General features: G+C 39.7%; 1 non-coding gene across 1 annotated transcript; it reads right to left on the reverse strand.

The window, feature by feature from the left end:
• Positions 1-46,061: 46,061 nt before the first annotated feature.
• On the reverse strand, positions 46,062-46,200 carry LOC132656117 (small nucleolar RNA SNORA48). Its single transcript, XR_009594057.1, has one exon. It is a non-coding gene; the product is annotated as a small nucleolar RNA SNORA48 (small nucleolar RNA).
• Between the last annotated feature and the right edge of the window lie 25,889 nt (positions 46,201-72,089).

A 72,089-nucleotide genomic window follows, 5' to 3' on the forward strand; every position in this document is an offset into this window, starting at 1 on the left:
GTAAGTATACACTTGGGGCACAAGCTATACTTCTTGTCCAATCCAGCCAGTTTCTCTGACACTTAATAACAGCACAACCTTCCTTCATTCCCCAGTATCATGCCTGTCACTTATGTCTGAGGCCTTGCCTCATATCTTTAACAATTTTTCAACTTGGTTTTTAACTTTTTCTTTTCCTTTCAGATCTAATTTTAAGATGTTTATTTTTTAGTTTATTTTTTTTATATTTTTGAGAATTTAACAAAAGTAATGTCCCTCACTTTCTCTTCTTTCCCATTGCTTCTTCTCAAATTCATGACATTTTAGTTATTATCTCTCTCTCTCTCACACACACATACACAATGTACAGAGTCCATTTAGTATTACTAGTATGTATATAGGTTTATGAATAACCTATTGAGGGATCATCCCCATAAAAGTCAGCAGCCATTGATTGACTACAGCTTTTCATTTAGGGGTGGGGACTTTTGTGAGTCTCACATCCAGATTGTCATGTCAACTGGTATATATTTTTCTTAATTTTTTATTAGCTCATTGAGAATTTCATAGTGTGTTTTAGTAGTATTAAAATACACTTCTGCTGGGCCCACCCTCCCCCCTTTTCATACCTACTCAACTTTGCATCCCCTTTTTAAATTTAAAATTTTATATTTTGAGACAGGGCTTTTCTATGTAGTCTTGCTTGTCCCATGTAGATCAGTCTATGCTTAAATTAACCAAATTTTCCCTTCCCCTGCCTCCTGAGTGCTGGGGTTAAAGGCATGTGGTACAACTTCTGGTCTGTGCCCATTATTTTTAAGGCCCATCCAAGTATAATTTCTGCTACTCATCTATGCTTAGAGCATGGTCAACCCACCAGGGGCTGCACCCATAAAACAAACAAACAAAGATAACAAAACAAAGTAAACAGAGTCTTCTTCTAGCAGTTATCAATTACCAGTAGTTCCTAATGTGGGTTTGGACTTCCTGTCCACCTCCTTTCCCTCTCCACGCTGGCACTTTGTTTGCCTTGAGCTTGTGCAGGTCTTGTTCAAGCTGTCATAGACACTGTAAGTTTATAGGTGCAGTTGCTCTGTTGTGTCTGTGCAGTGGTTTGAAGGAGGATGGCCCTTGTAAGATCATATATTTGAATGCTGGTTGCCAGTCGGTGCATAGTTTCCATCTCAGGTCTTAAACTCTTATGGATTTTGTTCTGCTGTTTGTTTGTGTTTTCACAGATTTCTTTAAGGGATTTTTTTTTCACTTTCTCTTTAAAATCTTGATCATATCCATAAAGACTATTTTAAGGTCTTTTTCTTGTGCTTCAGATATGTTGCAATACTCAAGGTTTACTGTGTTAGGGTTTCTGGGTTCTAGTAGAGGCATATTGTCTGGAATGTGACTGATTGTGTTTATACACTGGTGTCTAGGTATCTGTGTTTGGGAAGATTGTAATTCTTGGTGCTGATAATGGTCTTGTTTTTGTTTGGTGGCTGTCTTGTTCCTTGGTTTCTGTTGTATTCTCTGGTTCTTAGGAGAATGTAGTGGCTGTGTATTGCCTTGGAGTGAATTCTTTTGACTTTACCTACTAGGTGTGGCCACTGGAGGTTTCAGACAAAATGTGTTTCTGGTATTGGGAGCTGGCATTTAGAAATCAAGATAGTCTGGGGGGTATGGGATGTATCCAAAAGGGGGCTGGGAAGTAGGGTATTCCATCAGGGTATGGATAGACGTCTGGAAATGGGAGCATAGAGTGAAGACAGGCCATGGTAGTTTGTCTGCTGCACAGCTGTGAATGAGAAGGGGGATTGCATTTGGAAGAGAGGAGGAGAATAAAAATCTGAAATTTGCCTATCAGCTTTGCTAGCCTACTTGATTTTCTGGAAAGCTTTGTTGGTGGGTTCCCAGGGAATAGCTTCGGGAGTTGGGGGCTGGGATATGATGATGAGTGGGGAGGAAGGTTGGAGGGGCAGATCTGGATAATTCACTGGAGATGGATACAGGGATGGAGGATGAAGTAAGTGGACTGCTAAAGAGCTGGGAATGAGAATGAGGTTTTGATTTGGATGACTGGAGGGAGAAATGTAAATTTGCAGTTGGACTACCTATTTCCCTGGCTGGCATAATTTGTGTGTTTTCAGGGAACTCCTACTGATGTTGGAGCCTGGGATAATGGGACGAGTGTGAGGAAGGAAGTCTGGACATAAAGGTCTCTACATACTCTTCTGGAAATGGGAGTCAGAGAGGGAGGGGAGACTGCAGTGATGGTGTGCTGCAGAGGTGGGGATGAGACTGGGGGATGAATTTAAAGAAGTGGAGAGAGAAGTGAAGATATTTGGTCAGCTTATCTCCTCTGACCGGGGTGGCTTCCCAGTTTCCGGGGAATCTCTTCTGGAGTTGGGGGCTTGTATGAAGTGATCAGTGGGAGAAAGAAAGTTTGGAGGAGAACATCCAAACATCTTTGGAGGAGATAAGTTTGACCACCCGCTTTTTCAGCCAGGGCCACTTTTGACTTTTGGATTGTCTCCCAGACTCTATCCTACAAGGTCTATGAACTTGCTCTTCTTTCAAGCTGAAGGATACTGAAGCAAGGTTGTAGTAGTTGAAGAATTTACCTTTCTCAGCAAGCTCAGGATGCTGTGCACCATTAAGGATTGTATTTGTGTAATTAGATTTCTTCAGATAGTACCACCATTGATCTAGATAAACTTGACCACTGTCCAAGAGAGCATTTATCAGAATTTTTCATGTTCTTTTTCTAATGCCTTTGATGAAAGAGAGCTTAGAGTGCCTTCCATATAGTACATCCCTAACTATTTTGGTCAACCTGGTCTCTATCTCTATCCTTCAAGGAACTCTGAAGAATCTTTATCCACTTAAAAATGGTATTGGACAACTGCTTTGTATTATAACTGTAATGTTTATTGACTTTCTGGGTCAATATTCCAGGATCTTTTGGGCTGGCAGGCAGATTGTATTTGCTGTATAGTTGGTATTTTTTCACAAGAATGCCTAATAGGACACAAGCAAGATGATGTTGGCAATTTGATTTTGGATGATTGTTTCATGTTTTAAAAAAATAAGAAAAAATAATGGCTCTGCATTACCAAAGGGAGCTTCTTAGCCTTAAGCATGAGGTATTGTGTGGGTCCACACATTTGCTCTCACATCTACCAATCCTGAGCATTGCCTGGCTCTCATTGACACTACAGAGGAATTGAATCCATCCTGTTACTTGTAATTGCTGTGATGTTATTGATTTTTCTGGTTTAATCTTAAGCCATTCTGTATATAGAGACATTCTTCCAGCAATTATAGAGTTCTACTCCAAGGTCTCTTGCCTATCCTTGTGGTGGTGTGTGATAGACATAGATAATAGTGCCAGACACTAACACTGGGCTCAATCACATTCTCAAGATGATGTAAATACAATCTAAAGAATTCAAAAGAAGAGACATTGGGATGATATAAAGCAGAGGAGAGTAAGCCATCAGTTGGAGATAATATCCATTCTCATTTCCATGCATACTTACCATAAAACTTTTATGGATACAATCTGGAATAACAGTAATAACTTTTGAATGATTAAAATCCAATGATTTTGGGTGCATGAAAGATTGTGCATAAGAAATAATGTAATCGGTTTTAAATAAACAGTATTAGGAAACTACAGATGCAGGAAGGTCTATGTTATGTCAATATAATCAGCTTCTGAAGACCACAAACATCTGAGTAATAACAACATTGACAGCATTTTCTCATGGTGGAATATATGAAGTTAGACATGAGGAAAGCATATAACATGTAACATTAAGGTAACATTACATTCATATGTAATGATGAACAGTTTTTCCTGTACCATGATAATCAGATGAACACTCTAAAAACAGAATCAGTCTTCTTATATACAGATTTGACAAGAAACAAATATATAAATACTTCTTTACCCATGTTACTGAACATTCATCAGTAATCATGCTGTACATGGACCTATAATACACGTGTGATTACTTTTAGAGACAAGGTTACATAAAGGGCTTTGTCTCGACTCCACCCACTATAAGGGTAATGTTGACTGAAAGAAACAGTTGAAGAGGACTTTCAAATTGATGTATAATTCTTGAGCTGCTTGTCTATGAAATGTCTTAGAATCATGAAGAAATAGATTCTCACATCAGGAAGGAAATGTCTCGAAAACAGGATAGATGAACTTTTCAGAAAGAGTGAAGTCCACCAGGAAAAGGCAAAACTTTCTTCTTCCATGTCTTTTATGTGGACTGCCACCAGAAGGTGTGACTCAGATTTGGCACGGGCCTTCCCACCTTAAATGATCCAGTGATTTAGGACAGGTCTTCCTACCTCAAATGATCCAATCAAGCAAATCCCTCACAGTGTGCCCAGTTGGTTGGATTTTAGTTGATTTCAGATGTGGTCAAGTTGGCAACCAAGATTAGCCATCACAGACAGCCATATCATGGTACAGTGTCAAAATGTTGGACACCTTTAAGTTGAAAGGCTAGGAAACCAGGACTTTTGTCTCTTGAGAACTTCTTTTAAAGGATTCAGATTCTATGTTCTTTTAAAAATTCATGTTGGAAATTTAAGGGCATGTTGCTTTCGGAAAGGTACTGAATTTTGGCTTTTCCCCTTCATTACTGAAATTAAGTCTTACAAAAAAAAAAGGTTTTACAAAAAGAATTGCTCCCTTTTTATGGCCGTTGATCTTGTGCTGTGCAAGGACCCAGCATTCCTTCCCTCTAGAGAAGGTGGCAGCAAGGCACCGATTGGGAAGCAGTATGCTGTGCTTAGCACACAATGGAAACCACAATACCTGGACATGAACATCCTAGTCTCTAGAACTGCGAGAAATAAATCATTGTTTTCTAGAGAGGGTTTAGTGTCAGACATTTTACTGAAACAATTGGAATGGGTAAAGAGAAATAGATATTCTATCTTAAAACAAAACAAACAACAAAAAAGCAAAATAGAATCGAGAGAGAGGTTGACCGGAAGGTACTGTTTTCTGCTGGTCATGGCACAGTGATGTTTACTGTGGCTTGGTACACTGGGGTTAGCTAAAACTTTTCATTATGTTCCTCCTCATGTTTCTCCCAGGATGACCAGTTCCATTCCTATCGGGAAAGATATCTTCAGTTTTCTTGATTACAGACAATTCCATCTGTCCTACATCTGCTCGTTACCACCTACACAAGGTGAGAGTAATTGTGTTCTCTGAGGAGTTTTCTATGGCAAGCCCTGAAATGTGGTGCAGCAGTCCTTCTTTACCTCAGATCCTGTTACTTGTGGGTCACCTGTCCTCTTTGGTTATGTTAACATTGATATTTCATAGAAAGTAGAAAACAGGCTGCTCATCTATTTTGACAGTGCTCCCAATAGGGAGAGCTGATAGAGAAAGAACATCTAAGCGGTATATTGATCTGCACCCTAATTCCTTTCTTCCGCCAGAGGCTCATTCCTTTGTAGGTGGTAATTATGGCTTGGAGTCATATTGATTATGTCTTTCAACTGATTAATGCGAACAGTTAGTAGAAAGCTTTCATGCAAAGACTTCTTTGAGAGTATGGTTTTTCCAAATCTACTTTATGTAGCATGCAGAAAGCATGGCTAATTCTGCTATCTTGGTATCTTCCAATTTCTTTAACTTGATTTACAATCTGCATCTAATTCATTGTAAACCACAAGAAATGAGATCTTTTCCTAAAGCACACTGTCAGCTGTAAGCCACTATTTGAATGTGACTTCAACCAATAGTGCTCATCCTACAACAGGGTAACAAGGTAGCAGCCTGTGGGCACCACGCGAGCTTGCTTTGTCAGCCATTATTAGCAGTCTGCTTCCTGTGATACACAGAATATGAATCACTCAAAGAATTAGCCTCTGAAGCTATAAATATTAGCCTTGGTTTCAGATTACTCAAAAAAGGCCAAACTTTATTAATATTGTTATAATATTGATTATTCAGGGTGGTCTTTTTATTTATCTCTTTTATTTATGAAGGACCAGAATACTCTTTCTTCTATATGTTCTGCCTTATGTGTTTGCCCTCTTCATTCATAATTACTCCACCTCTCTCCAGGGTTATTTGTATGTTTTTAGAGGTTTGTCCTTGAAGTCATAAGGAATTACAAACAGTGTAGAAAATAAAACATCAGGAAGTGGTGGATGCTAGCGTAGTGGTTCTTGTAGATGATTTCTTGTGAACAAGAAATTCCTGAGTACTAGAACTGACACATATAAAATTGATGGCATAACAGACAGAGACTGTCACAGTCCTTTGTATTTATGTCTTGTGTCTTATCTTGACCTCTGTAACTGTCTCTAGCTATGTGCTCAGAGTGAGCTGATCATAACACATCTACAGTCAAGGACAGAGAGACATGAATACATGTGTGCTCATTTACCTGCTTTCTGCTGCTCAGCTTGATCTCTTCACTGCTACATAGTTCAAGATCACCAGCCTAGGGAATGGCACAGCCCACAATAGGGTAGGACTTACTACAGCAATTAAGTAAATGAATGTAGACAAGTCTGCAGGCCAACCTACTGCAGACCATCTCTCGCTGAGATTCCCTTTCCAGATGTTTTCAGATTGTGTCAAGCTGACAGAGCTAGCCATCAGACCTCTTCAATATCTTATTATTTCTGTGGTTATATATTTCCCCAAAGTACTGCTTATTGCGGAATACTGTTCCATGGTGACAAAAAGCTATCTCCACATCTATATGGGCAGAAACTGGTCTTAGTTTATCAGAGCGGTATCCTTTATATTAATTTCTTTTTTACATCTTCATACATCATATTCTGATCATATTCTTCTCCTCTCAGGTACCCCTCCCACCGTATTCAGCCAATGTCATGGTATATTCTTTCAAAGAAAAAAAAATAAGAGCCAAACCTTTTTTTTTTTTAAGTACTCAAAAGTATGAAGTCAGTTTCTGTGCTGGTCAACTAATCCTGACCATGAAGCCTACCCTGGAGTATGCTTGATATGTCCAGTGTCTCTACACTGAAGAAACTTCCTAACTGAAGGCTGCCCTCTAGTATGTGGTAAATACACATCAGAACACATTTAAACACACTTATAAAAATTCAATCACATACACACTTATATCTCTTTTTACACTCACATCGGTTGTCTCTCTCATCATCTTAAATTATTTCTCACAGATAATTTCTCAAACTTCTCACTCTTCTTCTCCATCACCTGTTTCATTTCTTTCCATTATCTCATTTCCTTGCTCATCTTCTTATTTGACTTCGGTTTTGAATCTCAGATTATACAAGTATGCAATATTTAAAAAGTGTGAGTAAAATAAAGCTGCTTAACTTTTTCTTCTGTGTCTTATACAATATTGGCTTCAATAATAGTTCTATTACATACAGTCCTATTTCATAATAATCAGCTTAAGTGAGAATCAAGAAAGAATGATTATTTTCTGTACTTAAGATGTTGCCAGAATGGAGAAACAGATCATGATGACTGTGGAGCCACCAACCCACACATCTTTGCCTAGGGCTCAGAGCCCAAGATCTACTTTCTCTATCAGCTTGGAAACTATGGCATCCTTTACAAATAGGGCTAGCAGTCTGGCCTGCTGAACCCTGCCTACCTCCTCTTGGCAGGAGCTAGACATCTGTAGAGGGTTCTGCTTGTAGTTTTTATGGTTGTAAATGATCATATTTCACTCCTCCCTTTTTCTGCCATCCATGCTTTATTAAATGGTATACTGGTGGTGAAAAAGAGTGCTATAGATTCAGAGTAGACAAGAGAAATTCAGTTAGAGGATACAGAAATGGCCATAACATTCAAAGGGCCTAGAAATGTGCAGTTTTCTTGGGCATTAAGACTGCAATAATTTAAACTAGTATTAAGTGCAAGAGCTTTACGGACCTGGGTAGGGGACCTCTGCTTTGGTGAAAAGAAGTTACAGATGTATGAGTGAGTAGCTCATCTTCACTTCATTATCTTGAGGCAACACAGCTCCTTTTTCCTTAAAAAAAAAAAACTTTAAATTTGCTGTCTGTGAAGTTTTAAAATAATTGTTTTGGTGCTTTTCTTTTTTTTTTTTTTTTTGGTTAATTAAATTTGTTCTTTGGAAGTTTCACACATGCATGTAATGAATACTGGCAATTCTAATGTCTTTCTCTTTAACTTTGCTGTTAAACCTTTCTATTATATTTTATTCCCAATGGAAATCATTCTTACATTCATGTCTGTTCTTTTTATCTCGTGACCCACTGAGTTTGACCACAATATCTGTGTGACCATAGGTTTGGAGCTATCTGTTGAAGTGTAATGGGCTCAGCAATAAGTATCAAACTGAAGACAATGGCTCCCAAAAATCTACTAATAGCTAATAGTTCAATAATGAGAAAGGTACCATTTGCTCTTCTCAGTTCCATGGCTGGTCGCTGATAGGGCTGTTTTTGTGAGGGCCTAGAACATGTATCTTTAGTTGTTGTGACTTCATGACTGTGTTGGCTGTGTTGAGTCTAGAAGATGGCATCTAGCAATCCTTCACTTTATTTTCTGACACTTAGCCCCACCATGCCTGAAATTTTGCTGATCCTTAGTGTAAATATCTTTTTTTATGGCTGAGCCTTTAACTGTTCCTTAATTCTAGGATATTAGACAGTCATAATTTTTTTAATTCACCACTGACCTCTGTAAAGAGAATCTCATATGATTAAGACTGAGAGTAGCTTTTGCCTTTTGTCTTTTGGCATAAACATGGCTCTTTTCAAGGGAGGGAATCCAGGCCTGTAACTGTAAGGCCAGTAAGCAACCCATGGTTGAGGAGGCCAGAGGCTAGCTAGGGAAGCATAACTGCTGCTTAGCCAATCTGATTTAACAGCTTGTAAAACAAGGACTGTACCATACAAAGGAACTAGCTGATCAAACGAGAGGGAAAAACATCCTATACAGTGTTCTTCCAGAGTTTCAGCTTCTAGTTCATGTCCTGTTGGTATTTCTGCATGGACTTCCTTGAACAATGGACTGTGCCCTGTAAGCTAATATCAATTCTTTCCTCTCTAAGTTGGTTTTAGTCAGTAATTTAACATTGCAGCAGAGAAGCAGAGTAGAGCAGGTCAGTAGAGTAGGACAAATGTGTCAGCCTACTATGGCCGCAGAGAAAAACTTCAGACAAGGAGTATGAACTGTTCAGTGTAGCTACCAAGAAAAGAAGAATATGACATTTTTATTGCTTACAGGGTTTTGATTACTTATTTCATTAAGGTATTATTAAGAAATACCTTCTTACCATGACTGTGTCATATATTCTTTTAAAATATTTAGAAACAGTATAGATAACACAACTAATATGGATTACCCTAGAGCATCTGAAAATGAGCAACGTTAGAAATGTGAAGATGTGTTCTCTGCAAGTTACTGCAATACAAATGCATTTCTTTTCTGTTTTCATTCATTCATTGATTTATTTATTTCACACAAATGCATTTCTTTAATACGATCAGATGACATGGAGTGATTCTTTATGAACTCGTAGCAAATACATAAGTAAATTATTCTATTCATAGTGTTGAAAGCTGCAAAGTCATTTTAAGACTATAAAGTCATTAAATATTCTGTATTAATTTTGCTTATATTCAAGGGGTATTTACTTTAAGATGAAAAGTATGAACTTTTAAAAAATCTTACAGCTTTATTGGTATTCTGTTCATTTGATGAGTGGATTAAATATAATAAAAACAAAACTCATTTAACTAACTTTGTTAATCAAATGTAGAAATAATTTGTTTAATTAAAGAGCTAAGCCACTTTATTAGTTGCAATACAGTGTTAGTCTGAAACATGTTTTTTTCATTATACACTAAGTGCTTTATGTGGCATATAACACCTAATAAATTTTCAGTAAATATCAATAAAAGAGCACATGTGTCCAATGAAAAGAAACACACACTTAACTAAAGGAATAGTTATCCAGCTGCTTCAGGAAAAGAACTTGAGGATTCAGGTTTTCCTGGTAGCTGAGGGGGTTTCCCCAAGAGAACCCAGGAAGGAAGCAGGCCAGGACAGTCAAGGTGTGTTTAGAAACTAGTCTCAGGCTTAGCTGGGACCCCTTCAGGTCTAGTCTACACTGTGCACCTTAGTTCTTTGTTCTTGAAATAAATGAACTGAATGCTGAGCATGGGGTGGGGGGGGTGGTATTAAACACCAGGCACCAGGTAGCCCTAGTTTCTATGGCTATCAGGCAAGATTAAGATTTCCAGAGGGTGCAGTCAGACACAAAGGATATGAACTTTGGCAGGTAGGTATCTATGGTTGGCACAGTGGGACTTGGAAGGACCCTTTTTTTTGTCTTTGTTTGTTTGTTTTATTAATTAATTAAATTTTCATCTCTATCATAGGCCCCTCCCTTCTTGTTCTCAGTCCCACCCTCACTCCTACTTTCCCTTCTCCCTCCTCAGGATAGAGAAGTCCCCCTACCCAGACACCCCAGCTAATCTATTCACGTGAGGATTGAGTTCATCTTCCTCTGCTGTGGCTTTATAGGGAAGTCCCATCAGCGGGAAGTGATCAGAAAGGCAACATAGTCTGTGTCAGAGACATTCACTACTCCCCGAACTAGTGGGCCAACATGAAACCTAAGATATCCATCAAACTTATCTCCTTGGGGTCTGTGCACTGTACTATGTCTATCCTGTATTATATGACTAAAATCTGCTTATAAGTGAGTACCCATGTGTGTCTTTCTGGGTCTGTGTTATCTCACTCAGGATGATCTTTTCTAGTTCTATCCATTTGCCTACAAATTTCATTATTTCCTTGTTTTTAATGTCTGAGTAGTATTCCAATGTGAAATGTAGCATGGTTTCTTTATCCATTCTTCATTTGAAAGGCATCTAGGTTGTTTCCAGTTTCTGACTATTATGAATAAAGCTGCTATGAACATGGTTGAACAAATGTCCTTGCTGTATGGTGGAACATTTTACAGGTGTATGCCTAGGAGTGGCATAGGATGTCTACATGTAGGAAAATGCAAATAGATCCATATTTATCGCCCTGCACAAAACTCAAGTCCAAGTTGATCAAACACCTCAATATAACAGATACAACAAATCTATTAGAAGAAAAAGTGGGTAAGAGCCTTGAACTCATTGGCACAGGAGACAACTTCCTGAACACCAACAGCTCAGGCTCTAAGAACTACAATTAATAAATGGGAGCTCTTGAAACTGAAAAGCTTCTGTAAAGCAAAGGACAGTATCGGTAGAATGAAATGGGGATTGGGAAGGGATCTTCACCAATAATACATTTGACAAAGGCTAATATCCAGAATATATAAAGAACTTAAGAAATTAGATACCAACAAACCAAATAATACAATTAAAAGATGGGATACAGAGCTAAACAGAGAATTCTCAACAGAGGAATCTCAAATGGTGAAGAAGCACTTAAAGATATGCTCAACATCCTTAGTCAGGGAAATGCAAATCAAAACCATTCTGAGATTCTATCTTCCACCTGTCAGAGTGGCCAAGATCAAAAACTCAAGTGACAACACCTGCTGGCAAAGATGTGGAGAAAGGGGAACCCTCCTCCATTGCTGGTAGGAGTACAAAGTTGTACAACCACTTAGGAAATGAATCTGGCACTTCCTCAGAAAACTGGGTTAAGCCGTACCTGAGACACCTGTTATCATATTTGCTACAGCTAGAAGAGGCAAAGCCAAGATTTTATAGTGGATTATTTCCTCGTTGTTGTGTAGCAGTTTCCTCCCTGGAGATTAAAATATTCCATCCTGCAGGGGAAATCTCCTTAAACAGGAAGGTAAACAACTCAAAATCGTTTCTGGAAGTCCCTGAAATTGACCAGACTTACTAGGTTCCTCCCTGCCAGAGTAGTCAATAATAGCAGAGACTCCTCAGATCATCCAAGCTGCAAAGAAGCCTCTGAGACCAGACCTTCCTGGAAGAAACAGAAACCAGCCAAGCTGCCCGGAAAAGGTTTGCTCTAACTTAGGCACCTGGAAAGGGCATTCTACCTGTTGAGCGGTCTGCAGGCTGTGCAGTATGACAACCTTGTGAGCTGTCAGCCGTGCTGGAGTGGGCTCTGACGATGCAGCTATCTTTGAATTGTTTCTGAACTTGGAAGTGAGCAAAGACTTTTTACTCTACAAAACACACATAGGAGAAAATTCTCTTGGTAAATAGAACTTTAAAGACTCTTTTAAAAATTAGAACCGGTTTCCTGGCTACGGGCCTGGGACAGTCACCAATGAGCAGTGTGTCAAACAGGCCAGTGGCCCTGGAAATCTCCCACTGCTCAGCCAGATCTGTCCACCTGGGAATCAGAACTAAAAGCTCTGGGTAGTGAAGGTGGAAGAGACTGTAGCAAAGGATCCAGAGTTCAGAAGAGAAGCTTGGATCCCATAGCGCTAGGGTTGAAAGGTGTGGTGGTTCACACCTTTAATCCCAGCACTCCAGAGGCAAAGGCAGGCTGACCTCTGTGAGTTTGAGGCCAGCTTGTTGTACAAAGTGAGTTTCAGGACAGCCAGTGCTAGGCACAGAAATCCTGGCCCTGATTTTAGTGGAATGACTTTGAGTTTCTTTCCATTTAATTTGATATTGGCAATCAGCTTCCTGTATATAGACTTTATTATGTTTAGATGTGGGCCTCGTATCCCTCATCTCTCCAAGACTTTCATCATAAAGGATGTTTAAATTTATCAAAGGCTTTTTCTGCAGCTAATGAGATGATCATGTGATTTTTTTCTTTGAGTTTGTTTATATGGTGGATTATGTTGATGGATTTTCATATGTTGAAATATCCGTGCATCTGTGGGATGAAGCTTACTTGATCATGGTGGATGACATATTTGATGTGTTCTTGAATTCAGTTTGCAAGTATTTTATTAAGTATTTTGTATCGATGTTCGTAAATGAAGTTAGTGTGAAATTCTCTTTCTTTGTTGAGTCTTTGTATGGTTTAGGTATCAGGGTGACTGAGGCTTTATGTAATAAATTTGGCAGTGTTCCTTCAGTTTCTATTTTGTGGAATCATTTGAGGAGTATTGGTATTAGCTCTTCTTTGAATGTCTGATAGAATTCTGTGCCCAAACCATCTGGCCCTGGGTTGTTGTTTTTGTTTGTTTGTTTGTTTGTTTGTTTTGGGGGGGAGGGAGACTTTTGATGACTGCTTCTATTCCCTTAGGGGTTATAGGACTGTTTAAATTAGTTATCTGATCTTGATTCTTGATTTAGTTTTGGTAGGTGAAATCTATCCATAAAACTGCCCCTAGCACATCTGTGGTTTCTTTAATCAAAATCTTTTAAAAATATTTGAAGATCAATTCAGGATGGTGGCAGCCACCAGCATCCTGGAGACCTGGGAGTAACTCATAGTGTGGGTCCTTCATTCCCTCGAGGCAGGTCCTCCTTCCCCAGGGAGGCTTGGGCCAGTAACCAGGCCAGCATCATAGAGCTCACGCTGCTGCAGCTCAGGTTGTTGCCCGCTTGTCCTGCTGGGGTTACGAAAACATGGGGCCATGTCAAAGGTACCACCACGGTCATACATGGTGATCCAGGCAGATTGCCTCACAGAGATCAGAGAGATGTGCAGTGACCTGTAATTCTGGAGGGACCTGCCCCTGGATGCCCTGCCCCTCCAAAATGATCCCTCTGACTCTGGGCAACAACAGGGTATTTGAGATGAGTCTCAGCAACAGTCCAGTATTTATGGTGTTTCAGAAATCAGAGCCATAAGTATTTGAATATAAAGCTATTTGGACAAAAACAAGACAAAAAACTACCTAGTCTTATTGTAAGCTGTTACGATGTGTTTTGTTGATATCCATAGAAAGCCTGTCCTTTTCTGAAGGGTAACAGAGAAGGGGTGGGTCTGGCAGAGAGGAAAGGTTGGGGAAGAGGGACTGAGAGAAGAGGAAGGAGGGGAAACTGCCATCACGATGTAATTTATGAGAGATAAATAAATAAATATAAATAAATTTACCACAATATATTGTGTGGTACTCAGCAGAATTCAATGCTACTTTGATAAATAAAGGTGTGATGAAGAGCCGGGAGGCATGGCAGAATGGAGGAGTGTGTCTTAAAACTAGAGACACACAGGTGTTGGAGTGCAGCTGTGGTGGAAGGGGGAGTGCTGTTGCTGAGGAGGGCTGGCAGGGTGGTGAGCAGCAGCCTGGAGCTTGAGCCAGGATGCCTAAGATGGAAAATGGCTCATTTTCTGGATTGGGTAGCTTCAAAAAACCTTCCATGTTGGTGTCCCTGGCTCATACTGAGATCCATGCTGATATCTATGGTCCATGCCACCACAGGCTGTATTGATGGTCATGGACCATGTCACTACTGGAGACCATGTTGATGTCTGTGATCAGAACTGCCACAGGAGACTATGTTGATGTCTGTGGTCATGCTTCAGCCCGGGGCTGGGTGGATATCTGTAATTCATGCTGCCCTGAAAAACCATGTTAGTGTCCATGGTCCTGGCTGCCTCCAGAGATTGTGTTGGTGCCCATGATCAGGGCTACCACAGGAGACCTTGTTGATGTCTGTGGTCAATGCAGCCAGTGGAGGCCATGACCATGGTCTGTCTTGCCTTCAGAGGCCATGATGAGGTCTGTATTCTGTGCTGTCACTGGAAACCACGTGGTGGAAGTTTTATGATCCATGCTTCAGCTGGCTGTCATGGGCAAGGAATCATCTTTTGCAGTGATATCCATGACTCCAGAATTATAATTGAGAATGAGAGATATTGAAAGCTTCTTCAACATCCCCTCCCAAGGAAACAGTTTAGACAGGTGGCCATTGAAGAGAGTCCTTAAAAATCATGTAAAGATGCTGAAGTGTAGCTCTTCAAAATTGATGGCTTCTGGGTGGGGAGCGGATGAGGAAGGACCCGTCTTTAAGGGCTGACCACTGGGAGTTTGACCATGCATCAAAGAGTATATAGGGAATACAAATTGGCCTTGGTATATCGGGAGTAGGGCACAAGGGTGAGATGGGAAGTGAGTGTGATCAGAGTGCATTGTACAATTCCCAAGTAATCAATAAATATACTTACTGTGTTGGAGAAAAATTTACCTCTTCAAGCCACACAAAATCAAAACCTGGAGACATTTTTCTTAACTCTGCTTTGCTTTTTTGTTTGTACAAGTGATTGGTTGATTTTGATTTTGTTTTATGAGAAAGGATCTCTCTATATATAGCCTGGGCTTATCATCATCTTGCCACCTCTGCTTCCCAGATGCTAGGTTACAGCAAGCATCACAGTGCCTGCCTGTCTTTTGTTCTTTATCTGAGATAAAGTTTTTTTTGTGGGTATTTTATGAATATTAAGTGAGATTATTGGGTCTTATAAAATGAAACCCTCAAAGTGACAGCATCAGATACAGCCCCTGACACAATGTTTCTCTTAGGGTCCTCTGTCAGAAATTACTCATTTTTGCATGAGTCAAGTTGTAGATTTTTTCTTTTGCAAGGTGCATAACTCAATAGTTTCTTTTGCAACTATTGAGTTATGAAACTAAAAATATTTCTTTATCTTTATCTTTTTATCTTGTAACAGCTGTAAGGAAATTCTCTTGATTGTAGATACCGGACCATATTCCAAGCTGAAGGAATGCTACCACAGAAGCCACAAAGTTTCAGGAAGGACATGGCTTTCAGGATATATTAGTTATTTTTGTGCTTCTGGGATAAAACACTGTAGCCAAAAGGAACATAAGAAATAAAGCATCTATTTGGGCTTCTGGTTCCAGGAAGTCCATATGGCAGGAAGATACGGCATGCTGGTAGCTGGCTGATCATATCTCAATCCACACCCAAGAAGTAGAGGGAGTGATCAAGGAATCAGCTAACAGTATCAACCCCCAAGGCCCACTCCCAGTGATGTACATCCCCAACAGAGCCCCACCTCCAGAAGGGCTCATAACCTCCCAAACTGCACCATTAACTGGGGAACAGGTGGTCAGACACACAGGCCTACAGGGGCCATATCACATCCAAACTATCAACCCCAGGTCTTCTACTTCTATAGCTATTAAACCACATCTTGTTTTCTACAATCATGTTTCTGCATGTTGGCCCATGTTTCATTAAGCACGGATGCAACAATGGAATTCTTACCTGAACCAGCCTTTGGTAGAAATGTTCCCATGCCACATAAAATAATAATAATAAAAAAACCATTAAGGATATGTGTATATGTTATATATGTTTTTATTTTGAACATCACTAATTAGGCTAAATTATATACTGGGTAGGTGGTTTTATTTTGGTAGAAATACCCAGTTTTCTTTAGGGTCCAAGATTGTGAAGTTAAAATAACAAGTCAGGGTTTGATCCCATTAAAGGCAGAGTGGCTTGTGTTTTCTTTTCAGGGGCACAGGAATTAACTCGAGAAGATTTTAAACTGGAGATTTCATGTAGCGGAGATATAATTGGAAGTGGTACCTGGTAACTGGATAAAAAGAACAGGTGAATTTGGTCATTCTCCTGACATCCCGTTAAAAACAAATTTCTGCTTCCTTACTGCAGAAATGTTAAGATTTCTTGAAAACAATTAAAGCTGAATAAGTTTTAACATGCCATTTAATGATGACGACCTTTATTCAAATGAATAGCACCTTCAGTTACTTTGAAAGTTGAAACTCACTATGCTTGATTATTCCAGCACAAAAAGAAAAAGAAAATGTAGGGTCTCCAAAATTTTCTTTAAATGAAGTAAAACAAAGCTAAATTAACCTAATTGGAAGAAAAGCTTGTGCGTTTCAGTGACAAACTGACTTCTAGCACTATTTTAAATATTTGGTTTTACTATTTTTAAGTGCCTGGAGTCACATTACTGAAGGAACTTGGAAGGAGAAAGTAGGCTACATCCTGAGAATCATGTAAATGTATATCTGGTAATGATCAGAGTCACATTTAACACACTTCAGCTACACAGTGATTGTATAATGATCAGAGTAGAATTTCTTGGACTTCACCTTTAGTCATAGTGAGCACTTGCTTTTGGAGACAGTTTCCCCAATTAGCTAATTTTAAAATGAAATAAAGTAGAATTTAGCTAGTCCCAGTTATAAATAGCATATTTTAACAACTATGAAAATTGATAAGGTTTCTTTTCTCCCTGCCCCACCTTTTTTTCTAATTTTTTCCTTGGGAAAGCTTTGAACTTCCTTTGAGTCCATGTTTTCTCTTGTAATACCATTACTCTACTTCAAAAACTAGCCAGCTCCTCCCCACCCCCAGCAAATATTTGTTTGTTTGTCTGATATTTGTGTTTCAGTTTGATTGAGTACAGGTGTTGGGAAACTAGAGATGGATTAATTCTAGATGGTTTTGCCAGATGGGAAGGACAAAAGGAACATAGGGCCCAACCATATGAAGCTATTGAAAGAGAATGGCAGGTATTTGGGACTGGAGCTGTGTATGAGATTGTGAGAGAGTCATTGGTGCAGAGAGTAGGGTAAGTGTGTATTGGGGTATTTAACTTGCCAGTTTAATGTTTTGGTGATGCCACCTTTAAACAGTACAGTTGTAGGGCTATGAAAAGTAATAAAACAAAGTAGAATTGAACATCGTTAGAGGTGAAGTGAGGTGTCTACATCAGTAAGAGCCATAATACTGACTGTTTTATCCATATGGGCATTGATCTCACTCAAGACATGGCAGTTCTTCAGAAAAACAAACAAACAAACAAACAAAGAATCAAACAGAGGCAAGATCAGATGGCAGGCTATACCACTGAAGGAAGTTAGGTGCTATGTGAGGAGTAGGGTTCTGTAGAATATGTGTTGATTCAATCCTCACCTAAGCACCGTGCAGGTAGAAAAACACAGGCAGGAAATAAGCAAGTATGTGTGAGGGCGCCATCAGAGTATGGGGAGTGAAGAGAAGGCAGAGGAGCGTTTATGTTTAGGGATACACCTCGGGAAAGGAATTAACTATAGGGCTTGCCCATGTGACAGTTCTCAGTACCGGGCTGTGGCCTTGGTTCTCATAAATTCAGAGGAAACTGGGGGCTGGGGTGGCATGGCTGTTGGGCTGCAGCAGGTCGTGGGTGGCTGCAAGAGGCAATATAAGGACATTCTGCAGGAGCAGGAAATGGCAGCCCCCTTCCCTTCTCTTTGGCTGAAGTTGTAGTTTTGGAGGTTGGAGTGAGAGGGAAAATCACTCGCCTGCTGCAGAGACAGTCAGCCCAGCATCTAGCTCACAGTTGGTGTCCCTGTCCTGTTCCCACTGAATGTAGCTTAGCAGTTCACTTTCTTTCAACATCTGTGCAGTAAGCATACACTAACCGTAGAAGAAGAAAAATACTGATGGCAAAGTAATTTTATTAACAAATCGTATGAATGGCTGTGCCAGGCTTTCCTGACGGTGGGGAAACAATGATGAATGCGAGGCTCTTAAGCCATTATCTCAGTAGATGGAAGAGCTGTGATACAGGGGTCTGCAAACTTCTCTACTTTATGCCGAAGAGTACAGTAGAAATTTGATGTGTTGCTCAGGAAATCTGTTCCAAAGGCAAACCAAATCTCATTTTTTTAGGGTGACTATACTTAAATGGAGGCAAAAACAGATATTTGTCTGTTCTCCTGACTATGACAACAGCTGCAGAGAACCTTCTTTAGTTTTTTTTTTTCTTTTTTTCAGCTTTTCCCAAGAATATCATTATAAAAAAAATGATTGGATATATAGGAAAATGAGATATTATATTTGTGTGATCTTTCTTGGTTAAAATCCTTTCAAGTTTTACAGAGAGTTAAAACCTGCTTAGGTGAAAAGAATTTTTGAAAAATCACACTTATGTTTGATATTTTCTTGCTCTTCCTGATCAGAATCCTCTATTAGTAGGGTTCTTGTTGCTGTGACAAATTGCCTGAGAAAATCAAGTTACAGGAGGGGAGATTTATTTTTGGTTCACGTCTCAGTCTATGGGTGGCTAGCTCCATCGCTTTAAGGCCCGAGGCAAGAAGAGAGGAGAGCACACTGGTATTAAAGGTGTCTCCTCCAGGGCAGCTGGAAAAGAAAGGGGAGGTGATAAGGGGAGGGAAACAAGGAAGGTTTTAATTACAGAGTCCCTTTGGCGTAGCTCCTCAAGTGAGGGGGTATATAAAAGAACTAATCCAATCCTTAAGATCCAAGCACACCCCCTCAAAATGGAATCTCTGAGCCCCGTTGCATTTCATGCACAACAACAGCACCTCCGTGGGCTTGGTGGCTCAGACCTGTAATTCCAGACCTTAGCAAGGTGAGGCCAAAAGATTACCAAGAGTTCAAGGCCAGACAGCCTGGGGATATGGAGTGAGTAAGGCATCCTGGACACAGAGTGAGTCACTTTTAGGAATGAACAGAAAGTGGACATAAGAAAATAAAGCACCGGGCTCCTACCTCACACAGACCTGCGAATCTTCAGTCAGCGAAGACATACAGAGAATGCTACTGTGCTTAGACAAGGGACACAGGTGCCCCAATGGAGAAGGGAGCCCAGGGGCTGGCTGTGGTGTTTAGACACTAGGGCTCATTGTTCAAAACAGAGATTTTATTTTTCCCAGCTGATTGTGTAAGTATTTTTAGTTACAGGTTCTAACAGTGCCGGAACAGCACAGAGAAGGAAATACGTGGTGGCAGAGGTCACTCTGAAGGGTCAACCTAAAGGGAACTTTGATTTTTAGGTATTGAATGGTAAGTAAAACTGAAGCGCTCGTTAGATACAAGATTAGAAAGGGCAAAGGAAAATTCATTTCTGCAGGAAAAAAAAAATAAGAAAGGTCAAACCTGTTCATACCTTCAAGTACTGAGCGTATTAAGTTGGAAATTGTGATGTGATTTTGGGAGCAAGATCAACAAAGCTCAGAAACCATTTCATTTCACATGAATTTCTGCTCCTTCCTTGAAGCGTTTTTGGTGTGGAATGCTGTAAGCCGTTAAGTTTGTCAAAATAGCTTAACGAATCCTCACCTACTAGTCAGATTCAAATGTAAACTCAAAGCCTTTCCCATCCTATCCCTATCCCTGCATCTCAGCTTTCTCATCCACCCTGTAATATCCTGGAATGTGTGCCTGGAGTATACAGACTCCTTCATCCTCCCATATTTAAAACGGTTCTCGCAAAATGTTAACAGTATTTCACACTGTCCACCATTTACATTGCTGTCTCACCGGTGTCACTTTGTTTGGTTTAAACCATGGTCCAGGTAAGGTCTAAACTATACAGATGGCTCATGTGTTTCTCGTGGCTTTCTTGATTTACAGATTGCTCTCACCCCCAACCCCCTCCCTGTCTGGTAACTGATTAAAGAAGAAACAGAACATTTGTCTCTAGAGTTTTCCACATTCTGCTGTATGCTGATTGCTTTTGTGTGTTGTGTTTTATGAACTCCTCAGTATCCTCCAGCGACTGAATATCAGAATCAGGATCAGATCGCGTTTCTGTGCACAAGCATACATGCATTTATAATATGTTTCCCCGTGTGGAAGAGGGGGTCTGCTCCGTAGGAACCGTGGCTCCTTCCCTCAGAACCACGTGTCTGATTATCTTTCTTTTCCTGTGATGGCAGCAGCAGCTGCTGAACATCTGAGATTTTGAATTCCTCACTGAATGCAGGTTCTCTGATGCTATTGTTTCTTCTTTGTTCATCAGCTGCACTTAGTTCTCTGGAGAGAAACTTCTCACCTACTTTTGGGTCATTCATGGTACAGTGCAGATAGGAAAAGCAGGAGAAAAGATCTATGCATAGTTTATGTACCCTCTTAAAATAATAATTTAGTTAAATAATAGTCTTTATTATTATAGGGGACCAGCTCTTCATTTTATCGTGAATTCTTAGGTTTAAGATGTTTAAATTTCACTAATTCTTTGAAATAATTGCTCATATTAATTCTAAAACAGTTTAATATTTTGCTTTTATCATTTTGTGTCTTATCTAAATTCTTGGTTAGATAAATAAGAGTTGCATGTAGCTTGTATTCTTTAGGGGGACAAGGGAGAAATACTCTCAATTTTATATTCATGGTTCTTTCAAAATAGCAGAGATTTCATCAAAGGATGGAAATGGCCAACTGATCAGATACCATCAAAATGGAATGTCTAAGACTTTTTCTAAAATATAAAGGCTATAGGTGAAAAGGAAAATATATTAAAATTAATAGTACCATTTAAGACAAGTCTCATGTAGCCCAGGCTAGCCTCAGAGGTTTCTGTGTGACTCAAAAAGGCTTTCTACTCCTGATCCTCATACTTCAACCTCCTAAGAGCTGGGATTACAGGCAGGTGACAACACGCCTGGTTTATATTTTATTTTATTTTTTAAAGTTATAAATTTTAGCACATATTTGACTATAGTTGTCAATGAGTTTTAACAGTTCTACAATGTTAAGTAAAAACCATTGCTACAATCAAGATCATCATTTTGGTTGTTCAGGAAACGTTTTCCACCGGGACCCATAAACAGCTTCTTCTGTTTTGCTTCTCAAAGCCACGAAGCAGAGCAGCAAGCCTGCAGCAGAGCCTTCAGAGCAAAAAAAAACTTCAGCTCATTTCACATTTCCAGACTCTGTTTCCCTACAGAGTCTAGATGAAAGTATTAATGAAATGATTGGCATCCCCGAATTCTCTTCACATTTTCACCTTAGAAGAAGCTGGCCTGCACTAGGCTTCCTGTTTGGCTTCTGCACTTTTGCTTAGGGCATGGGCATTTCATGAATCTCAGTCTCTAAGTTCATCACTACTCACACAATCCCATTGTTGCACAGATCCCTGTCTCCGACCAACCTGTATTTACGCTCATGTGAGCACCAGTATTATACTTACACGGCGCTTCGGGTTCTAGTATGGATGTTAAGTGTGTGCATTGATTTTTCTCTGCTGGTAGTATATTTTTGTAAAAATTATGGTCTTAGAAAATGATGGCCAAAATGATGGTCTTGGAAAATGGTGGCTTGGTATTTGCATGTATTTTACACAGTCAAGTATTTTCTTTTATGTTATTTTGCTTTGGAGACATGCTTGTGACAGTGAATGAAGTGCAATTTGATGCATATGAATTAAGCTTATATTTTAAAATAATTTATATTGATAAAAGTTGTTTGTTGATTTCATTGGTATTTAATTTGCATTTTCTGTAAGAATGTATCAAAACAGTTGGTGAAATGACTGTCTTTTGCCATTGGATTATACTAGCAGTTGTTTAAAATTTGACTGCTTTTCATGTGCCTCCATTAGTCTACATGCCTATCTGAGACTAGTACTACACTTTTTTGATAAATCTTGAGATGAGGCAGCAGCTGTGGCTTTTCAACTCCTATCTTATTTTTCAAAGCTAGTTTGTCTCTTTGTAATATCTAGTATGGTCTAAGATGTTTGGGCAGAGTGCAGGTAATCTTATGAAAGAATGGGGAGATAGAAAGACCTGGAGGGGACAGGAGCTCCAAAAGGAAAGCAACAGAGCCAATAAAACTGAGCCCCTGGGGCCCTGCAGAGACTGATACCCCAACCAAGGACCATGCATGGAGAGGACCTAAAACCCAGGCTCAGATGGAACCCATAGACTCAGTCTCCAAGTGGGGCCCCTAGTAAGGGGAGCAGGGGCTTTCCGTGGCATGAACTCGGTGACAGGCTCTCTGATCTCCTCCCAATAGGGATGGGGGATGTAGCCTTACCAGGTCACAGAAGAAGATGATACAACCAGTCCTGATGAAACCTGATGGGCTAGGGTCAGAGAGAAGGGGAGGAGGACCTCCCCTATCAGAGGACTAGGGAGGGACATGGGGAAGAAAATGAGGAGAGAGGGTGGGACTGGGAGGAAATGAGAGAGGGGACACAGATGGGATATAAATTGTAATAAATTATAATAAAAATATAATTTATAAAAGATATTTTAGTATGGTAGAAATATTTTTGAGATTAGTTTTTAAGTCTGAAAAAATGCCATTGGGATTTTATTAAGAATTGACTGAATCTCTTTACCAATTTGAAAAAAAATGACACTTTATTGACATTAAATCATTTGATATCCTCATGCAGAGTTTCTATTTTCTTAGATCTATTTTAAATCTCTCACTGGTATTTTGCAATATTAGAATTTAAAATCTGAAGATGTTGGGCTTTAAATTAATACTTCATGCCCTTTTATGTTTCTAAATTATAGTTCTAATTATTTGTTCTTATACAATTAATTTTTGCTCATTGACTGTTATTTACTTTCCTTTTTGCTGTGATGAAACAGCTGACAAGCAACTTATGGAAGGAAAAGGGATTTTTGGTTCACAGTTTAAGGGTCCATCATCTCAGCAGAAGCTTGAAGAGGTAACTGGCCACATTTCATCCACAGTCAGGAAGCAGAAAGTCTTAGCTAATTTCTTTTTGTTTGTTTCCTACAGTCCAAGGCCTCAATCCATGGAATGTTATTGCTAACATTTAGGTTGGTCTCTTCACCTCAATATTATTTAGATGATACTTCACAGACATTATTAAAAGTCAACTTGATCCAGATAATCCCTCCCAAACCATGGTTTGTGATGTGTCTTCTTGGTGATTTAAATCTTGTCAAGCTGATAGTATTAAACATCACATCAACAGTACATCCTGCTTCCTTGCTGAATTCACTTAATAGTTCTTATAGCTTCTTGCCTCCTTCTTCCATTTTCTCTTTTCCTCCCTCCTCCTTTTCTTCCATTTTCTATTGAGACAGGGTCTTCAGTAGCCTACGTGTTCTCTGATTTATTTATTTATTTTTTGTATGTATGAGGATGATACTGAATGTCTGATTCTCCTGTCTTTACTTTCCAAGTTCTGGGATTACAGGCAGGGACCTCCACAATCAGTTTACTGCTTTGCTAAGCATTGAACTGAAGACTTCCTGAATTCTTAGGAAAGACTCTACCAAGGCAGCCATATACCCTATCTCTTCCTATTAGCATTTCCGAGACAGGATCTTTCTGTAGCCCAACTGGCATGGAGCTTGTGGCAATGCTCTTGCCCAGTCTTCAGAGTTCTTTATATAGGTGTGAGACCCCCTGATTTCCTTTTTCTTTTTTTCTTTTGCTTGTAAGTGTATGAGTATACCATCTGTGAATGGAGACAGTTTTGGTTTTGTTCTTTTTCATTTCTTTTTTATCCTTCCAGTTAGGCTTTCTGGTGTAATACTGAATAGAAACAGTAGGAGAAAATATTTTTTATTTGCTTTTTTCTTGACTTAAGAATGCTGTTACTTCCACCCATGTCATGAATGTAGAAGAAACTCTTTTCTGATTTGATGAGAAATTTCATTATGAACACATGTTGAATTGGGTTGAATTTTAGCCAATATTTTATTCCTATAATAAGCAACCCAAATGGACTCTGATAATGATATCCATTTTATAATTGCTAGATAAGATTTCCTAATGTTTTGTTAACAATTTAGAATCTGTGGTCATGAATTGTACACATAGATTGTTTTAAGTGTGAAGTTTGTCTAATTTTAGTTTCTGGATTATGTTTACCTAGCAAGTTGAATGAAATATTTTCAGAGGGTTGTTTATGAACATGTAAATAGTTTTATAAGGTTAGTGGGTTATTTTATATTAGTTTATGAAAAACTGCATAACTGTGACAAAATGTTAATGATTTTCCACATCTACATTATTGTGTTTAGTGATATTATATTATGCACTTTATGAAAGCAATTGTCTTGACTTTTATTCCCATAGGATGCTTCATAAATTTTAACTATCAATAACCACATAGTCACAATAACAATTATAATCATTCAGTGAGTGTGTGTGTGCATGTGTGTGTGTGTGTGTGTGTGTGTGTGTGTGTGTGTTTTCAGTCTCCTGAGTTCTGGGGTTACTGGCTTGTAAAACCATAGCCAGCTTAAATACTACATTTTGAACCATTCCTATTTAGAAATGCTTTTATTTAGAACATCTCAGGAAACACCAGACATAATGTATCTGTAGCCAATTACATGGCAATGCACTATGTAATCATTGTATTCAAATAGAATTTTAAAGATATAGAATAATTTTAAAATAGCTTTTGGTACTATAACAGAATAATTTTTTTAAAAATTATTCCACAATAACAGCATTTTTATGTATAGCTATTATAGTGATAAGGTGGAATAAAGTTAAGAGTTTCGCTGTTTTCATCTTAATATTAATCTTTATGAGAAAGAAAAATAAAGGCATTTGTCACATTAACTAAAGAATAAAAAGGTTATGAACTGGAAAGGGAGTTGGAGGCATAGGAAGACCTGGAGGAGGCAGAAGCCGGGTGGAGATTATGTAAATATAGTACTCATGCAAGGAATTCTCAAAAATACTCAAATTTAAGTTAAAAATAGAAAAGTTCAAAGTCTGGAACAGTTCCTTCCCTATTCTTGTGTTAACATGGAATACCTCAGGGATAACTTAGGGAGGGGGCTTCAAAATCTAGCATCCGGGATTGTTAGTGGTCCAAAATCATGAGCCACTGTGCATGTTTTATTATTACTGTGACCAAATACCTGAGCAGAACAGCTTAGCTCACAGAATCGGAGGCTTCATCCATAGTTCTTCGCTCTGTTGATTCTGGGCCCGAGGTGAGACATCATGGCTGTGGTAGTAGAGGCTTCTAATCTCACTGTGACAGGCAACAGGTAGAGAGAAGAAAAGACCAAGAAATAGATATAATCTTTAGATTCCTGTGCTCGGTGGCTGGCTTCCTGTAGCCGCACTCACTTGAACCATCTCTGTAAGTAATACTACCCGAGGAAGACAAAGTGTTCAACGAGGAACCTATGGGAGACGTTTCATGGGCAAACCAAAATACTCACCATGAACAATAAATCTGCACAGAGGAGGAGTTTGTTCTGGTTTCTATGTTTATTAATGTTTGGAGTCACCAGTTGTCTGATCAATTGTCGGCATAAAATTTCAGGAAGCTAAGAGTTAAACAAGCATTAGAGAGAGATGGGATTTAGTCTGTTGATCTAAAACAGGCTGCTGTGGCTTGGAGTCTGAACCATAAAAAAGGCACAGGTTAGCCGTAGCAGATATCATGATAAAAAAAATGTTTCCTTGCCTTGCCTTTTCCTATGTTATTTGCATACGTAATTCTGGAGGGGAAAAAAAAGTAGGCACAATTTACAGAGGCACAGAGGATCTGTAGGAATCTGTGTGTTTTATTCCACACTTATAATAAGAGCCAGCACACTCAAGAACCTGCTGAATATTCAAAAACTAGCTGATATTTCATAGAACTGTCCTCTTTTTTCCTTCCTACCTATCCTTTCTCACTCTTTTACAAATTACAAAGCTGAATTGAAAGGGGGACGATGGTTACTCTAAAATCTGATGCAACAACCTTGATTTTTAATCTTCATATTCCAAAGCCTGTATTGTCTAATTCTGTTATTATTATTATTATTATTATTATTATTATTATTCTCTGTGGCCTTCCAAAGTACAACATGCTTTTCCCCATGTGAACATTGCATCATTTTGCTCATTAATTAAGTGAAAGGGGTTTAAAGATCAGAAGTCTTTACTTTAGGAAGATAATCAACTAGCAGAAAAAATTGAAATCTTTTAATGCTTTACTGGTATTTGCAGTTTACATTACTTAAAAGCAATGACAGGTTATGTGTCTGTCAGCTGTGGTTACAATTTTAATTAGATAGGTAACAAATTTAAAATAATAGGAACAAACTGGTTTTTTTTGGAGTAAAAGATGATTTGTTTTCTTTTCAAAATTAAACAGAATAGAATCTGAAATCCAATCTCATTGACTTAAGGCAATAAGACTCAAGACTTTTTTTTAATGTCAACAATCTACTATGATTAATGTACATGGTAGACTGGCTTCTCAGAATAGAAAATAGATTTTGTTTATTTATTTCAGCAAATTTATTTTTTGTGTTATAAAAGAGACAAAAAATGTGTTACTGCGTACTGAGTTATGTCAAGTTGTTTTACTAGTTCAGATACGAGATTTCTGACTGAGAAAGTTATTCTGTGGTGAAATAGTCACTTTTTTTTTTATAGATCCAGGGTCACTAAAATTTTAAGTATTTGACTATAACCCAATTAAATTGAATAAGCCAATGAGTTTATTACATTAATAGTGACCGTTCTTCTCAAGAACTGTGAAAGGTTTATGACTTTGCACAATTTTTAAGGTAACAAATTTGTTTACCTTATATGACCCCTGGGACTTTATTACTTGCAAAGCAGGAATCACAAAGTTTACGGGTGCCTTGATTTAATCTCCACTCCCTCCCCAAGTCTCTCGGCAGTTATAATGAGTGCCCAGAGGGTGACTCTCACACAATAGGTCTGTGTCACCACCGAGGAATCCCCACCCCTCCAAAGTTATAAAGAAACTGCTAGCAAAACCTTTCTGACATTCTTGTGCTGTGAGACACTGTCATTATTATTCAGGGCCAGAACACAATCTCTCTCTGTCCCAGGAGGAGATATTCCCTCTATCATGTAAGGTTGTTATGCAAATATCAGTGGTTGAAAGGTCTTCATAAATGCCATGAAGAATAGACTCTCAGAATTTACTATCCTACAAGGCTCTGTATGGGCCAAGGGGAAGAGAAAGACTTAGATTGTGTCGGGCTTGATGGGAGGAAACACTAGTTTGAAAGAAATGACACAGGTGGACTTCTGGTCCCATCTGTATTAACAGCTGTATGATCTGGACCAAATTTCTTCAGTCCTTTCAGTTTTGTTTTTATACATCTATGTAGGGGTCCTGTCATGTCACTCAAACACTATTTCACTGCAGATCGTTCAGCTTTCTTTTTCTGCCATAATCTCTGAGTCCTGGGGCAAGTGCAAAGGGGGTATAATATAGATGTCCCACTTCGAGCACTCTACAGTGTCTTTCTGTTTGCATGTTCACCAGTAGTGGGTCTCTGCATTAATCATCATGAGCTGTAGAAAGCAAGGAAAAAGCTTCTCTGATGAGGGATGAGCGATGCACTCATCTGTAAGGATAGAAATACGGAGTATTTAACACTATGAAATTAGTTTATGTTTTAATAGACTTCAAATACTTATTCAGAAATGTTAAATAGTTGGCGTATTTAGTATAACGCAGTGTTCATTTACCGATAAGACAGAATTGACATGTGAAAAACATTTAATTAAAACCACTAAATTAGAAAAACCAATTACAAAAATTTTGATAACTGCATGCCTGTTGACAGAGGTGGTCTGGGATGGTTTTGACTTGTGCATATCTTTAAAAGTCACCCAGAGCTGTTGGGTGTCTGAATGGTGCCGAGCTTACCTTGGTGAGTGCATTTACATAAATAAACGCATTAGAATAAATATTATTCCAGTGTATCACTTTTGTCTTAGTGTCTTCTCAGTGCTCTGAACATAGCTTTTAAAAATCCTGTTTTTAAAGTGTATTTTTAAGTGATTATTATTATTATTATTATTATTATTATACAGTCTTAAATTATGTAGCTCTGGTTGTCCTGAAACTCACTGTATAAAGCAAGATGGCCTTGAACTCACAGAAATATGTTCATCTTTGTCTCTATAGTGCTGTGATTAAAGGCATGAGCTACATGCACAGTTTTAATTGCTTAATATGATTTATTATAAAATATTTTCAAAGGTAATGATGGAAAGTTTCTCTCAGTCCTTTTGACCTTTATAAAAAATTCCTGTTGTTTTACATATCTCCCAAAAGCAGACACTGTAATTAATATTTTGTCATTCATCAGAGTTTTTATATGGAACTATAAAAAAGAAGATACCTATTTTCACACAGCCTCATGATATGGCCTGATTTGGGACATTATCAAATGAGTAATCTACACATTATCATTTTATCACATTTAAAAATGAAACTGGGACTCTAACGTTTTGTTACTTGTTGAATATAATATGAAATTTAAGGTAAGAAGATTATAAACTAGGGATGTATAAGCAGGAATAGGCAGGCCTGTGCAAACAGGAATAGACCTATATAAACACAAATATTACTGCAGAATCCATATAGATCCCTTAGAAAATGCTAATAAACTTGACCTTGGTAAAACTGAGGTCAAGTTTCCTTCCCAAGGACACAAAGGAAAACTCAGAATTTAGACTGGATCTTTTGGTGTATTGGAAGAAACTGTTCTTTCCATTACTTCACAAATTTTTTTGAGATTTAATTTTCTATTGATATACATGAATTACTATATTTCTAGAAAAAAATTTCCATTAGAAAAAAATTTAAATATAAGAATGTAAGCATTTCCTATGTCCCACTTAATTTCAGTTTAGTTTAGATCTTACCTAATAGTAAAATTTCAGGTAACTGTCTGGAACTGGAAAAGATCATATTTAGTGAGTTAATCCAGACCCAGAAAGACAAACATCACATGTTTTTTTGTTTGTTTGTTTTTCCTCATCTGAGGCTCCTAGCTCCAAATCTTCAGAGGTGAGTACAGACCCTGGAATAACTGTGGAAACTGGGAAAGTAAAAAAGGAATCACTGTAGAGTGGGGCTTAGGGAGAAACAGAGAGGGAACTACAAGGTAAATGTGATCTGAAGGGGGAAAGGAGAAGAAAATGGGGACGGCTCTAATTAGTATGTGGGGAGATAAATATAGAAGGAGGGCAAAAATACAATCAGGATATCCAAAATTCATAATCATCCTGTTAACTGTCTCTAAAAATACCTATGGTACACACAAATCATTCTGTATCTTTGATTAAGCAAAAGTTCTTGCTACATTGTTGCTGTTGTAATAGGGTCCTGAACAGCCCAGATAAGCTTCTAACACATGATCCTTCATATGTTTGGTGGAGTTTTGTTTGTTTGTTTGTTTTGTTTTGTCTTCCACTGAGTCCATTCAACAGTGCAAGCATATAGATGGATGTAGGGACATCTACTGGAGAATGGACAGCTTCTCAGGAGCCTCATTCTTGGACAAAATTGCCTATCCCTCTTCAAGCACTCATTGGTTGTCAGTAGTTCCTTGCCTAGGAGTGGCTCTCTGCAACCACCTTTCCTTTCCATGCTGGGGTTTTGTCTGGCTTGATCTTATGCAGGATTGTGGGTACACTGTCACAAACACTGGGAGGTCAGAGGTGCAACTGACCTGTTGAGTCCAGAGAACACTGTGTTACTGTCATCATCCTTTGTCTCTGGGTTTATAATTCTAGTACTTTCAGTTTACACATGATTTTATGATGATTTATTGATTGTTCATTGCTTTCAGAAAATTTCTAGAATTTCATAATATTGCATCTACAGGTCACCTTGGGCAGTACTGCCATCTTAATAATATAAAACCTTCCAATCCATGAACATATGATGTCTTTGTACTTATGTTTAGGTTTCCTTTTAAATTCTTTTACCATTTTTTTCTGATATTTTAAGACGAATTTGTGTTCTTTTTGCCTCCACACTGTTAGGCCTAAATGCTAGGCATTTGTGGGGTTTTTAATTTTTTTTAATTTATTTATTAATCTGAGAAGATTCCTTTACTGCACTTTTTTTATTTACTGAAAAGTTTTATCTGGAATGAATATTGGATCACTGTTATTTCTTTTTCTGCACATAGAAATTACTATGCAGGTTCCCATTTTAGTTTATTAAACGTGATAAATTACATAGATTAATTGGCCAATATTAAAGTACTCTTTTATTCCTGACATTTTCAACTATAACTTGTTTTGTCATATTTTGCATACATTATTGGATTCAATATGCTAAAATTCTGAGAATTTGTGTCAGTGTTATGAAGAATATTGAGTCTATAAACTTCTTTCCTTGTCATGACTGCCTGGGTTTCATATCATAGTAATTTGATGGTTTCATAAAGTGACATGAAAAGTATTCTCTCATGCAAATAAGGTATTTGACCATATTTAACCCTTGTTATTCTCTTCCTCCAAAGTGCCCTTTCCCCTCACATGCTCTTCCACTTCATTTGCTATTTTACATTTTTCTATTACAACCCAGTGACTCTAATTAGTCCTGCTCCCATACTCATGGGAGTAGAGCCATCTACTGGAACATGAGTAACCTACTAGGGCCACACCCCTAAAGAAACCGGATTCTTCCCTGAAGCCATCCGCTGCCATGATCTTGTGTGCCCTTTCCCCATCTGCACCGCAATATTAATAGTGTTGATCTTGTGAAGGTCTTGTGCAAGCAACCACAGCTGTCATAAGTTCATGGGTGCAATGGCCTTGTCATGTCTGAAAGATACTGTTTCTCATCTGTCTTTTCCTGTATTCTGGCTCTTAGAGCCTTTTTGTTCCCTCCTCCACAATGTTCCCCGAGTTGTGAGGGAGGATGTGATATAGATGCCACATTTATGTGGACCATGACACAGTCACTTATTCTCTGTGCTTTGCCCAGTTGTGGGTCTCAGTTTTAACTGCCATTCTCTGCAAAAACAAGCTTCTGTGATAAGGAATGAGAGCTGCATGACTTTATCAGTAGAACTAGAAGACAGTTTGATATTATGGCCCTTTGGAAAAAAATATGATTTAGTAGGTTTTTCTTTGGAGCTTATGTCCTTCTCACCTAAAGATTCTTGGCTTGTTTTTCAGTAGCAGACACAGAACAGTATTTAAATCCAACCATAAAGCTGTTCGTTATACTTATTGTGTTCATGCCACCACCACAGAAATGAGCAGCATAGATTGAGTGAGTCATTGTATCTGGAAGGGCTCAAAGCTGAATAAGACTGTTGCTGACATTCTACCTCCAACAGCCTGCGTTGCCTCTTCTGGACACACCACAATGAACGTACCTGATCTCAGTTATTTATGTATAATTTATATTCATTTGTTTGACCCTTCATCTTCTCCCACCTCCACCCCTCTTCCTGTTTGAACCTTCTCACTTGCAACTGTGCCCCCTCCCACCCATTCAGTACTTTGAATATTGAGTAAGGGTTAGTCCCTCCATTCACACTGCCTGCATAGAGAGTTAAAAATCAAGACAAAAACTCTGGACAGTACCCATAAGTGTATCATAACCTTTGTTTAGTGTTGACTCTTGATCACGTGTTACTACTATGGCGTGTTCTGGGATAACTAGTCAATAGGATAAATATGAGAACAGGATGGACATCGGAAGCAGGAGAAGAAAGGGAACAGGACAGGAGCCTACCACAGAGGGACTCTGAAAGACTCTGCCCAGCAGGGCATAGAAGCAGATGTTGAAACTCACAGCCAAGCTTTGGGCAGAGTGCATGGAATCTTATGAAAGAAGGAAGAGATAGAAATACCTGGAGGGGAGAGGAGCTCCACAAGGAGACAAATAGAGCCAAAATATCTGGGCCCAGCTTCTTCTGCAGAGACTGATGAATCAGCTTAGGACCATGCATGGAGAGGACCTAGCCCCCTTTCTCAAATGTAGCCTATGGGCATCTCAGTCTCCAAGAGGGTACCCTCCCTAGTAAGGTTAAAGTCAGATAGTAGGGGAGGAGGACCTCTCCTATCAGTGGACTAGGGAAGGGGCATAGGGGAAGAAGAGGGAAGGAGAGTAGGTTCAGAAGGAGATGAGTGAGGGGGCTACAACTGGGATACAAAGTGAATAAATCTTAATAAATAAAAATAATATAAAGAATGAATGAAACAAACAAAAGAAAATAAAACAAAAATCCCTAATCCAATCAAGTTCAAGATTCCTCTTATATTCACTAGTCTCTTTCTCTACCTTTTCTTCCAGATGCTTGGAAGAATCTTAGGGTTTGACATGCTAACCTGGTTATTACAAAACACATAATTCAGTTTTGAAGGAGACATTTTGTTGAACATGTTTAAGCTTATTGGCAAGAAATGAGAGGCTTCCATTTGGAGCCCAGTCAATTTTTTCCTGTCATGCTTGGTACATGAGTCATTTAGTCATCGTGTTTAGAGTATTGTGAACACCAGTACAAAGAAGGCTTAATCCATCATTTCCCAGCACCATTGCTGTCCTGAGGATTTCAGAATTGGCTTCTACACACTGCAGGTGACTTTAAGTGCCAAAGTGAGCTCTGATTTCCCGTCTTGTACCCACTTGAGACTGTGCTGATATTTTGAGTCCTGAAAATCAAATATTCTACTCATTTTATGATATATAACCATATCTCCTTTTGTATGATGATATTTAGAATTCGGGGAAATGACTATGTTTTCCATGAAATATATATTTCATGGGAATATATTGACAGATATTTTAAACATATATATATAATTGACATATATATATAATTGACATATATATACATATATATATCTGTCAATTTTTAGCTGATGTCGATAGTGCTAGATAACAAATCCATCCTGGTAGCTCGGTCTCCAAATGGGCTTCCTGATAAGGGGAGCAGGGGCTGTCTCTGACATGAACTCAGTGGCTGGCTCTTTGATCACCTCTCCCTGAGGGGGAAGCAGCCTTACCAGGCCACAGAGGAAGACAGTGCAGCCAGTCCTGTTGACACTTGATAGGCTAAGGTCAGAGGGAAGGGGAGGAGCTCCTCCCCTGTTAATGTACTGTGGAAGAAGCAAGGGAGGAGATGAGGGAGGGATTGGTTGGGAGGGGACAAGGTGGGGCTACAGCTGGGATACAAAGTGAATAATTTGTAATAAATAAAAAATTATATTAAAATAATAAATTAATTAAAAGTTATTGCTCATAGGAGGTGTCACCTTTATTTGTGGTAAACTGTGCTAAGTTGAGAGATTCCTGGATTTGTTGGGGAGGGAATAGAACAAACCTTATCTCCTTTTCAGGTTTTGACTAAACCTAAAGGCCTTCAATATGGCACAATGGACAAAAGTATTCCCTCAAAATCAGGTCCTGAATTCTTCTCTTTGTTTTAACTCATTTTCATAACTCAGTAAAATCATTTGTTCTCCTGGATCCCTAGTTTTTCTTGTCCCTAAGATCAAAAACAATACACTGGCTCATTCCACCTTTGAGGTTGAAAGTGTCTGGTAACAGAGATTTAACTCAGTGCCAGCTAAGTAAGAAATAAGCACCAAATAAATATTGGTTAATAAATTATGAGATGGAATATCATAAATTTCCAGCACTCCCTTTAGTATTCTTTGTCACTTAGGTTCAGTTATTGCTTGCCAGTGTCACAGTGAATATCATAAATATGAATTATCTGCTTCTATCACCTTTTGTTTCAGACACTTGGATGACTAGAGAGCAGTTTAAATTATTTCTATATTCTTCAAATATAAGTTAAAACTTATAGCCCTTTTACTATAATAGTAAAATTGGCCACTTGTTATTAATTTTTATGTTTTAGTGATAAGGTCTTTAGCCACTCTAGCTTTCAGGTCATTTGTCAGCTGGTTTAAATCTCTTGGCACACTGTTTCAGGAACCCCACACATCCACAGGCTTTGTCTTCAGAAGCTCATGGAAAAGTGAACAACTTCCCCCTCCCTGCATGACTGCACATAATTATTGTCACTGGGAGGCGGGTTTTGGAGCATTCTCCATGGCATGTTCTGGAGCGTCCTCCATTACAAGGGTCTGCTGCTCAGGGAAAAAGGCTTTCCCAGGGTATTATCCTAGCTGGGAAGGGAACTTTTCCCATTCTGGTTCCCTCTGCCTTTCCTGTCTCCAGTAAAAGCAGAACAATAGTCGTAATGTGGGCTTTGAGGAAGTACACTATCTATACCTCAGCACAGACAAACAGTAAGAGGATGTGGGAGAAATTACTAGATTACTTGGGAAACATATATGCAGGCCAAAACCTAGAGACTGGGGCCCAGGAAAAAAAAACCAAGATTTATTTTTATTATAGACTAGTGACCTCATACACACTTTTTCATCAAGAGGTCTATAACACAAAAGCAGTAGATTACACTGACAGGGCTACAACTTGTGTGTGTGTGTGTGTGTAAATACTTAGGAAATTCTAAATTCCAAAGGAAATCAAAGAAAATACATGTGATATTTTAAACTCAGTAAAACATTAAACAAAGTAAAAATCTAGCCAGATTTATATGAATTTTTAAGCAAAGATATATATATATGTCAGTTTATATTTCCTATTCTTAGTACATACCTGTCTTAAAAAAAATTACCAGCATGCCAAAGAGCAAGAATAAGTATCTGAGAGAAACTTCAGTCTTCAAAACTAGGACCTAATGTGGCACCAATATAAAAATACCAGAGTATTTTAAGTAACTTTTATTAATATGCTAACAGCCATAAAAGAACAGAGACTGCATAACAGTTACACCATATAAGAAGAAATAACTAAATGAAATACTAGAAATAAGTTTGTGAATAAATATTCATTTATGCTGAAAAGCAGCAAACCAAGTAATCCACTTAGAAAATGGGGAACAGAGCTAAACAGAGAATTCTCTGTAGAGGAATATCGAATGGCAGAGAAACACTTAAAGAAATGCTCAACCTCATTAGCCATTAGGGAAATGCAAATCAAAACAACCCTGAGATTTCACCTTACACCCATCAGAATGGCCAAGATCAAAAACTCAAGTAACAACACATGCTGGAGAGGTTGTGGAGAAAGGGGAACCCTCTTCCACTGCTGGTGGGAATGTAAACTTGTACAACCACTCTGGAAATCAATCTGGCGCTTTCTCAGACAACTAGGAATAGTGCTTCCTCAAGATCCAGCCATACCACTCCTAGGCATATATCCAAAAGAGGCTCAAGTACACAAAAAGGACATTTGCTCAACCATGTTTGTAGCAGCTTTATTTGTAATAGCCAGAAGCTGGAAACAGCCCAGATGCCCCTCAACTGAAGAATGGATGCTTCTTCAAGAAACTGTGGTACATCTATACAATGGAGTATTACTCAACAATGAAAAATAAGGAAATCATGAAATTTGCAGGTAAATGGTGAGACCTGGAAAGGATCATCCTGAGTGAGTTGTCCCAGAAGCAAAAAGACACACACGGTATATACTCATTCATATAAACATACAATATAGAATAAACCCACTAAAATCTGTACATCTAAACAAACTAAGCAAAAGAGAGGACCCTAACTAAAATGTTCAATCCCCATCCTGAAAGGCAAAGAGGATGGACATCAGAAGAAAAAGAAAACAGGAAACAAACTAGGAACCTGCCACAGAGAGCCTCTGAAAGCCTCTGCTGTGCAGACTATCAAAGCAGATACTGAGCCTGATGGCCAACTGACGGGCAGAGTGAATGGAATTTTATGTAAGAAGTGTGCAATAGCAAGAGCTGGAGAGGGCAGGAACTCCACAAGGAAAGCAACAGAACCAGAAAATTTGAACACAGGGAACTTCCCAGAGACTCATACTCCACCCAAGGACTATTCATGGAGATAACCTAGAACCCTGACAATGCAGCCACTTCTTATGAGAATTGATAGACTAAGATCAGAAAGAAGGAGAGGAGGACCTCCCCTATCAGTGGACTTGGGGAGGGGCATGCATGCAGAAAGGGGAGGGAGGGTGGGACTGGGAGGGGAGGAGGGAAGGGCTTATGGGGGGAATACAAAATGAATAAAGTGTAATTAATAAAAGTTAAATAAAAAAAGGAAAAAACAGTGAGATTGAAGATCTAGCAATAATGTCAAGACTCAAAGAGAAAAAGCATGAAGACAAAACAGAATACTTAAAAATATAAGGTCATGCCAGCAAAGATGTGGAGAAGGAGAACACTCCTTCACTGCTTGTGGGAGTGCAAACTTGTACAACTACTTTGGAAATCAATCTCGTGCTTTCTTAGAAAATTTGGAATCAATCTACCTCAAGTCCTAACTGTACCATTCCTGGGCATATACCGAAAGGACCCTCCATCCTACCATAAAGACATTTGTCAGTTGTGTTCATTGCAGCATTATTCATAATGGCCAGAAACTGTAGACAATTTAGACCTCCCTCAACTGAAGAATGATTTTTTTTTAATGTGGTACATTTACACAGTGAAATATTTACTCAGCTGTTAAAGTGACAATGATTTCATGAAATTTGCTGGCAAACAGATGGAACTAGAAAAAAAATCATCCTGAGTGAGGTAACCCAAACTCAGAAAGATAAACATGGTAGGTACTCACAAGTGGACATTAGCTGTAAAGTAAAGGATAAACATGGTAAAATTCACAGACCAAGAGAAGCCAAGTAACAGGAAGGGCTCAAGAGAAAATGCGGAGATCTCCCTGGGGAGAAGGAATAGAATGGATTTCGGGGTGGGACAGGAGGGATCGGGTGAGAGGTATGGAGGGAGAAAATACTGGGAGAGATGGCTGGAATTGGGAGGCATTTCTGGGGTAAGGGAGAAACCTATCACAATGGAAACTGCGTGGAGTCTGTGAGGGTCATGCTAGCAAAGATTCCTAGAAATGGGGGACTTGGAGCCTGAAATGGCTGTCCTGTGCAACGAGGCAAAGCTGTAAGTGGGGAGATTGGAACACCAACCCAGTCACAAAAACTCCAGCGTACAACTTGTCCTGCCTGCAGGGTTGCTGGGACAGGAGCAGACTTTCATGAAGGAGCATATACAGAGTCCCACAGCCAAATACTGGGCAGAGCTGGCGGAGTTCTGTGGAAGAGGGGGAGGAGACGGAGGGGTCGCGGACCCCACAAGAACACAGCCCACAGAATCAACTGACTCAACAGGGACTCATGGGGGACAGCAGAGGTCAGGGGGCCTGTAGGGGTCTGACCTATGTCCTCAGCGTATGCTATAATCATGTAGCTCGGTGTTCTCATGGAACTCCTCACGGTGGGAGCAAAGGTTGTCTCTGACTCTTTGGGACTTTTTTCCTTCTACTGGATTGTCATTCAGCCTCGATGTGAGAATACGTGCCTGGTCTTATTGTAGCTTGCAATGGCATATTTGGTCGGTATCCCTGGAAGTCCTGTTCTTTTCTGTGAGGAGGTGAATGGAGGTGGATCTGGAGGAAATGGAGGAGGGAGGGTAGAGAGTTGAGGAAGGGAGGGAGAGGAAACTGTGGTGGAGATGTAATATATGAGACAAGAAAAAATAAAAAAGAAAAAAATTAAGCTCAGTATCAAGAAATGTAATGTCTATATTATTAGAAACTGATGTGATACCTAATAGATGGCCCAGCGGACAAAAACACTTGCTGCCAAGCGTGACAGCCTGAGTCGGAGCCCCAGAACCCATGTTGGGGAGGGAAGAACTGACTTCTGCAACTTGTCCTCTGGTCGCCACAAGGGCGCCGTGTGTGTCACCCCAACTACCCCAAATAGACAAGTAAGTGTAAAAAATATTTTCATAAAGGAGTATTTGAAGTATCCAATGAAAGGTTTCTAAAGTTAGTCATAACGCAGCAAGTTACAGATTTAGGTATTCGGTGGACCCGCTGAGCAGTCCCAAAGTTAACCAAGTATGCCATATTCCAGCTTCCGGAAACTGGGCAACAGAAAGGATCAGAAAGCAGTTGGGCACTTAAAACTGTTCAAAGAAAAGTATGAAAGCAGCCTTTTAATTATACATTTTTCAAACATGGAAAGAGAGGAGCGAAATATAAAGTATAAAAAAACCCCAGCAATCTAGAATGCACATAGAGTTGATTTGGCCTTCAGAAGTAACGAAGAAATGACAGAGACATTTCTCCAGACAAAGACAAACTAAGAAAGAGACCACTTCACTGAAGAACCTTTCCTGTAGGAAATGTTAAGAGGATGAGGATGAGGAGCAGGAGGAGGAGGAAGAGGAGGGGGAGTTGTCATTCAGGCAGAAAAAGAGAAGACAAGAAAACATGTCTGAAGCATGGAGGAGCAGAATGCACAAAAGCAGAGAAATGGGGAAAAATTAAATACAAGTTTCTATTTTTAAAACTTTTAATAGGAAAGATCTGTGTTAATAGTGTGTTGGGTATAATAAGTAAGTCAATTACATATCATAGGAAATTGTAAGAAAACAAATACGGTTTTTATAATGTGTATAGAATTGAATAGACAAATCTGTTAAATCTATCAGTTAGAGAACTTGATAGACAAGGCTGGAAGAAAACAGGGAATGGATGATTTAACCACTACAACTGTTCAGTTTGATTTAACTGACATCATAGGATAACCTACCTAACAATAACAGAACACAGATTTTCCTCAGGGCACAGGAGATACTGTTCTAGACAGAATATGTCTAATATACATCTTACTGTTTTAAAGGTGGGCAATATACAAAGTATGTTTTTGGACCACAATGTAATGAAGCTAGAAAACAATGAAATGGCTGGAAAATTCTTAAATTTCTTGAATTAAACAAAATACTTACAAACACATTGTTTAAAGAAAGAAGTATAAAAAGAAATTTTGTAGTATTTTCAACAAAATGCTAATTGATGCAATATAATTTAATGTTGTAATAAACTGTAGTAAAAGGTTTGGGTACTATATAGCAGGAATTAGAGGGAAATTTATAACAGTTAATACATTTGTAAAAGAGGGATCTAAAATTAGTAATTGCTTTAAGAGAACAGAGAAACACAAATGGGAGAAATGTGAGTTTCAAGTAAGCGTAACTAGATAAATTTTCAAAGCAATGGAGTGAAAATCATTAAAATATTAAATGCAGGAAAACAATATAAGAAGTAAAATCTTTCTACATAATTATGAGTAAAAAAATAAAAACCAACAGGAGACACAAATTATCAGTATAAGAAACAAAAGTTATGCTTACAGTAGGTTCCAAATTCATTAAAAAGATTATACAGAGGAATTAAGAAAAAACTCTTTCAATGCAGTTTGATAACTTAACACTAATTTCTTTAAGGAAATAAACTATTCAAAGTCATACCGTCCGAACTAGCTTTATGAGGAGCTTTTTTTGCTGCTGTGCTAAAGTACCACGGCCAAGGCAATTTATACAGGATTAGTTTATTGGGGATTATGGTTCCAGAGGGATAAGAATCCATTATGGCAAAGAAACATACCAACAAGTGGCAGGCTTGACAGCAGGAGAAGGAAGCTGAGGGCTCACATTTTTAAACATACTTTTTAATTGATTTAGTATTTATTACAATTTAGTCACTTTGTATCCTGCTGTGTCCCCCTCCCTCCCCTCCTCCCTGCCCTACCATCCCTTTTTCTTCTCTGCCTGTATCCCTCCCCTAGTCCGCTGATAGAGGAGGTCCTCCTCCCCTACTATCAGCCCCTTTTCAGGTCTCATCAGGACTGGCTGCATTGTCTTCCTCTGTGGCCTGGCAAAGCTCCCCACCCAGTGGGGGCTCACATTTTTAACCACAAGCAAGTAGAGAGAATGAACTAGATGAGGTGAGACTATAAAAAAACAAAAGCCAACCCCAGTGATGTACTTTCTCTATTAGGGCCACACATCCAAAACTTCCCCAACTGTGCCACCAAGAAGCAAGTTCTCAGTTATCTGGGCACCAGGAACGTTTCATTCATTCATTCATTCATTCATTCATTCATTCATTCATTTCTAACACATTCTATGGGGGCAGAGTTTCAGTAACAGGAAAATAAGAAAAAGACACTGGGTGAGGAATGACACAATGTTTCTCATAAGACATTAGAAAATCAAATCCAATGATGACTAAGAAAAATGGCAGGTAGCACATAAATGAGTTTTATTTCACAAATTCAAATGGTATAACTTTCACAAATCAAGCCCTATAATTCATGGTGGGATTTTGTCTAGCTTGAGCTTGCACAAGTCTTGTGTGTGCTATCAAAACTGCTGTTGAGTTTATATGTGCAACTGCCCTGTTGTATCCAGAAAACACTTTTCTTGAAGGCAGTCTCCACTTCTGGCTCTCACAATTGTTGAGCTCCCTCTTCCACAAAGTTTGCTAATCTTTGGGGGAGGAGCGTGAAATGCCCATCCCACTTAGGGCTGAGTATTGTATAGTTTCTTGTCAAATGAAATGATGAATGCTGTATGACTGCATAATTGATATATAAAAAGTATTTGATAAAATTGAACACAAAGTTTATTTCAAACCCAGGACACTAAGAATGGGGAAAATAAAGTACAACCTGATGATGAACAACTATAAATGACTTCTGATAATACAGTTAACTTTGAGGGACATATCACATTAACCCTGGAAATAGTAATTCAATTCTTCTTCTCACTATTCCTACTCAGCATTTTAGTGAAAGTTCTAGCTAATACAATAAAACCAGAAAAAACAAATGAAAATCATGCAAACTGGAGAGGGGGGGAAAGTACAATATTTGAAGGTGATGTAATCACATATATGGTTAAATTCAAAAATGACAAACAATTATAATGCCATAGAATGAAATGATAATATAAAATGATTGTTGTGCCTGAATAAATGGCATTTGAAATTTAATACATCTGTTGAGAGTACCAAAAGTTGAAATACTTGGGTATAAATTAAGCATTTATCTACAGATTTAGCATAATCTTCATCAAAATCAGCATGGTATTTCATAGATACCAACAAACTCATTCTAAACTTTTTGTAGGAAGGAAAAAAGACACAGGCTTGTCTTCCTTACTCATGGGTTTGTGAAATGACTTGTTGCCAAAAGTGACTGCAGAATAGAAGAGCAACTTTGTAGTAGAGAAGTCCCAGCAACTTGGTTGGCCAAGTGAGGTGAGCCATTCTTGACATGATCTGGTTTAAAAAAAAAAAAAAAGTCATTTTCCCTCATGATCTTCCTATTGATTCCAAAATTCCTGTCTAATCATGGGAAAAACACCAGAGGAATGCCAGTTCCCTACTAGAACTTCTAGAAACTGAACAAATCGTACAAGACAAGAAAGTCTTCGAAACTGTCCTAATGTTATGGACTCATGATGGCTGCGTGACATGTAGCATCATAAACAGGCCTCCAGAAAAAGAGGGCAAGTGCATCAACTAAGGCCATCTGACTGAATCAGGTGTCGGTTAACAACAATGTATAAATACTGTTTAATCAATGGTAACAACGTATTGACCTAAATAAGATGTGATTACAAGAGGGTCTTGATGGGAAGCATCTAACTCATGTTAAGAAGTAGACAGATTGAAGCATGATTTTATTGATCATTACTGTTTTTTTTTTTGAAGTAGGTCATGATGTTATCTGCCAGGAATTTGAAAATGTTGGAGTATGTACATCAATAAACTGATAAAAAATTTGAAAAGTTCACCAAGGAAAATTTTGAGAATAAAAATTTGACAGAGGGCAATGTGAGAATAAAGAGAGTTTAGATGGGCCATCAAAAATTTGAATCCTCAAGTCCACCATATCATTAAGTGATTACACAGAACTCTCTAGGATTTCCTGTTAGATGAATATAAATAAGTGCAGAAATTGGAGGTGGTGGGGAATTTGTAGGGGCAATTTGGTAGACGGAACGAAGGAAGTTTAAGATGGCTACTGTAGGTGCCTGGGAAATATTTGAAGCTGTAGTATTTCCAGTGGAGATGAAAATCACCAAATTGATGTAATGGAAACAGGGTGGCTTGAGGGAAATTACCACATCATTAAAGCAGCCTCCTAGAATTACCCCTGGAGTGGACAAAAGTGATGTTTACATCGGTGTGAATTGGCAAGGTATATGTAATATAGATGATATTTTATTAAATTTTATTCATGTATGTATAGTCCCTCTTAAATATAGTATCAACCTGTGTCCTCAAATATATCTTCTCTTGTATTTAATATAAATTTAGCTTCCTGCTATGTGATATATTCATATCCCAGTTTTTCTGGGAATATAATAGAATTCAAGGGCTATGATAAAAGATAGTCCTGACTTTGTAGAGATTTAGCTAAAACAAGTTGATAAAAAATTCTGTATGATCCATTTTCTTTGCATTACACTCTGACAGACTTATTAGGAATTCCTGAAATAGATGTGCACATTTAGTTAGCTCGTGTAAAATAATTTAAAAATCTGAGAAATTTAAAATTCATTATTTCTAAACATAGCCAAAGCATAATTATGGCCAGTTATAGGATGACAAGATTTTCACCAGAGATTGCTCATTCAAGTTGTTCCTTATGAAGTGGAGTTAGCCGTGGTTGATACAATTCCTGACAATGTTCCCAGACAGTAATGTAAAACAGAATTCTGAGCTTCCAGACAGGGCCCTTAGATTTGCTGAGGGATTTAATGGAAAAAGAAAATATCAGGTCAGTATCCTTTAGGTAGATCTCTAGGATAGGAAAAGAAACCCTTAATTGTGTGCTTTAACTATTAAAATGCTAGCTGGACTTTGTGTCACTAGCATACAACATGAGAATTTTTCCTGCGCTGCAAATCTGTCTAAACAATTGTCGAGCTATATTTTAGGTAATTGGACTGGAGAATTCGATACTACGATGGAGCAGCTGAGAGTGGCCATTGTCACAGTAAATTCTACCAGAGTGGACGCAGGACTAGCCACAGGATTATCAACACGGATTGCTGCAGCCATGAATCATCTGAAGGAATGGGCGGGCATGGGAGTGTTAGCAGGCCTTCTGGTGTTGGTCTCCTTGGTTTGCCTGTGGTATATATGCAAGATTAGAGTCTCACAACAGTGTGATGCAGCCATGATCATTCAGGCCTTTACAGCCATTGAAGCAGGACATTCTCCCCAAGCATGGTTGGATACCATAAAAAGCTAAAATGTTACGCTCAGGATGTGAGGCTAAGCACTGCACTCAGGGTCAGCCGCTTTGGACCCAGAGAAGAGCATGTCTGGTTGCATGCAGGTTGATGCCCCAGGTCCTGCCTCTGAGAAAAAGGTATCTGACGGGTCTGATGCTCTTTGGGTGGATGACACCTAAATGAACATCTGTACAAAGTCCCAATTTATTTCTAATATCAGAGATCAGACCTCTACTCTTGCCTGATGCGTCTAAAACAAAAAGGGGAAACTGTAGAGAGCTGCGGAATGCTATGCCTTAAAGATGGAGCTGGTTTCCGCCTTCCACCTTCCCGATGGTGAGTGCTCTCTGTCACGAACAACTCCACATTTGGCTAAGGCCGAGGATCTGGCTTGCTTCCATGTATGTGGACCTATCTGCATTGCCCCCGTGGCACGCCTGGGTTGGCTACCCAGAGGCTATTTAAGCTGTGGGCTGGCTTTCCCCGGGGTCCGAGGATTGTTCAATGTTCCTGAATAAACTGCATTGAAAAAAAAAATTTAAATAAAAATTTTCTGAAATGTAAATAGAAAAAAAAAAAAAGAAAAAAAAATGCTAGCTGTTCTGCATGAGTGATCTCCTAGATCGTGTTCTAGATATGAAGAGGAAACAAAAATATGACTTGTACTCTGCTGAACTTTGAAATTCTCTCTCTCCCCCTCTCCTGCCTGCCTTCCCTTCCATTCCATTCCCTTCTCCCTTACTCCTCTCCCTCCCTCCTCCTTCTCTTCTTCCTTCCCTCTATCTCTTCCTTCCTTCCTTCCTTCCTTCCTTCCTTCCTTCCTTCCTTTCTTTCTTTCTTTCTTTCTCTCTCTTTCCTTCCTTCCTTCCTTCCTTCCTTCCTTCCTTCCTTCCTTCCTTCCTTTCTTTCTTTCTTTCTTTCTTTCTCTCTCCTTCCTTCCTTCCTTCCTTCCTTCCTTCCTTCCTTCCTTCTCTCTCTCTCTCTCTCTCTCTCTCTCTCTTTCGTATTAGTGTATTGCTTGCATATGTTTCTCTCATATGTTTGCCTGGTACCCACAGAGGACACACTAAGGCATCAAATCCTCAGAAACTGTAGTTCCAGACAGTGGTGAGCTGCCACACTGAGTGCTGGGGCTCAAACCATCTAGAAGAACAGGCAGTGCTTACTCTTGCTTGCTGAGTCATCTCTTCAACCCAAGTGTATATGCTTCTCTGTCAAAAGTGTGAATCAGTTTGCTATTAAAATATTTAATGAAGAACATAAAGTTGTGTTGGATCAGCTCTCCTGCTCTCGCACCCCCAGAGCTGCCAAACCTATGCCTTTGCCATCAGGGTCAGCTCCATGGCATTGTTCAGGCTAAGTGCAGGGCCTCCTCTCCAGAGGGCTGCAGCCAGTGAGGGATCAGGGCTAGCCTCCCCCAACCCCTTCCTCTCATGACCTCAAGTCTAGCTTTCCTGACTAGCAGCTTTCCCTTGCTTTTGACCTCGCCTGCACCCGCTGACCAGGGCCAGCACTACTATGCTGCTTAGGCCAGATGCACACCGGCTCTCCTGTGTGCTGCAGGAGGCAAGGGAGAGGTCCAGCTCATCTGTTCTCGTGACCAGGGACCAGCTCTCCTGACTGCCACTGGTGGTGAAAGGCAAGGGACAAGGGAGGGTGGAGACCATCACCTTTGCACCTATGCCACCTCACAGCCAGGTGGTCAGGGGTAGGGCCAGCTGCCCCCCTCCCCCAGGGTCAGTTCTTCTGTGCTGTCTAGGTGAGGTTTTGGACCCACTCTCTTGGAGTGCTGCAGCTGGTGAGAGGCAGGACTAGCTGCCCCATGCTCACGATGCTGTGGGCAGCTTTCCTGGCTGCCGGAGGTGCAGGGGTGGGTGTCATCACCTCTGCACCCCGTGTCACACCATGTCAGATGAATGGCAGGCTCAGCTCTCTGACGCTTATACGCGTAAGGCTGCCTCACCCACAACCCAGTCACCAGGGCCAGCTCAGGGTCAGTTACAATTAAGGGCCTGCTCTCCAGAGAGCCGCTCCCAGTTAGAGGCAGGGCCCGCTCTCCAGAGCACTGTAGCCAGTGAGGGGCAAGACCAATTGTCCACAACCTCAGGACATCCACTTGGTCCCTGGTGGCTTTTCTGACTGGGGACATTTCCACGTGCTCTAGTAGTAATACGAGCCACAGACATCGACACGGACCCCTGCGGCTTCATAGCCAGTGACCCAGATGTGGCCCTTAGCAGCAGCTCGGGCTGGAACCTCGCCTTGGCCCCAGGTGATGGGGCTGGCCATTCAGACCAGGCTACTCCTGTCCACCCTCGCATCTCTAGCTCCACCTCTCTTCACAATGCTCAATCTACTCCACCTCTCTTTCTCTCCTATCCGTCCTGCTGCAGGCTGGGCACTTGGTTGGCGGTCCTCTAGGTGACAGCCTCCATCAGTGCTTCGTAGTGTGGTGGCAAGCACGTATCTAAAGCCCTCCTGTGCCCTGTGAAGGAAGACAGGTCTGTGGGTGCCATGGTGGTCTGCAGGTCTGTCTTCCTCCTGTGTTGCATTGCCTGGCTTTGATTTGATTTTTTTTTATGAGTCCTAGACATAAAACAACTTTGGCTACCATGCTAGGAGTAAAGCTGGGATGAATGAAGGACTGCCATCTACTTTGCTCCTGATTGATATAAGAACAACACCAACAAGGGTCTCTTTGCCATAGCCAGGGGTAGGGTGAGCCGGTTCTTCTGTTAAGTAGAAAAAAGTTGGGATGAATTCCTTGAAATCTGTCAAAGCTTTCTGTTTAAGAGGATTCCTGTCCTCGATCACCTTATATTCAGCTTAGATATTTGAGGCAAAAACCTAATTAGGCAACTTTGTTTTCAACAAAAAGGAAAGATCTGGGTTCTGGCAGCTTTCTGAGATCTCTAAAGAGTCTACACGGACATTTTTGTTTCATTCTTGCGTCTTAGTCTTCTGGGTTCATCTGCTATACAATGTTTGTCCCATGTGCTCTGTACCATGTGAGGTTTCAGTTATGAGCGGTGCACACACTAGAAACCATGCCTTTTATCTCCTTTCATCTTTCCACAAACGGGAACTGGGTCTGAGAGTCATTCAGCTTTATATCAGAAATGTCATCACTCTTTCACCTTTCTTCTTTAAGGCTTTAATCTTTCAGGCAAATAAGTGAACTGTTTTATCTTGTGACTTGTGACATTTGCCTGGCCAGTCATCTGCAGGCTGAGGCACTTCCTTACCCTGAGCCAGGGAACTGTTATCGTGCCAAAAGATCTTATTCTTGAGACCATATTTATTAACCTTCTGGGTAAAATCTTTATATAGTGTTTAATCAGCAAGTTTTTTAAAAAGTGAAAGTAAATTACAGACCACTTATCTGAGAAAATCATCTTCCATTTTTTTTTTTTCAGTAGAAATCAATTGGATTTTCTGTAAATGATTGTTGGTTGAATGGGTCCGTACAGGATATGCTTAATTTAACCACTCGTTTTTAGTAGCTCTCTCATTTCAAGTATGAATAGCATGTCTAGACTTGTGTACCATTTTCTTCCCGCTGATGACTCGATAGTACTCTGAAAAGCATGGATCTGGTAAGGGCCAGCCGCAAAATAGTACTGCCCAGTTTTTATCTTTCCTGAATGTCCTTGGTAATTAAATTTCTTATAAAGCCCTTTGACCTTCACTTACAAGTTACTGAGATGTCTGACAGAGAAATACAATGTAGCATTTAATAGCAGCAGAGGAGGCACCATATTCAAAAGGTAAAAGAGCAGCTAAGTGCTGTTTCTTCCCCTTAATAGGCTCCTTTACTCTACACTCAGTACGTTTGATGCTAAAAGCCCAGTAAAATCACTTTCTCTGTTTGACAGTATTAGAAGGCAGTGGATTCTCTGAGAAATTTGAGAGAGGTATTAAATATTTGATCAAATCAATTCATTCTTTTTCTAGTAGCATCTGAGTACACATTTTTGTGCCTGTGTGGAAGGTGCCTGGGGAGGGATTGGCTTAAGCAGTAAGTTGTCCGTCTTGCTTATTTATTCCTAAATGCTTTGGAGTTGTATCATTTGAGGGTAGGGATGGAAGAGATGGAGTCTATAAAATTCGAGAATGAATTGCTTTTTTAAAGTTTTTTTTTTCTTGTAGCTTCCTAATGTATGTTTCTTTATGTATTGACCAGTTAGACCTGTTCAAAAATATAGAAAGAGCAGTTACCAGCTGTGACATGGAGTATCCGCAAATAACTTAGTGTAATGCTGAGCCTTTAATTTCTTCTCTGTGGCTCATAATGGCTTGTAGATGGCAGTGGGATGCCCAGCACTGCAGCGGTCAACTTCATAAAGAGTGATGGCAACTCAGGACTTAAATGTGTGTGGGCACATCAGAAAGCAACTATGACAACTAAGACGGCACACTTCTTCCCCCTGGAAAGATTACTGGCTACTCTCGTATGCCTGCATTTCCTTCTAGTCTTCACTTTACACTAGACTGGAAAACGAAGAGCATTCTTTCAGCTTTTCAGAGTTGATTTTAGAAGATTCCTGTAAGCACACACTGGATCCTATTAGGAAAGCCACATAGAGACCTTATTCTAAGATTGAGGAGACTCTGCCTTTAAAAGCATCCTCGCCTGTCACCAGCTGCCAGGCATGGTGGTGCACGCCTGTGATACCAGCACACGGGGAGGCGGAGGCAGGCAGATCTTTGTGAGTTTGAGGCCGATCTGGTCTACAAAGTGAGTCCAGAACTACTAAGGATACACAGAGAAACCCTGTCTTGAAACACATACATATGCACACACACACGCACACGCACATGCATGTGTGTGTCTGTGTCCGTGTGTGTATGTATTCTTGCCTGATTTTCTTTAGGGCATCTCCATTTCTTTTTGATCTACACGTGGGCACGTGCGATACTACCTGGTGATTGGTGATTGTGATTGTGATTGGTGATTCCTGTGTTATTTTCGCATGTCTAGTGTTTTTCTTCCTTCCTGATCCCCCTTTTTGGTTTAAGCTATCTTTTAGCTTTTTCACTGTTAGCTAATGGAGATGCTCCAGGAATGCAGACCAATGACACAGAGGCTGGAGTGTTGCCAGCAGACGCATTAGGTTTCTTCTCCCACCCCAAGCCAATTGTCTGAAGTTTTTTAATGAGAATTTTGAAATTTGAACTCAGCTTAAAACACAGAAGCAAATTAGCTCTGGGGTATAAGGAGTTATGTTTTTCTGTTTCTTTCTTTCTTTCTTTCTTTCTTTCTTTCTTTCTTTCTTTCCTTCTTTCTTTCTTTCTTTCTTTTCTCCAGAGACAAAACGATGAGATGGATGGACTAGGGAGGGCTCTCTTTTGAGGGTGATCAAAGCCATTTCTGGAGATTCTGGACTGCATTTGTATCTTTTTCTGGAGGAAAAAATGATTAATAATAGCTTGTATAGAAAGCTTAGTGGGTATCAGAGTAGACCTTTAGGATTCCAAGCTTAAACATGTATACAAATAATAATGTAGGTACTTATCATATATTCAAATAGGCTTCCTTTAAGTTATCCTATGAAATAAACAATTTAATCCAACGTAGTTTTAGATATTGTCTCTACTTTTCTTTTTTATATGGATTGTTTTTCTATGAGGGAGTTACAAAAAAAATGGTTTATAATTGTGCTGAGATAGAGCAAAATTTTTGTAGCTATTTCCTTGGAATTAACAACATAGAACATTTTTCCCAGGTGGAGAAAGTTAAAAAATTACACACAAAAAAACCCTCAGAGGCTACACTAGTAAAAACAAAACAAACAAACAAACAAAAAAAAAACAGAACAAAACAAAAACAGTTCACTTGGTGATCAAATTAGATCAGTGTCAGTAGTTATGCTTGTGATGCTGAGGCTCCTCCCCCAGTTGCCTACACCCCTTATTTTCTGTGGTGTTGAGTAACAGTATCCAAATTGTTGGGGAAAAATGCTAAATTGTACACTGCCCCTTGTCAATACTCAAGAAGAGTGTCAGAAAAGCAGTAACCTTGCATTCCAGTTTGAGTACCTGTTTTTGTCACAAAATCAATTTCAGTGAAACACAAATGTATATTTTAATGTGCTTAGGAATGGATAGATTCAAGTAAAATCAAATCTGGTCAAGACAGGAATTGATACCTCTCCTTCATAGCATAGAGTATGTGCTACAAGGTCATGAATCCTGAATCATGAAAGAATATCTGAACAAAGTAAGCTGTTTTACAGCCTAGAGTTCTCTTTGAGACTTGATTGTAGGAGGTTCATTGCACTGATCACATGGTCGTCTCTGCTGAGAGGACCTGGTTCTATCATTATCTGATAGAAATTCTAATAAAGCTTTTTTACAGTTTTTATAACTTTATGGGACAATTAGCAGGTAATTCTTCTTCACAGTGGATGTGGATTTAGGGGAGTGGAAACAGTGACACAGTGAATGAGTGCTTAGGAGAATGGAAACAGTGACACAGTGTTGCAACATATGGCATTCAATTAGTGGATCTTTATTTTCATTGTATTTTCTGACAAGACATAAATGTGATATGTAATGCTCTATATTCCTTGGTGCACAAATGGTAGACATAGCAGGAGCCTACCAACCACTTACAGCTAGTTTCTCAACCTAAGTCCCTGAGGGTTACATTTCTTAAATCTTGTTCAGTGGGTCATTTCTTAAATCTCGTTTCATAGATACATCTAAGAATGCCGATGGTTCATCCCTTTCTTGAGGATTAGAGTGTTACTTTGTGGGAATGTTCTGATGGTCTGCTTGGAAAAGCTAAACGAAAAAGGTACTTTTTATTATAGCCCCCTTCCATTTGGCTAAACCCACCAAACTGAAAGTTTAGCTATTAGTTAAGGCTTCTTTATAAGTCCAAGTAACTTTATGCTTTCTTATGAATCCTGGAGTTACAGATGGTTATTGCGAGTCACCGTTTGGGTGCTGGGAATTGAACCCAGGTCCTCTAGAAGAACAGCTAGTACTCATAAGCTCTGAGCCATCTCTTCAGTCTGTACTCACACACACAATCACACACACACACACACACACACACACACACACACACACAGAGAGAGAGAGATCAGGGATTTAGAGCTCAGCTAACCAGGCAAGGCAAGTGCTTTAATCTACTAACTCATCTGGACAGATCATGTATTTGTTTATTTTTTCCAATTTTTAAAATTTTTATTAATCGTAGTTTATTTACTTTGTATTCCCTCTGTACCTCCCTTCCTCCTCCCCTCCCAACCCCACCCTCCCTCTTCCCCACCCATGTCCCTCTCCCAGGCCACTGAAAAAGGGAGGTCCTCCTCCCCTTTTCTCTAATCCTAGTCTATCAGTTCTCATCAGAAGTGGCTGTATTGTCTTCTTCTATGGCCTGGTAAGGCTGCTCCCCCATCAGGGGGAGGTGATCAAAGAGCAGGCCAATCAGTTCCTGCCAGAGACAGTCCCTGTCCCATTACTATGGAGGCCACTTGGATACTGAACTGCCATAGGCTACTTCTGTGCAGAGGTTCCAGGCCATCTCCATTACTGGTCCTTGGCTGGAGTATCAGTTTCAGAAAAGACCCCTGTGCCCAGACTTTTAGGATCTGTCACTGTCCTTGTGGAGCTCCTGTCCTCTCCAGGTCTTACTATTTCCCACTTCTTTCATAAGATTCCCTGTACTCTGCCTGAAGTATTTGTTTATTTTAAAGCTACATTCTGTTTAAAGATAATTTAAGTCATGTTTGGGGGAAATTATTTCTCCTTTTGAAAGACCCATTTATTTAATAGCTCAAATTTGGAAACCTCTTTATGTATGATTGAAGTTTGGTTTACTGTATTTGACAGTTTGCATTCCATGGGTTTGAAAATCTCTGCTGGGAAGAAAGAGAAGGACCAGCTGAGTAAGCCTCAGATGATAAAGAGGGACAGAGAAGGAGACCCCTGAGTGCTGAATTATCGGTGGTGGTGGGCTGCAGACTTGAAGACCAGAGCAGATTTTAGGATATGTGGAATTCAATCACTGGTCTTGGAGTCGAGGCATCCTGGGTCCTTATTGTAAATGCCAACTGGCTGATGAGGTCTCACCTCTGTGACTATCAAAATGCTTCACTGGTCAACTAGGTGACTTAAAAGCATGGTAGCTTGGTGCATAGGGACAGTGGTATTTTCTCAACTTCTAGGAATGGTTCTAAAAGACTATTTTTTCTTTTATATTATTTTTATTTTTATATATTAATTAGAGTTTATTCACTTTGTATCCCAGCTGTAGCTCCCTCCATCATTCCCTTCCAGTCCCACCCTCCCTTTCTCATCTCTTCCCATGCCCCTCTCCAAGTCCACTGATAGAAGAGGTCCTCTTCCTATTCTGTCTGACCTTAGCCTGTCAGGTCTCAGCAGAACTGGCTGCATTGTCTTCCTCTGTGAACTGGTAAGGCTGCTCCCTCCTCAAGGGGAGGTGGTCAAAGAGCCAGCTACTGAGTTCATGTCAGAGACAGTCCCTGTTCCCCTTACTAGGAAACCCACTTGGATACTGAGCTGCCATGGGCTACATTTGTTAAGGGGTTTTAGGGTACCTCCATGCATGGTCCTTGGTTGGAGTATCAATCTCAGAAAACACCCCTGGGCCCAGATTTCTTGGTTCTGTTGCTCTCCTTGTGGAGATCCTGTCCCCTTCATGTTTTTCTATCTGCCCCTTCTTTCACAAGATTCCCTGAACTCTGCCCACAAAGTTTGGCTATAAGTCTCAGCATCTGCTTTGATACCCTGCTGGGTAGAGTCTTTCAGAGGCCCTCTGTGGTAGGCTCCTGTCCTGTTCCCTGTTTTTCCCTCTTCCAATGTCTGTCCCATTTGCCTTTCTGAGTGAGGATTGATCATCTTACTTAGAGGGTCCTTCTTCTTGCTTAGCTTTTTTAGGTGTACAGATTTTAGTATATTTATCCTATAGTATATGTCTAATATCCACTTATAAGTAAGTATATACCAGGTTTGTCTTTCTGCTTCTGGGATACCTCACTCAGGATGATCTTTTCTAGTTCCCACCATTTGCATCCTTAATCATCAAGGAAATGAAAATCAAAACGACCCTGAGATTTCACCTTACACCCATCAGAATGGCTACAGTCAAGAACTCAAGTGACAACACATGCTGGAGAGGATGTGGAGAAAGGGGAACCCTCCTCCACTGCTGGTGGGAATGTAAACTTGTACAACCACTTTGGAAATCAATCTGGCACTTTCTCAGACAATTAAGAATAGTGTTTTCTGAAGTGGGAAATAGTAAGAGCTGGAGAGGACAGGAACCACACAAGGAGAGCAACAGAACCAGAAAATTTGAACACAGGGAACTTCCCAGAGACTCATACTCCAATCAAGGACTATTCATGGAGATAACCTAGAACCCCTGCACAGATGTAGTACATGACAGTTCAGTGTCAAAGTGGGTTACATAGTAATGGGAAGAGGGACTCCCTCTGACATAATCTGATTGGCCTGCTCTTTGATCACCTCCCCCTGAGTGGGAAGCAGCCTTACCAGGCCACAGAAGATGACAATGCAGCCACTCCTGATGAGATCTGATAGACTAAGATCAGATGGAAGGAAAAGAGGACCTCCCCTATCAGTGGACTTGGGGAGGGGCATGCATGAAGAAGGGGGAAGGAGGGTGGGAATGGGAGGGGAGGAGGGAGGGGCTTATGTGGGAATATAAAAAAATAAAGTGTAATTAATAGTAATAATAATAATAATAAATTTATTAAATAGCTAAAAAATTAAAAATATATGCATTTATAAAAACAAAGAATAGTGTTTTCTCAAGATCCAGCTATAACCACTCCTAGGCATATATCCAAAATATGCTCAAGTACACAACAAGGACATTTGCACAACCGTGTTCACAGCAGCTTTATTCATAATAGCCAGAACCTGGAAACAACCCAGATGTCCCTCAACTGAGGAATGGATACAGAAATTGTGGTACATCTACACAATGGGATACTGCTCAGCAATTAAAAACTAAAACTCCTTTAAAGCTCTAAGAACTGTGTCAAAAATCAGCCCCAGATAGACTTGCATGTCTGTGTTCATTCAGATCTGAGATCTGAGCATCTTTATGTACCATTGGGATTCAAAAGGAGTTCCTCTTCCCCTCTAATTTTGCAAGTTCACTCAATACTATCTCTTACCATCCATGATCTCGTTTTGGTTCACCATCAAAATGCATCATTGATACTAGTTAGAATAGTAGTAGCACGTACACAACATTCCATGCAACAGTTTCATTCCAATATCCAAACTCCCACGTCCTGCACATAATGCTTTCCTCTCAGAACACACATTTTTTTATTTTGTCTCCAAATGCCAGCTAAGCTACAGAAGTGCACAGTCCAGGTAGTTAAAAAGGAACTAGCAACCCAATCATTAAGGAGAGTAATAGGAAGGGTCCGGTTAAAGAGTGTGCTGCTCAAATGCTTCATCTATGATCATCTTTATGACTTTAATTAATTAATTATGACTGTTGGCAGAGACACTGCTGGCTCTGCACTTCCGGCTTTACTAGAGCCCAGGGAATAGTCCTTGATGATGGTCGCGCTTGACACTTGCTTTCACAGTGCCGTACATGAAAGAAGACAATGTGAGTGGCTGCCATAGGCATTATAATTACGGTTTTTAAAGTGTAGGAACATGGTTGGTGGGGAACGATTTAGATACATTTTAAGACAAGATTGGAAAATTGAAATGGCCTTGCTCATGAAGGTCTCCCGTGGAGGTAGGATTATATTAAACTACTGCTGATTTTTATTGACTAGCGCAGGAAGAAAATTTCTCATTTGGTTTTCTCTACTGGAGACTATCAGATGTTAATTTGTTGCTTAAATAATTTTGTGTATACTTGATTTTAATTTTATAGGATAGTTAAAATCAAACGTCACCTTATTGATATTTAGAATTCATTCCTGAAATGGATGTCAGAAATATATTTTTGAAACTTGAATTTTAAATGACCACAGCAAGCATTCCACTAACACTCCTTAGGGATGTGCAGCAGAGATGTTTTGGGTAATTGTCATAGATGTTAAGTGAGTTACAGCTTTGGCCACTGCCAGTCTGCCATTATTGGAGACATGACGTGTCAGTGTCAGCTGTTTGTGGTAGTCAGTAAGGACAGCCCACTGGAGTGGGGACCATGGACTTGGAGCAAGGATGCGGAAATTAACACCACCCTTCTCCTGTCATGATTGCCATTTTGTGTCCCAAAATAAACTGACTGGGGAAGAGTGAGTGACTGGAATCAGAGGGAGATACTTGTGGAGGAATCCTGCTGAGAACCTAGCAGCTGGCATGCACAAGAAACCTGAGGCCTCATTTGTTGATATCATGGTTAGCTGCTCCACACTGGCTTTTCTGAATCTTTCAGCTAAGAAAATCCGCTGAGTTTGGGGGGCGGGGAGGTCTATATTCCTGTGTTCTGTGGACTCTTCATTTGGAGGCTTTTTCATTAGCAAACATCCATCCGGCCTGTTCTCTACATACAACACAGTCTTTCTCTGAGCACCATTGCTCTTTCTTTTGCTGCTAGAATTTCATTTTTCCCATTCATTCATTTATTTATTTAATCACTTTCCAGCCTGATTCCAGCCCCCTCCCTCCTCTCCTCCCAGTCTCACTCCCCCTTCCCAGGACCCCTCCCTTTTTTTTCTTTTTAGAGAAGGGGGGGCTCCCAAGCGGTACCAAACCAGCTTGGAACCTCAAGTCACAGCTGGACTAAGCACATCCTCTCCCACTGAGGCAAGACAAGGCAGCCCAGCTAGGGGAAAGGGATCCAAGGGCAGGCAACAGAGTCAGAGACAGGCTCTACTCCCATTGTTAGGGGACCAACATGATGATCATGCTGCACATTTACAACGTATGTGTAGGGGGCCTAAGTCCAACTCTTACATACTCTTTGGTTGGTGGTTCAGTCTCTCTGTGCCCCCATGGGCACAGATTAGTTGACTCTGTAGGTATTCTTGTGGAGTTCTTGTCTGCTCTCGCTCCCTCAATCCTTCCTCCCACTCTTCCAAAGAACTCTCCAAGCTTGGCCTATTGTTTAGCTGTGGGTCTCTGAATTTTTTGTTTCCATTAGCTGCTGTATGAAGTCTTTCAGAAGACAGTTCTGCTAGGTTCCTGTCTGCAGGCATAGTGTCAAGGGCTGACTCTCTCCCATGGGATGGATCTCAAGTAGGGCTAGTCATTGGTTTAGCATTCCCTCAATCTCTGCTCCCTCTTTATTCCTACACTTCTTGTAGGCAAGACAGATTTTGGGTTGAAGGTTTTATGGGTGGGTTCAAATCCCTAGTTCTAATTGCTCTTGACCCTTTATTTGTTGTATAGTTTGTTGCTTTTAGGATGGTGCATTTTGAAGAGCTGCCTAAATATGATGAAGACTATGTCATAGAGGTTGCTCAAGGTTACTCTTTGAAAGGCTGCACATGTCACAAAATGCTCAACAAAGCTTCGCTTGTCAGCATTCACCTCTTTCTGTCAGCTCCAGTAGACAAATTGAATATTTTCTACTACAAGAAGCCCTTTAATCTTTTTTCAGCGTGGTTTCTTTATCTGCTTGAGATAAGGCCTCACTGTGTTGCTCAGACTTGTCTCATAATGCATCACAGCCTCAGCTCCTATGCAGCCGTAACTACATGAAGCTTTTGTGGTTTTTAAATGACAAATTATTTTATGTGAATACATGACAGGTGTAAAGCAGTCAAGTAATAAGAATTTTAAAAAAGAGTCTTCCCTGTTCTTCCCTGTTTCCTGATTCCTAGAATACAACCAATGTTGATTTGATGTGTGCTCACACAGACCTTTTCTGCAAAAGCTCACAACTCATAATACAATTAACTGTTTCATTACACCTTGCTCTTTGGTTTGAACCACTGTTTTAGAAACTTTCACATTTCTCCTGCAGTTTGAGCATGCTTTTTCCAAAAATATAATGCTACCAGTTAAAAACTGGGGCCTTTAACATGGATTAGACCATGAGGATCCCAACCCTTGAATGAAATTGACTCCACCCCTTTGATGAATAGAATTAGATGTTTTTTCTCAAGGAGTTTGACAGAGGGTACTGTTCCTGTTTTTCTGGTTTGCATTTTTCCATGTGAGGCCGTGGCAAATAAGCCCTCAACATACACTACCACCTTGGTTTTAGACTTTTTGCTTTCCAGATCATAGAAAAGAAAGCATCTATTCTGAGCATCATGTTATAAGAACACAAAATGGGCTATTTACAATGACTCTGTCAGCTCTTAATGTATGTTGCCTCATCATTATTTTTAGTGGATGGAAATATTCTATGATGAAGCTATATATGATTTATTAACGTGTTTGAGTTTGTTCTAGTTTAAAACATATACTTTTAGAACACATGCCAGGATTTCTTGTGGGCAGATTTCAGAAAATTGGAGCTTAAATTCAAAGTATTATTTAAAAAAAATTTCTGATTGATCATGTCAATTAAAATCAACGTATTGGGATTCCCAATGCACCAAAGCACTGACTCTGTGAGGTACTGCTGCATCTTTACCAATAGAGACACATCTTGTGTGTGTGTGTGTGTGTGTGTGTGTGTGCTGCATCTTTACCAATATAGACACATCTTGTGTGTGTGTGTGTGTGAGAGAGAGAGAGAGAGAGAGAGAGAGAGAGAGAGAGACTGTGTGATGTCTGTGGAGGCCAGGGTTAATGTTAGGTGTCCTCAGTTGCTCTCCACCATATTTGATTGTGACAAGATCTCTCACTGAACCTGGAATTCAGTGATTAGCTAGATTGGGTAGCCAGGCCCAGGGAGCCTTCTGCTTCTGCATCCCCTGTACTTGGGTTTTAAAATCATGCCATGATTCCTTGCTTATATCATGTGAGTGTTTACATAGTAAATATTATGCAAATATTAATAATATTTATTATTTATTTATATATAATATATATTATTTATATAATAAATATTAACTGAACCTTCTTAATCTTCTTAAATTTACTTAATGATCAATAACAAATTGCGGATCTTTATTGCTTAAATTTGCATTTTGAAATTATCAATACGTTGAACACATTTTTATAGTTTTAAAGATCATTTGAATTTTATTTTCTATTTATCATTCCTATTTGTCTATTTTCAGTGGGGTTGTTTTTCTGTGGTGATATAGTAAATCCTTCTCATGAAATAAATATTGTCCTCTGTTATAGATTAAAATTCTTTTTTTTATGATTGTCATTTGTCTTCATTCTTCCCACAACATTTTCTAGGGATAAAAAGGTTTCCCCCCCTGCTTTTGTTTGCAGCTTAAGAAAGGATATAGTCTTCCCCAGATTAGAGCACACCAATTGCTTACCCAATGCCAAATGGTCAGCCCTGAAAACATACATAGCAGTAACATACAGACTGAGCGGGTTGCATTTAGGAATATATAAATATATATATCTATAAACTATAGGCATGTAAAAGCAGTTAAAGAACAAAGTTCAGGAATTGGAAAGAACATGAGATGTAGTATGTGGGAGAGTTTGGAAGATGGAAAGAGATGATGTAATCATAATTTCAAAAGGATAAAAGAACAAATAACAATGTTACAGTATATCATGGTGGGAAGGCATGATAGTAGTAGAGTGAAGCAACTAGTCCCTTTAAAGCTGTGTCAGAGCCTCCCTTTCCTCCTATCTGAGACAGTATAGCTGAAGATGCCATCCAATTTGCCATCCTCCTTTGGCTTTTTATGTGCTAAACTTAAAATTGTCACCAAACATTCCCAGTAGTCCCTTTTATATGTTACGTAGAAAGACTTTAAGCATGATAAATTCATCAAGTGATTTTTAATTAAAAAGATATTAAATTTAAAATCTAGTAAGGGTTTTTGTTTTATACAGTAAAGCTTTTTGAGATTAATATCAATTTAATATATTCTTTTAACAATTTGCTTTCTATAGAGTCAGTTAATGACTCTGACTACAAGGGCATCGAAGCAGATGCTGAAACTCACAGCCAAATTTTAGGCAGAGCATAGGGAATCTTATGGAAGAAGTAGAGGATAGAAGGACACAGAGGGGAGAGGAGCTCCACAAGGAGACCAACAAAGCTAAAATATGTTTGTATTCTTTTCTGAATGTGCATACCTGGTGCCTGCAGAGATAAGAAGAGAGCATGGCATCCCTTGAAATAAGAGTTACATGTCAGAGACAGTCCCTGTTCCCCTTACTAGGGTACCCACTTGGATACTGAGCTGCCATGGGCTACATCTGAGCAGGGGTTCTGGGTTATATCTGTGAATGGTCCTTGGTTGGACAGTCAGTTTCAGAAAAGACCCCTGTGCCCAAATATATTTGGTCTTGTCCTCTCCAGGTCTTACTAACTCCCCCTTTTTTCAGATGATTCGCTCCACTCTTCCCAAAGTTTGGCTATGAGTCTCAGCATCTGCTTTGATACACTGCTAAGTAGAATCTTCCAGAGGCCCTCTATGATAGGCTCCTGTTCTGTTTCTTGTTTTCTCCTTCTTCCAACGTCCATCCCGTTTGTCTAAGTGAAGATTTCTCATCTTACCCCAGGTCCTCCTTCTTATTTAGCTTCTTTAGGTGTACAGATTTTAGATCTCAGTAGCTGGCTCTTTGACCCTCTGTCCTGAGGGAGCAGCAGCCTTGCCAGGTCACACAGGTGGACATTACAGCCAGTCCTGATGAGCCCTGATATGCTAGGGTCAGATGGAAGGGAAGGAGGACCTCCCTATCAGTGAACTTAGAGAGGGGCATGAGAGAAGATTAGGGAAGGAGGATAAAATTGGGAGGGGATGAGAGAGGGGGCTACAGCTGGGATACAAAGCGAATAAAATGTAATTGATGTAAAAAATAAAAATTTATTTAAAAAAAAAGAAATGAGAGTTAGAGATGGTTGTGAGCAACGATGTGGATACTAGGAATCAAACCCCAGACCCCTGGAGGAGCAGCCAGTGCTCTTAAATACTGAACAATGTCTCCAGTTCCCATGTCTGTATTCTTTACCCAGTATCCTATTGGTGGACACCAAGGTCGATTCCATTTTCTAGCTATTCCATCTTCCATCTGATTGTGTGGTTCCTCTATCAGATGGAAGTATATATAACCATAATGGAAAAATAATGGATCTTATATTCCACCTATTTTTATTTTTTATTTTGAAAACCATACCCTCCAACCCCATGAACCCCATTCTTTGTCATCCTTGCTAACATTTTGCTTTTAGTTTATTTTTGTTTTGTTTGTTTATTTAGTCCTTTTGATATTAACTATCTTTACTAGGGTGAGACAATATCTCTTGGTCATTTTGACCTCCATTTCTTTGCTTTATGATGATGTTAATCATATCTTTATTTATTGGTGGGCTATTTGTAGTTCTTGTTAGAAATGTCTGAATGTCTGTTTAGATTATTTGTCAACTCCTTATTTGGGTTATTTGTGCATTTTAATAAAGGTTTTGGATACCAATCTTTTGTCACACAAAGAGTTGGCAAGTACCCTCTCTCATTCTGAAGATTATCTCTTCACTTTGTTCATTCTTTTCACCTCTCTTCACTTTGGTTCTTGTTTTATGCAGAAGACTATCTAGTTGAAAATAATCCCATATGTCTGTTCCTACTTTTATTGTTGGTGTTTGGGGGTCTTAATCAAAATATCTTATTCCACATCACAGTCTTATATATTTCTTTTGTTACACTTTTAGAGTTTTAGGTCTTATATTTAGATATTTTATTACTTTTCACTGTGATATAGATTTTTGTCTGGATTATGTACACATTATCAAAATTCAGGTATTGAAATCTTTAATTGGAGTCCATCTTTCCCTTAATCATGTTTGCTTTATAAAATTGATTGCTCCACTCCAGCCAGCAAAAAAGTAGGCTTGTAACTGGCCACAGACCTTAGCACAACTGATATCATAATGGAAATACTATTCAGGCTCTAAAACTCAGTGTGTAGACAGCACCATCTGCCAAAATGCAAACAAAAAGCTAATCCATCAAAGTCCATAGTTTGGGGAAAGTCTCTAAATATACTAACCTTGTGTTTTACCTTTGGATTAACTTTTTTTTTGAAGTTTTCTATCTTTTTTAAAAATTTTTTATTTTTATTAATTACACTTTATTCACTTTGTATCCCCTCATAAGCCCCTCCTTCCTCCCCTCCCGATCCCACTCTCCCACCCCCTTCTTCACACATGCCCCTCCCCAATCCCACTGATAGGGAGGTTCTCCTCTCCTTCCTTCTGATCTTAGTCTATCAGATCTCATCAGGAATGGCTGCATTGTCATCTTCTGTGGCCTGGTAAGGCTGCTTCCCCCTCAGGGGGAGGTGATCAAAGAGCAGGCCAATTAGATTATGTCAGAGGCAGTTCCTCTTCCCATTACTATGTAACCCACTTGGACACTAAACTGCCTTGAGGTACATCTGTGCAGGGGTTCTAGGTTATCTCCATGCCTGGTACTTGGTTGGAGTATGAGTCTCTGGGAAGACCCCTATGTTCAAATTTCTGGTTTTGTTGCTCTCCTTGTGGAGTTCCTGTCCTCTCCAGATCTTACTATTTCCCACTTCTTACATAAAATTAAGCAATGAAAAATAAGGAAATCATGAAATTTGCAGGTAAATGGTGGGACCTGGAAAGGATCATCCTGAGTGAGCTGTCCCAGAAGCAGAAAGACACACACGGCATATACTCACTCATATGGACATGTAATATAGGATAAACCTACTAAAATATGTACATCTAAAGAAACTAATCAAGAGAGAGGACCCTGACTAAAATGCTCCATCCCCATCCTGAAAGGCAAAGAGGATGGATATCAGAAGAAGAAAACAGGAAACAAGCTAGAAACCCACCACAGAGGGCCTCTGAAAGGCTCTGCCCTGCAGACTATCAAAGCGGATGCTGGGACTTATGGCCAACTGTTGGGCAGAGTGCATGGAATCTTATGATTAACTTATTTTTAATTGAAGTATGTCACCCCGGGATATGTTTTTGTTTGTTTGTTTGTTTTGTGTGTGTGTGTGTATGTGTGTGTGTGTGTGTGTGTGTGTGTGTGCTTAAAATCTCACCCTAAGAAAGGCCTGGGGCTACACTTGTATCCCAAACACTCAGTGAAGTACCCGTCTGGCTAATAAAGACTTTCTATTAGTTTAAACCCATGTCTGAGCAGAGTGACTGCAGATTTTCACCTTACCCTCTAATCCTTAAACTCCAATGCCCTAGATCACCCCCAGCTTCAAAGCAGAAAGCCTATTGTCTGCCCACAGTGGATTTCTAGTGGATCACACAAACTTTCCCCTTCTAACCTCAATTTCGCAACTCAGGAAACCTCATGAAATTGAAATCAGAGTGCAGGAGCCAGGGGGGAATGAATGACACTTAGGAGAACAAGGCCCTCTAAGTGAACATGAGCAAAGCTCAAGAGACTGAAACTGCCAGCATGAGTCTGCATCTGTCTTCCAGTTGAGTGTTTTCATAGGATTCCTGAGCATATAAATGAGTAGGTTTCTACTAATTTTTTTTGTTTCTTTTCTTTTTTTAACAATGTATTATAGTTTAATTTTATTTTTTAGTTACGTGACATCCTTATTGTAGCCGCCTCTCCCAGTCCCTCCTCCCCCTCTTTTTCCCCAGAAAAGGGGAGCTCACTTTCCCATCTAGCCCAGCTCATCAAGCTGCATCAGGGCTGAGCTTTCCTCTTCCCCTGTAGCCTTACCCAGGGGAAAGTGATCAAAAAGCTAGCAAGCAAGTCCGTGCCTGATGCAGTCCCCACTTTCCTTTGGGAATTTCTGTACTCTGATCACCCTTACTTCCATGTTCTCTCAGGTTTGCTACTCCCCACCCTTGTGGTTCAAAAAAGATTAAAAAATAAAAAATAAAAGGAGAAGAGGAGGAAGAAGAAGGAGGAGGAGGAAAAGGAGGTCTAATTTGTGTTGTCCATATAGTCACTGGAGCAAGGTCAAATTCCTGGTGGGCAGCTTCTTAAAGAAAAGTAAATCCCTCCCCCCTGAGGGGGAGAGCAGCCTTACCAGTCCACAGAGGAAGACAATGAAGCCAGTCCTGATGAGACCTGATAGACTAGGGTCAGATGGAAGGGGAGGAGGACCTCCTTTATCATTGGACTGGGGGAGGGGCATAGGAGAAGAAGAGGGAGGGAAGGTGGAATTTGGAGGGGGTGGGAGAGGGGCTACAGCTGGAATACAAAATGAATAAACTGTAATTAATAAAAATAAGAATAAATTAAAAAAAGAAAGAAAAGTAAATCCTTCCCCACCCGACCAGGAAAATCTATTTTGGAGAGCTATGTTTCAGCATCTTTATCACAAATGTTAACAGTTCTCTGCAATAGCTTCCTGTGTAGGTTTAATTTTGGGGGGAGAAGATGGGGGTGATGGTTGTCACAGAAGCCGTCTATGTTTCTATTTCTCAGCTGTGAGTCTGCAATCATTGATACCACTGCAGAATTGGCTTCCTTGTTCTTTATAGTCAGAAAGAACACAGATCATGCACACATGGGTCTCTGATTCCTGTACCTTCCTTTGGGCCTCTTTTCCTTCTGTTGGTTTGTCTTGTTAAACATCAATGTGATTGTGTTGTCTTATCTAATATCTTACTTTAATATATATACTTTCATTCATTCATATATATGAATTAGAATGAATATATATTCATATGAATATATATGCATATATATTAATTCATATATATATATATATATATATATATATGAATGAATAAATGAATGAATGAAAACCTAGCCACTAAAGTAATAGTTAACAACTAAACTTGTATACCTGCTGGGAGGGGGAAAGTCAATTTTCTCCAGTGGACTAGCAGGACAGGACTCATATGCAGGAGTAGTTGATCACCATAAAATGGAATCCATAGTTTTTTGTGTGCTTTTATTAGGTTAAAGTTTGCTCGTGTTTTGTTTATTTGTTTCATTTTGGGTGGTGTGTTGTTTTCTTGGTTTAGGGAGTTTGTTGTTGGGTTTTGGTTTAATTTTTTGAGAAAGAACTTTAAGTTGGGTGGGTAGGGAGGAGGAGAGCTTCTGGAAGGACTGGAGGAAGGGGAAGAATATAATCAAAATAAATTTTAATTTCAAAACTGTTTTTAATAATAATAATAATAATAATAATACAATTAATTGTTCCTGAATCAGGTGCTTATACATTGCCATTGTAGTATTTTCCTGTTTAAATGATTTCTTGAGAATTAAAAGGTGATGCCCCTTCTTACAGAATTTATCTTAAAGGCTATACCTTATGGTTATCAATATAACTTATTCCTGCTTACTTTTTGTTTTCTATTTTCATATTTCACTTTTTACTGGTCAAATTCATTTCTTGTAGGAAGTGTATCGTTTGGTCTTGTTTTTAAATTCAGTCTTTTAAGTGAAAGAATCTAATATGCATTGAATGTTCATATTCAGATGTAAAGATATCATGCCTATTATTTTGTTAATTTCTTCTACTTGGAATACCAACTACTTTTTGTTTTGTTTTACTTTTGTCTTATTTTTTAATGCTTGTGGTAATGCTATCCTGTCATGTTAAAACTTGTTCTCTCTTCCTCTTTTAAGTGTCTCTTTCATCTCTTTCTCCTGCTTCTCCTGCTCCTCCTGCCCCTCCTTCTCCTCCTGCTCCTCCTGTTCTTCCAGGTCCTGACTTCCTTGTTCTGCTTATTATCATTATTCTCCTCCTCTTTGATCTTGCTCTGTAGCTAGGATCAAACTCAATTCTCCTGCCTCTATTTCTGTGTGCTAGGAATATATGCACTTGTAGGTCTGCATTGCTAGTGGACTTTATACTTCCATTTGTTCATGTGATGGTGATTCTAAGTATGACAGTTCAAGACACAGAGCTCCAATAAGCATCTTTTGTCAGAGTGATCTGCTGAGAATGAAGTCCCTCAGGTTTTACTTGCCTTGAAAATTTTTTGTTTCTCCTACATTTCTGAAATTTCTTCACTGGCAGTCATACCATAAATTAGGTATGATTTCTGTTTAAATATTTTGAGATTTATTTCCGTTGAAAAATCCTGCCATTACTCCAATGGAAATTCCTCTAAAACATAAGTTGAAATTTTCTCCTGAAGAAAGATTTTAGAATTCTCTATTTGCATTTATGACTGGCTGATAACAATATCATGCATTAAGAATCTTTTCTGGTTAAATCTATCTAGGTTCACATAAACACATGAATATTCATATTTCCCTAAAGCACGGTAGTTCTAGCAGTTATGTGATTAGATATTGTTTTTTATGCCTTTCCCCCCTTGTTGAGGTTTAAAATTCAAAGGTGCTTGTTTGAGGATGTGGCATAATTATTTATTTCTTCCTCTTAACTCTTTTCTTTTCTTAGGGCTGTGTCTGTTGCCTTGTGCATGCTCGACAGTCCTCTATCACTGAGATAAATCCCTGGTCTTTTTAAACATTTTTTTTTTTTTTGAGACAGGGTTTCAAGACAGGCTTTTAAGATAGGCTGTCTTTAAAATTAGTAGTCCAGGCTGGGCTTAAACTAGCAATCCTCTTTCCTGTTTCCAGAACAGCTGGTGTTACAGATCTGTATCAGTAGAGTCGGCTTAGAACTTCTCCCTTTGTCTTGAGCAAGTCTGTTGTTTGGCCTTGACTATTTCTCATATATCATGCTGAGTCATTTCAGTATGAGTCATTTTCATGATCACGTTCTTTTTGCTGGACTTTGTCTCCATAGCACAAATTCTTTTCCTAATATTTCTGAATTACCTATCTTACTTATTTCTCATCGAATTTCTTTATGTTTGTTCTTCTGAATTTTAATATTTTAAGTTAGCATACCTTTGCATGCTATGTAATGGAGTTTAATGGAATTTTCATATGTGTTATGTTCTTTGCTTTCTTCAATGCAGACACCACGTTTTTCTGCTTCTGATCCCCTTCCTTCTTCCAAGTGCTGCCCCTTACCATTTTCCTTTCATTTTCCTCTCTGATGGTTTCCTAACGCTCCATACATACACACACACACACAAATTTAAATCTACTTTCAGTGTTTGAAAAGAAAAGAGGGAAAAAAAATAGGAAACGTGGTATCTGTTAAACCTGTCTTCAGGCATTTTAATGTTCTTGTCATGGACGGAATAAGAGCTGTCTCCCACATATGTTCAAGATTTGGTAGAGAGTTTGCAGCAGTGCTTTCACAGTTTCTGGAAGCTTGGGGGGCAAGGCCTAGCTGGTGAAAATAGTCCATGAGGATGTGTCTTTGGGACTGTATTGTTCTCTGGCCCCCATTACTCTACTCTTTCGCCCTCCTTCTGGCCTGGTATGAAGTAAATAGTTCTTTACCACTTACACCTTCCCGGGATGTTCTGCCTCAATATGGCCCAGAAGGAACATGATCAACTACAGGTTGAAACCTCTGAAACTCTGGGCCAAAATAAATCCTTTCTCCCTTCAGTTGTCTCTTTCATGTGTTTGTCACAGTGATCCAAAACTACCACAACCCTCCAGGCCCTTTCTTGAGACAGGGCCTCATGTAACCCAGGGCAGCCTCAAACCTGCTAGGCGGAAGCAGACCTGGAGTTTGGATCTTCCTACTCTCACCCCTAGGATGCTAAAATCTGTGTTGCCATGCTGGTTTGTATCGTTCTGGGGCTTGAAACCAGGACTTCGTGGATGCTGGGCAAAGACCTTGCCAGCTGAACTATATTCCCAGCTCCACAACCTTCCTTTAAGTATCCGTTGCTTCCTTTAAGTATCTGGAGACTATTGTGTTCCTTTGGAGGTATTGTGTTACTGTGCTATTTGTTTGTTTGAGACAGTGGCTCACTGTAAGGTGGCTTGGCATTCACCATGTAGACTAGAGTGTTCTTGAACTCATGGAAATCCTCCTCCTTCTTCCCATATGCTCAGAATACAGATGTGAAACATCATGGCCAGCTACTTTGCTTTTTCTATTTCTTGTGCTACTATCTACACATGTGGTCTACACTTGTCTAAACCAATTTAACAAGCTAACCTATGCAATAGATGCCTTCTCCTCAAGACTGTATCTTCCTGTGTCACTTAGCTAGACTCCAGGCTCTTTGCCTACAGTTTTGAGCAGCAGTGTAGTTTCTCTGTACTTGCTTCTTCTGCCTGATCAATTGTTTCACCATGGTGTCAGTCAGTGTAAGATCTTCCTCTGAGAACCAAGGGAAGTCAGTGAGCTCTGGAAACTGAGGTGCATGTGATATACACAGAACTGGGGGAGTAAGGTGTCTGTCGATGGCTACTCTGTAATGGGAACGGTGCTGAGAATGATGCATGTAGAATGTTTCCTCTCGCCATTTGAATAGCTTCCACTGTCAGCTGTAGCCCTGGGAACTTCTGTGGCAGGGGGGATTACTGTTCCCGGTGTCAGTCCCAGCAGTGGTGGGAGTGGGGGTGATAGCGGTAGCAGTAAGAAGCACACACACAGCGCACATCACACAGCACGCAGCGCACAGTGCACAGCGCCATAGGCTGAAAAGCAGCTAGCTACAGGAGGAAGCAGTCCTAGGGATGGCTAGCCTTCCCAGCCTAGTCTTGAGCATCATTACACTCATCTTATATATTCATATGTATATAAGCTTCTTATAGAAAGAAGGAGGTTTCCATGTTTCCTTCCAAGGATCTCTTGTGTTATTTACCATTTCCTGTAATCTCTGTTCTGTACTGTTTTCCCATCATCCTCAAAATTTAACTTTTCCTGTTCCATTACTCCCTGTATATGATGATCTTCTGTATCCTCTCCCTCACAGTTAAAGATTAAAAAGAAAAACACATATCAAATGAGACATGATAGCCATATTGACTAATGGAGGGGCATATTCATAATTTCCCCAAAACATTATCAAATGTGATTAGAAAAAAAAGGACAATAGCTATGAAAACTAGTAGAGAAAACAAAATTTTCTCCCACATTTGTGGTTTGTTTACCTATTAACCAGTATAATTAGATAATAGAAATAAGCATTCAAGCTAGAAAAAGTAGCTATGATTATCATTATTGTTAAGTACTCTGATTTTACCTTGAGACCAAAGTCCCAAATTATTGCACAGTCTGAAATTTTGTATTTGCAATTAAAATATTAACGTGTGATAACGCACAATGAAAAATAACAACGGAGTTATCAAATTTAATGTAACAAATCATTTAGTACCAACAGAAATAAAACTTTTGTGTCCTAAAAAAAGGATGTAGAATATGTCTGCCTTTAATTAATTCCTGTTGTATGTGTGGTGTGCTTTGTATATCTACACTTGTGTTTATATACACGAAGATTATGAACTTAATCTTTTTGTGTAAAATGATACATAAAATGGCAATACAATATACTACATAGTACATTGTAATTAATATACTTAGTATATACAATGTAATCAATATAATATGCAAATTATATATTTATGTACATATTACATATTTGTATGTTATAAAATTCTGAACCAAAAGTATAAAATCATAGCCATAACCAGCAGCAATTGTTTGTAGGGCATCACTGGAATTTTGGGTCAAGGTATGTGTAATGTTATTTTTGTTGCTCATTTTGAGTTTTATTTTGACTATATGTATTAATTTTTATAATAAAACATAAACACTGTTCTCCTTTTTTCCTGAGCTCAAGACTATACTGATCTTAGTCCTCAATGTTAATTAAACTCTTAGTTTGTATTCACAATGGTGGGCAACATTGTAGCCTAGACAGAGAGAAGAAATCTTTATTACTTTACCCACTGGCCTAATTTTATCATGTATTATTAACTATATCCTCGATCACTAATGCTAAAAATTTTAATTTTTTGATACTCCCTGGTACTACTGCTATGATGAAACAAAAACTAGAAAAGCAAATGCTAGATGACCAAAAGCAACTTGGGGAGGAAAGGGTTTATTCGGCTTATACTTCCATATCACTGTTTATCACTGAAGGAAGTCAAGACAGAAACTCATCAAGGGCAGGGACCTGGAGGCGGGAGCTGATGCAGAACCATGGAGGAGTGCTGCTTAGTGATTTGCTATCCATGGCTTGCTCAGCATGCTTTCTTATAGAACCCAGGACTGCCAGCCCAGGGGAGGTGCCATCCACAATGGGCTGCTTCCTTCTCCCTCAATCACTAATTAAGAAAATGTCCTACAGGCCTGCCTACAGAGGATCCTATGGAGGAACTTTCACAATTGAGGCTTCCTCTAATTTCTCTAGCTTGTGTCGAGTTGACATAAACTAGCCAGCATACTTTGTTCAATTGCATATTTTATTTAGGAGGGCTTACCAAAAAAATTTAAACCTCACAACGCCAATCAAGAATGGGAAGAAGAACCTCATTTATTAGATAGCGAAACAGTCTCGGGTGGCTTAAGGGGTAGCTTCTATCCCTAAAGGCTTATGTGAGGGAAGCTTGGTCCCTAGTGTGATGGTATTATTGTGGGGGGATCTTTAAGAGGTAGGACCTAGTGTCAAGTAAGTAGATCGTGTGACTGTAACCCCTGGAAAGGATCAGTGCATGTTCTACGGGATGCTGGTTAATTTTGAGAAAGTGAACGATGATGATGGACCTTCTCTAGTCTCTGACACACTGTCACACCACGTGATTTCCCCCCCCCAGCCTGATTTCATGCTACCTATTGTGGTAGCATGTCACAGTCAGTGAGGATTTCCCTAGAAGATGAATGGACAGAGCCAGCTAATCCAGAATTTTCAAGCTCCAGATCTATTAGGTAAACAGTGAGCTGCCCCGGGGGTTTGTGGGTAGTGGGCTATGCATGTGTATGCATTGTGTGTACAGTTGCACTCACATAGCACATACAGAAGCCAGAGGTTGATGTCTGCATGCCTTGATTTTTATCTACTATATTGTGGTTATTGTTGTTATTATTATTTAGCTTATTTTCAGGTGGAATGGCTAGCGCCTAAGGTCTGCCTGTCTCTGCTTCTTTCAGATCTGGAGACACACACTGGTTTGTTTCCAAGGCTTTATTGTGGGTGCTGAGAAGAAACTAAGGTCTTCATGCTTGTACTTGACCCACTGAGTTGCATTAAGACAAGGCACATCTTCCATTGAGGCCAAACAAGGTGGCACAGTTAGGAGAAAGGAATCCAAAGGCAGGCAACATAGTCAGAGACAGCCCCTGCTCCCGCTTTAGGAGTCCCACATGAAGACCAGCTACACAATTGTAACATATGTGCAGAGGGCCTAGGTCCATCCCATGCATGCTCTCTGGTTTGTGGTTCAAGTTTCTGTGAGCCCCTATGGGCCCAGGTCAGTTGATTCTGTAGGTTTTCTTGTGGTGTCCTTGACCCCTCTGGCTTCTTCAATTCTTCCTCCCCTTCTTCCACAGAATTCCTTAGGCTCAATCTAATGTTTGGTTGTCTCTGCATCTGTTCCCACGTGTCAAAGTGTGGCCTCCCTCTTATGGGTCTCTAGCTGGGTCAGTCATTGGTGGCTCTTCCTTCAAATGGTGCTCCATCTTTACCCCTGCATTTTGTATGCAGGACAAATTGTGGGTCTAAAGTTTTGTGGCTGAGTTGTTGTCCTAATCTCCCCGTAGAAAGTCTTGTCTGGTTATAGGAGATGGCCAGTTCAGGCTCCATATTCAGCACTGTTGGGAATTTTAGCTAGGGTCATAGATGTCTGGGGGTTTCCATTGTATTAGACTTTTAGCTCATCCCAGAGATGGCCCCCGCCATCCAGTTGTCTATTCCAACTCCTCTTCCACTCAGTGCCTTCCCACCATCACCCCCCCACAAATGTCTCATCTATTTTCTCTTCTCAGTGAGATTGAAGTGGCCACCCTTGTGTTCCCTACCCCATGCTTGGCTTCTTTGGTCTGTAGATTGTAGCATGTAATCCTATACTGTATGACTAATACTTATTTATTTTTTAAAATTTTATTTATTTATCTTTATTAATTACAGTTTATTCACTTTGTATCCCAGCTGTAGACCCCTCCCTCATCCTCTCTCTACCTTACCCCCTTCTCTTCCTCATCTCCTTCCATGCCTCTCCCCAAGTCCACTGATGGGAGAGGTCCTTCTCCCCTTCCCTCTGACTCTAGACTATCAAGTCACATCAGGACTGGCTGTATTGTCTTCCTCTGTGGCCTGGTGTGGCTGCACCCTCCAGGGGGAGGTGATCAAAGAGACAGCTACTGAGTTTATATTCACTTACAAGTGGATATTAGACATGTAATATAGGATAATCATACTAAAATCTGTACACCTAAAGAAGCTAAGTAAGAAGGAGGAACCTGTACAAGATAATCAATCTTCACTCAGAAAGGCAAACAGGACAGACATCTGATGAGGGAGAAAACAAGGAATAGGACAGGAGCCTACCACAGAGGGCCCTTGAAAGACTCTACCCAGCGGTGTATCAAAGCAGATGCTGAGGCTCATAACCAAACTTTGGGCAGAGTGCAGGGAATCTTATGAAAGAAGGGGGAGATAGAAAGACCTGGAGGGGACAGGAGCTCCACAATGAGAGCAACAGAACTAAAAATTCTGGGCCCAGAGTCTTTTTTGAGACTGATACTCCAACCAAGGAACATGCATGCCCTGATGGAGCCCTGACCAGATGTAGCCCATGGCAGCTCAGTGTCCAAGAGGGTTCCCTAGTAATGGTAACAGGGACTAATACTTAATTTATGAGGGAGTTTGCCTTTCTGGGTCTGGGCTACCTTACTCAGGATGCTCGTTTGTTTGTTTGTTTGTTTGTTTTATTTTGTTTTGCTTTGTTTTGTTTTTCAAAAGAAAAAAATACTCTCAAAGTTATTTTAAATAAGAGCTGTATTATCTCAGACGTTGAATCTCAAACACAGTCAAGACCAGGTAGAGGAAGAAGGTGAAGGAGATAAAGCTCCAGGCAAATTAAAACACACCCGGGGGCCAGGCTGTCAGAACACACTGTAATGTGGGCACTGAAAAAGTACAATGAAGTGTTACATAGGAATGCCATTTGCCAGGTTTTCTTTGTAGTGGGAGACCACACAGAAAGCTGAGCTGGAGCAAGGAGGAAATGGAGTCGGCTAGGCGCGCAGTGAAAAAGCAGGCTGTTTTATCTCCTTGCTGTGTGAGCAAGGGCAGGTCCCTGCTTTTATGAAGCTTGATGTTTTTACAACTTAACTATTTTGTCACGTTGATTTATTTTAAAATAAATACAGTTTTGGAAGACACTGCTCTTTAAGGTTGCAGTCCTGCCATGACCAGAGGATTCCCTTTCTCAGCAGGGGTTTTCTTTCTCTCTGCCCGAATTCCTCTCTGAGTATGACCTCCCTCCGCCCCTGAGGGAAGTTATGTAGTCCATAGACAAAACGCAGGTTCAACTTCCTTTCTCCCAATAAGAACCTGTCCTACAGGACTCTGGGATTTCTGGAAGGTAAATAAAGCTTTGCTGGCACAGCAAACCCCAGCCAATAGTGCACGATTCCTAGGGAAACCCTCCCTTCACTCTCCTGAGAACTATATAGCCTTTCTTGACCCCAAGTAAAGCTGAGAAGTCTCGCTGACACTAGTTCCAGAAGGTTATTGCGAGGTCCTCACAGCCTTCCAAACCTTGTCCCCACCCCTGCTTCCCTTTCTCTTGTTGA

Source organism: Meriones unguiculatus, chromosome 8 (genome assembly GCF_030254825.1).
Source record: "Meriones unguiculatus strain TT.TT164.6M chromosome 8, Bangor_MerUng_6.1, whole genome shotgun sequence".
Lineage (NCBI taxonomy): Eukaryota > Metazoa > Chordata > Mammalia > Rodentia > Muridae > Meriones > Meriones unguiculatus.